This window comes from Capsicum annuum, chromosome 8 (genome assembly GCF_002878395.1).
Source record: "Capsicum annuum cultivar UCD-10X-F1 chromosome 8, UCD10Xv1.1, whole genome shotgun sequence".
Taxonomy (NCBI): domain Eukaryota; kingdom Viridiplantae; phylum Streptophyta; class Magnoliopsida; order Solanales; family Solanaceae; genus Capsicum; species Capsicum annuum.
Window position 1 is genome coordinate 147,664,848 of NC_061118.1, and position 55,603 is coordinate 147,720,450.

General features: G+C 33.4%; 5 protein-coding genes across 9 annotated transcripts; 2 read left to right on the forward strand and 3 right to left on the reverse strand.

Annotated features, from left to right (window-relative positions):
- Nucleotides 1–4,503: 4,503 nt before the first annotated feature.
- Nucleotides 4,504–11,181, forward strand: LOC107839342 (calcium-transporting ATPase, endoplasmic reticulum-type). 5 transcript variants are annotated; one of them, XM_016682777.2, is made up of 8 exons: nucleotides 4,504–4,742; nucleotides 5,676–7,205; nucleotides 7,286–7,407; nucleotides 7,948–8,226; nucleotides 8,308–8,691; nucleotides 8,976–9,085; nucleotides 9,182–9,410; nucleotides 10,229–11,181. In XM_016682777.2, exons 2-8 carry the CDS (start codon nucleotides 5,738–5,740, stop codon nucleotides 10,781–10,783), a joined length of 3,147 nt encoding a protein of 1,048 aa, XP_016538263.2. In that variant the 5' UTR covers nucleotides 4,504–4,742; nucleotides 5,676–5,737; the 3' UTR covers nucleotides 10,784–11,181. The 5 variants fall into 5 exon arrangements, with proteins under 5 accessions (XP_016538263.2, XP_016538264.2, XP_016538268.2 ...); XM_016682778.2 differs by having other exon boundaries at nucleotides 4,524–4,825; XM_016682782.2 differs by lacking the exon at nucleotides 4,504–4,742 and adding an exon at nucleotides 4,828–4,954.
- Nucleotides 11,182–11,370: 189 nt separating this feature from the next.
- On the reverse strand, nucleotides 11,371–14,740 carry LOC107839343 (pentatricopeptide repeat-containing protein At5g08510). Its single transcript, XM_016682784.2, has 2 exons — nucleotides 12,122–14,740; nucleotides 11,371–11,994 (listed from the first exon to the last, which is right to left on the reverse strand). The coding sequence occupies exons 1-2, from the start codon at nucleotides 13,046–13,048 to the stop codon at nucleotides 11,395–11,397; spliced, it is 1,527 nt and encodes a 508-aa protein (XP_016538270.1). The 5' UTR covers nucleotides 13,049–14,740; the 3' UTR covers nucleotides 11,371–11,394.
- Nucleotides 14,741–14,889: 149 nt separating this feature from the next.
- Nucleotides 14,890–22,389, reverse strand: LOC107839341 (U-box domain-containing protein 44). The gene is made up of 5 exons (XM_016682776.2): nucleotides 22,013–22,389; nucleotides 20,157–21,534; nucleotides 18,624–18,927; nucleotides 17,288–17,763; nucleotides 14,890–16,295 (listed from the first exon to the last, which is right to left on the reverse strand). Exons 2-5 carry the CDS (start codon nucleotides 21,384–21,386, stop codon nucleotides 15,306–15,308), a joined length of 3,000 nt encoding a protein of 999 aa, XP_016538262.1. The 5' UTR covers nucleotides 21,387–21,534; nucleotides 22,013–22,389; the 3' UTR covers nucleotides 14,890–15,305.
- A 5,755-nt stretch (nucleotides 22,390–28,144) lies between these two features.
- LOC107839340 (pentatricopeptide repeat-containing protein At5g16420, mitochondrial) lies at nucleotides 28,145–30,322 on the reverse strand. The gene has a single exon (XM_016682775.2). It carries the CDS (start codon nucleotides 30,250–30,252, stop codon nucleotides 28,576–28,578), a length of 1,677 nt encoding a protein of 558 aa, XP_016538261.1. The 5' UTR covers nucleotides 30,253–30,322; the 3' UTR covers nucleotides 28,145–28,575.
- Nucleotides 30,323–50,427: 20,105 nt separating this feature from the next.
- LOC107839339 (ras-related protein RABA3) lies at nucleotides 50,428–52,969 on the forward strand. The gene is made up of 2 exons (XM_016682774.2): nucleotides 50,428–51,062; nucleotides 52,259–52,969. Exons 1-2 carry the CDS (start codon nucleotides 50,746–50,748, stop codon nucleotides 52,722–52,724), a joined length of 783 nt encoding a protein of 260 aa, XP_016538260.1. The 5' UTR covers nucleotides 50,428–50,745; the 3' UTR covers nucleotides 52,725–52,969.
- Nucleotides 52,970–55,603: the final 2,634 nt, after the last annotated feature.

Consider the following 55,603-nt stretch of genomic DNA (forward strand, 5'->3'; position numbering starts at 1 on the left):
ATTTAAATTAAATATTTTAAATATGTAAATCATATTTAAATTAATTAAGTAAGTAAGAATTTTAAATTTGATAAATTAATTGATTTAAAATTTAATTAATTGAAATAAATTAATTTGTTAAGAATTTTAATTAATTAATTTTTTACTAATTAAAATTTAAAATTTAAATTATTTAATTAAATTAATTTTAATATTTAATTAATTTTAATGTAATACTTTTTTTATTGTTTTTTTATTTTTAAAATTATTATTCAAAATTTTCAAATATTAAAAGCATGATTATTCAAATTTTTCTATAATTTATAATTTTTTTTATTTAATTAAATTAATTTTAATATTTAATTTGTATTGTGGCATTTTAAAAATGACTTGAATTTAATGTAATACTTTTTCTAATTTTTTTTTAAATGGCGTGGCACACGTGGCAGATGACATGACACGTGTGGCAGCTGACATGGGAGGGTGTGTTACACTTTCCCAGAAAGTGTTTAAAATATAGCTTTTTCGTGGGTCCAGGGATCCAGATGACAAATATATAAGTAGAAGTGTCCAACTTACAAAACTGACATAGTACAGGGGTCCAATAGAGCATTTTGCCTTTTGTTTTTAAAACAGAGAAATGTTAATTAATATTGAGGAGCTATAAAAAGTTGAGAAAGATGGCTACACATATTTGATAGAAAATTTATTAATATTAAGAAAATGCGAAGTATTTGGTAGCAAATTTGTGATAGATACACATTTTTTGTACCTAAATTTACTTTATTTATATTTAAAGTAGTTTGTAAAAATCTTTTGCAAATAATCTTTATACTTCTTTTCTTTAATTTCTTTAAAATATATTAATAAAATTTACTTATGCTTTATTCTTCTCACACTTTACTGCATACATTTTATCCTGTTTAAATCTCATTATGCCATTTTACCCTCTTTAAATATCATTGTACATTAAAATCACGATTGAAGCAGCTGAAGCAAAAATCAGTCAATTTTTATTTTTTTTTGTTAATTATTGTTATTTACAGTACTTTTTATTTCATTTTCAAATAATATATGTTGTTTTATATCTTCTCCCGTCCTGTCCCAATTTATGTGGCACTAATATAATTTTGATAGTCAATCAAATATTTTATGTTGACATATCATTTTTTTATTCTTATTTTTCTAATACAAAAATAACTTGTAATAAGGAGTGATATAGTAAAGTAATAGTTCGAAAGACGAAAATTTAATCTAAAACATTAAGAGTTAATTTCGCATTTTATGTCTATTTTATTTTTCATTAAATATTATTTATTTTCTTAATACCTAGATGACGCATAATAATTAATTAAGAGCAATTGATTATGTTATTACTATAAAAATTAATATAATCTTATCATATCTAATAGTAAACATCGATAATTCACCGGAATAGTATATTAATTAAATACGGGATGCTATATTTTCATATGCAAAGTATGATATTATTAAATATTATTGGATAGTGCATTATATTTATCTTTCACAATAATAAAACTTTACTATATATTTTTCTTTATTTCTTTTTAACTTGATACACATTGACCCAACACAAATTCTAAGGAAATATTCATTAGAAATTTATTTTATTAAATTAAATTTATTAATTTTGTACTTTAAAAATTTAAAGTTAAGTTTAAATATTAGTATTTTTATATAAGAGGAAAATAAATAATTTTAAATTTTAAATTTTAAATTTACTAAAATAAATAAATAAATAAAAATTTAATTTTCTATATAAAAGTCAATTAAAATAATAAAATTTATTTACTTTAAATATTTAGTTGTAATTAATTAAGATAATTTTTTATTCTGTCATGATTTATGCCACACCGATAGAATTTTGAGAGTTGAATAGAACTTTTATTTATTTTTTAAAAAAGTATTTTAACTTGTTAATTATTGTGATTTATAATAATTTTTATGTAATTATCAAATAATATATTTACTCCCTGTGTCCCAATTTATGTGGCTTCGATACAATTTTGAGAGTCAACTAAATTTTTTATATATCTTTTAAATATTTTGAGTTGTTAATTATTATGATTTGCAGTACTTTTTCTTTTATCTCAATTTATGTGGCATTGCTAAAATAATAAGAGTCAATAAAATTTCTATATGTCTTTTAAATATTTTAAATTATTAATTATTGTGATTTGTGGTAACAAGTTAATTTTAAACATGATAGTCAATTAAATAAATAAATAAAATTTACTTCCAATATGTAGTTATAGTTAATTAATATAAATTAATAAAATATATTAAATATTTAAATCATTATAATGAAAAAAAAATGAAATTATTATATATTAGGATTATGATATGTAATTAAATGGGAGTAGAGGGGTGTTTTGGTAATTACGTAAGAGGTGGTTGAAACTAGGGGTAGGCGTTCGATCGGTTCAGTCTGATTGTTTAATATCAGTTCGATTCATCGATTTTCGGATTGACAAAAATGACATCCGTAACCAGACCGAAATAATTTGATTTGGTTCGATTTTTACAAATTCGGTTCGGTTATTTCGAATTTTTATTTTGGTTTGAAATACTAAAGTAGTTAGCCTCTCATTTTCATAACTGAACATTTAAAATTGATAGTTTTTTTATAAAAAATATTTTTTTCAAACTTGTTTTTCATTCCCAAATATAAATAACTATAAATAACTCAACATAGATGAAATGAAATAATCATAAGTTTAACATAATACATAACGTCATTAATTATTACATATAATATAACCTTGCATAAATAGTCCATAAAACAGTCCAAGTCACCAAAATAGTCCATAAAATATTTGAGTCACTAAAACAATCCATAAACAGCTTGCGACATATGCCAATTTGCCGTTAAATGTTAATTGTAAATGTGAATTACTAAATATTTATTTATAAAATTTTGGTTTTTCGGTTTAGCCATTTTTTTTAAAACCAAAAACCGAACTGAAAAATAAAAATTTAAAATTACAAATTGAATCCGATCCGAAAAAATAAAAAACCGAAACCAAAATTAAGGGACCGTTTGGTCATGGAAATTTTTTCCTTTTTTCCGATTTTTTTTTTCGAAGTTGGAAATTGTGGTGTTTGGCCATGAAAATTTAGAAAATAATTCCGGAAATTTTTTCTGAAAAGGGAAAACAGATTTTTGTTGTTTTCACGATTTTTCAACTCCAACTTTTATTATTATTACATATAACCACAATCTTTTAAATTTTTACATAAAACTCTCCTTATAAAATCACTTTTTCAATATTACGTATATAACAGTTTTAAAGAATAAGATAATTATAATTTCAAACTTAATGCTATCCTAATTAATATATATCTCTTTTTTTCTCTCATCATTATTTTTATCCCTTATTTAATTTTCTCCCTTATTTAAGACATTATTTTATTTCTAATTTATATTTATACCCATAAATATATAAAGTATTATATTTATAATAGAAATATACAAAGTACGTTATATATAAAGTTATACCATCTACACACGTATATAAATATATAAAGTATTAAGAAACATACTTAGTATATTTATAATATAAATATACAAAGTATGTTATATATGAAATTTATACCATGTATATACCATATACATATATATATATATATATATATATATATATATATATAAATACAAAGTATAAAGAAAAATACTAAGCATATTTATATATTTATTGTATATGATATAATATACTATAAATATTCAAAGCATGTTTTACATAAAAATAATTTATTTACACACAGTAGAATCTTTCATGTATAAGAAAATTAAAGAAATAAATTAGCGGCACCCTAAAATTTAATAACAACTCATCATTTCCTATTTTTTAGGAACGAAAAATGAAGGAAATAAATTAAATAAATTCCTAAAAAAATAAATTTGTTTGAAAGATAATATTTGTTACCTAAAAAATAGGAAATAGTGATATGTTAATATAACATCCATATTTAAAATTTTCAAATATGAGAAAACGACAATTAATGTAAATATTATATATTTCATAATTGAAATTTATTAAATATGACCATGTATATGTAATTATTTTTATAATAGTGGCTAATTGTGTTCTTTTTCTATTAGTAGGTAAATTTTAGTTGGGTTATTTTGATAGTTTGTAAAAGTTAGGGTATAAAATTATATTTTAAAAAGTTTTTTCAAAAATAAAAAAAAATTCAAAACAAATATGGCTAAACACAACTCTAACTCCAGAAAATTTTAGTTTTCATAGCCTAACGACTACTAAATTTTTGATTTAATTTTTTTAATTTTTTTGATTTAAATTAAAATATGTCCACCCCCAGTCGAAACCACGCCTTCTGTATGATAGAAAATAAATATTAGATTCTGCTTACGCGTACGGCTGGCTGGCTACTTGTCTATCACATAAAAGTCAAACTCCTATGAAGGACATTTTAGTAAATATGTATTATCCACTTGGATCTTAAAATCTCAACTGTTTCAAATTTTGTAAAAAGTAAATCCAAAACCTTTAGTTGGTCTTACAAAAAACAGTTATTCCATTCTACTGTAAGTTAGTTTCCTTCAGTCTTTCTTGCCCTTTTCACTAAAATAATATTATGAATAGTACCTAATTGAATGCCTTTTGAAGCAAGAAAATTAGGGCAGTAAGTTTCCAAGAATTTTCTTCCTCTGAGCATATACTATGTACGATCTGTCAGTTACTTTGTTTCAAAGACATTGCTTTTGTTCCTTATAAGAGGTACCACAATTACCCAACTCATTGTATTCCTTGTCTTTTTTTGGTTTTTGGGATTTATTGTTGTTGCCTTGCAATTGCTAAAGGTACTAGTCATGACATGATCTATTTTGATTCTTCTTTCTGTCACCTTTATTTTTGTCTCTTATGTAAAATTTTAAAGACGGTGTAACCAGTAAAGTTACTGTCATGCTATAATTTAGGAGAAATGCACGGTAAGGTTGCATATAATAGAAACTTGTGGTCTGTTGCTGTATGAGCTTTAGTGCACCGGACTGCCCTTTTTATATAAAGATGTTTGCTTTGCATGGTTCTAGTTTCCATATTGCTGTCTAGCAGTTTTTGGTTTTGTTAATTTTAGTCCTCCATTTCTTAGTTCTATTTCTGTGATACTTAATGCTGCTTGGCTTCCCAGCTTTGCTTTCACAAATGGTTAGGTCTGTCATAAAAGCTGTCAATTATTAATGGATAGAATTGTAGTTGGAGACTTGGTTCTTTATTAACCTCTTATTATTATGTCCTTATTTGGTAAATTGTCTCTTATTTGGTCTTCATGTTTGCTCTAGGTACTGTTATATGGTTTTGGGCAAAGTCTAATTCAATATAGTTTCTAGCTTGATGTTAACTTAGCTTTCCAGTCTCTATTATTTTACTTAAATTTTATGGTTCCAGAGTTGCAAACTAAGAATAATCCCTCCATTTCTATTTGTTTGTCTGATTTTGACTTGACATGAAGTTTAAGAAAGTAGAATGTACCGACATGTCCTTTGATCTTGTGGTCTTAAGCATGCTACGTGGAAAGTTAGAATTAAAGAGTTGCTGTAAGGGAAAGAGCTTTCTTTTTGAAACGGACAAAAAAGGAAAGTAGGACAAAATTGAAACGGAGAGAGTTCTATAGTAGTACTTGTTTGCTCAAACTGTGTATTTTTTTTTCAGGGAATGAGATGGTAGAAGACGATTTTTGTGGAGTTTAAGTTAGACTGGGAATTCTGTTTGCTATGGAAGAAAAACCATTCCCTGCGTGGTCCTGGTCTGTGGATCAATGTCTGAAGGAATACCAAGTAAAATTAGAGAAGGGTCTAAGCACTTATGAGGTGGATAGGAGGCGAGAAAGATATGGTTTGAATGAGCTTGAGAAAGAAAAAGGGAAGCCTTTGTGGAGGCTTGTTTTGGAGCAGTTTGATGATATGCTTATCAAGATCCTCCTTGGTGCAGCTTTCGTATCATTTGCTCTAGCGTATCTGCATCAAGATGAGACTGAAGAGTCAGGGTTCGAGGTCTATGTAGAACCCTTAGTAATCCTCTTGATCTTAATACTTAATGCAATCGTCGGAGTTTGGCAAGAAAGCAATGCTGAGAAAGCACTGGAAGCATTAAAAGAGATGCAAGGTGAGTCTGCAAAGGTATTCAGAGATGGATATTTAGTACCGGATTTACCAGCAAGGGAGCTTGTCCCAGGGGATATTGTGGAACTGCGAGTTGGTGATAAAGTGCCAGCTGATATGAGAGTTGCCACTTTAAAATCCTCAACCCTAAGGGTTGAGCAAAGTTCTTTGACAGGGGAGTCAATGCCAGTTGCTAAAAGCACCGATTTCCTTGCTATGGATGATTGTGAATTGCAGGCCAAAGAGAACATGGTTTTTGCTGGAACGACAGTCGTGAACGGTAGCTGCATCTGTATTGTTGTGAACACGGGGATGTGCACAGAAATTGGTAAGATTCAAAGACAAATCCATGATGCATCAATGGAAGAGAGTGACACCCCATTGAAGAAGAAACTTGATGAATTTGGTAATAGGCTTACATCTGCCATTGGCATTGTTTGCCTAGTTGTGTGGGCGATCAACTACAAATATTTCCTTTCTTGGGAGGTTGAGGATGGCTGGCCTTCAGATTTTCGCTTCTCATTTGAGAAATGCACATATTATTTCAAGATAGCTGTTGCTCTTGCAGTGGCTGCAATTCCTGAAGGTCTCCCTGCTGTTATTACGACTTGCTTAGCTCTTGGTACAAGGAAAATGGCACAAAAGAATGCAATAGTGCGGAAACTTCCAAGCGTGGAAACCTTAGGATGCACAACTGTGATATGTTCGGATAAAACAGGAACCTTGACTACCAATCAGATGTCTGTGTCGGAATTCTTCACGTTGGGAGGAAAAACCACAGCCTGTCGAGTTTTTGGTGTTGAAGGGACAACTTATGATCCTAAGGATGGGTTAATAATGGACTGGAATTGCTATAATATGGATGCTAACTTGCTGCTCATGGCTGAAATATGTGCAATCTGCAATGATGCTGGGATCTTCTGTGATGGTCGTGTGTTCAAAGCAACTGGATTGCCTACTGAGGCAGCTCTCAAAGTTTTGGTGGAAAAGATGGGAGTACCAGATAGCAAAGCAAGGAGCAAGATCCGGGACGCACAGATTGTATCGAGCTATTTGATCGATCGCAACACAGTTAAATTAGGTGAGCATGCTTTTACTTCACCCGTCTATCTATTTGCTACTATTTTCAAAACAAGTGTATTGATATTTTTTTTAATATAGGATGCTGTGATTGGTGGATGAAAAGATCAAAAAGGGTCGCAACATTGGAATTTGATCGTGTTCGTAAATCCATGGGTGTTATTGTGCGAGAGCCAAATGGGAGCAATCGACTACTTGTCAAGGTTGTTTCATGTCAGTTACGGTCCATCAATAGCAATGGAGTCAAGTGCAATTGCACTTTTTTTAATAACTGGCGTCTGAACTAACATTAGACACTAGAGATAATCGGTCTCTAAAATATTTTCTTTATTTGTCTGCTGGCTTCGATATACTTAGTTTGCAGGAAAAATTCTTATTTTTAGTCTTAGTCTAGTAATCTTGTTGGCGTGCTGTGGGCTGTATATGCCTCGGAAATTTCAATTGGCAAGCAACTGAGTCTGTATTATCTTTATCTATAGGAGTAGGTTCAATGTTGTTCCTTTACAAGAAGTTGTGTCAGTTTAACTGCTTTTTAATGTTCTTCAGTTCCAAAAGTCGAAATATGCACACCAACAGTTTGAAGTGTTATATGACCTTTCTGCAAACAATGCTTCTGTGGACTCCAGTTCCACAACATGATATTTACTCTAGGAAATGCTTAGGTTTTCCTGATGTGTTGAACTCAGTCACAGAAGTTGAGCTTGGTAATATCTGGACATCTGATTAAAACTTGTTTTGTGTAGGGTGCTGTTGAGAGTTTGCTAGAACGTAGTACACACGTTCAACTTGCGGATGGATCAACTGTTCCGTTTGACGAGTCTTGTAGGCAACTATTGTTGTCGAGGCACTTGCAGATGAGCTCAAAGGGTCTGCGGTGCTTGGGCTTGGCATATAAAGATGACTTAGGTGAGCTTTCAGGATACTATTCTGAGACTCATCCTGCCCACAAGAAGTTGCTTGATCCGTCCTGCTACTCCTCCATTGAAAGTGATCTAGTTTTTGTGGGAGTTGTTGGTCTAAGGGTGAGTAGGTTTAAGTTTTCAAGAATAATGAATCTGGAAAACCTTCATTTTCCTTATTGTTTGACAAAAAACTGTATGCAGGACCCCCCACGTGAGGAAGTTCACAAGGCAGTAAATGACTGCAGAAGAGCTGGGATCAAAATCATGGTTATAACTGGAGATAATAAATCCACTGCTGAGGCCGTTTGCAGGGAAATTCAGTTGTTTTCTCATGGTGAGAATCTTAGGGGGAGTAGTTTTACTGGCAAAGAATTCATGGCACTTTCTTCTCAGAAACAAATTGAGATATTGTCACAAGATGGAGGCAAGGTCTTTTCTCGTGCTGAACCCAGGCACAAACAAGAAATTGTACGGATGCTGAAGGAGATGGGTGAAGTAGTTGCAATGACTGGAGATGGCGTCAATGATGCACCTGCACTAAAACTTGCTGACATTGGAATAGCCATGGGCATTACAGGAACTGAGGTGAAATAAGCTTTTCCGGTGTGGTCGTTACAACTCATTTTAGTGTTACATACTTACATTAGTGCTCTCCATCCAATTTTAACCGTGTAATATCTAAAATATAGTCTTGAAATAGGAGAGTAGTGAGGTCTTCTGAGGGATTACTCGCCATGCTGTGACATTAAGTTTATTATCTAAATCGCAATAAGTACCCATGATTGTGCCCCCTGCATGCAATTTTTTCCTGAATATGTGAACTTATTGATCATTTGACTAATTAGCTAATCAAAGACTAATATGTTTAGGTTGCAAAAGAAGCTTCTGATATGGTTCTCGCAGATGACAATTTCAGTACTATAGTCTCTGCTGTTGCAGAGGGACGTTCGATCTACAATAACATGAAGGCCTTCATCAGGTTAGTCTTGTATTTCGGAAAGTGAGTGTCCGATTATTCCTAGAATTAGTCATGCCTTTATTTTACTTAATTCATATGTATTCTTTGCTTATGCAGATATATGATATCATCTAATGTTGGTGAGGTCATCTCCATTTTCTTGACTGCTGTTTTGGGCATACCAGAATGTTTGATACCTGTGCAGTTGCTCTGGGTAAATTTGGTAACAGATGGTCCACCTGCCACAGCTCTCGGATTTAACCCTGCTGATGTTGATATAATGCAGAAACCACCTAGGAAGAGCAATGATGCTCTCATAAGCTCCTGGGTTTTCTTCCGCTATATGGTCAGTTTGGATCGCTATTTCTTTTTCTTCTACGTGTATTGCTAATGTTGCTGCATTGGTTTTGTATTTTGCTACTTTGCTGTCTCTTCTTACAATCCTGCATCAGATACTGTCTTTTTGAGCAAGGGTCTTTCAGAAACACAGCCTCTCTACTTTACAAAGGTAGGGGTAAGGTCAGCATACATCCTACCCTATGTACATCGTATCCTCCCTAGATCCCATCACACTGGTTATGTTGTTGTTGTAAGCTATATTAATTCTTCATTTTTCTCCAATGGTTAGAAATAAAACTACTTCGTTTCTTTCCTTTTTTCCCAAGTTTTTAATGTACTTTGTTTTCCTAAGTACGTGCAGAAAGTACTAGTGATGAGAATGACTCATTTGATTAGAAGAACCAATGGTACAGGCTGTGCTTACTGCAGCATTTCCTGGCCGTTGGATACCCCCTCTTATGCTGTATAAAATCAGCTTTGCCCCCTCTTATGCTGTATAAAATCAGCTTTGCCCCCTCTTATGCTGTATAAAATCAGCTTTACTTTCAGCTTATGTATGAAAAGTAACGTGCAATCAAGGAAAATATGTTTACCCTTCTGGATCACTTCCCTGCATAAGCAAAGACTATTATCTTTTGGATCGCAAAATACATAAGCTGCCTAGTAAAAGAAATAGATGCATCAAAGAGAGAAATGAGATGCTCTGTTGTCTAAGCAACCAACTATATCTTTTTATCATATTTTCATCTGTTCTTCAATATATTGAATAAACTTCTCGACAAGCTAAGCTGCATCTTTCATTCTGATTTCTGAGATAATTTTCAGGTCATTGGTTCTTATGTGGGCATTGCAACTGTCGGTGTATTTATACTGTGGTATACCCAGGCTTCTTTTCTTGGAATTAATCTTGTGAGTGATGGCCACACACTTGTTGAACTATCACAGCTTCGCAACTGGGGTGAATGCTCAGCATGGCCAAATTTCACCGTGAGTTCATTCAAGGCTGGTAACCGCCTGATTACCTTTTCTGACCCTTGTGAGTATTTTACTGTTGGTAAAGTGAAGGCAATGACACTGTCACTCTCTGTCCTGGTGGCAATTGAGATGTTTAATTCTCTCAATGCCCTCTCTGAAGACAACAGCTTGATCAAAATGCCACCTTGGAGAAATCCTTGGCTTCTTGTTGCAATGTCAGCCTCGTTTGGCGTACATAGCCTGATACTCTATGTTCCTTCCCTATCAGATATATTTGGTATTGTCCCACTAAGCCTAAATGAATGGCTTCTAGTCATCTTGCTTTCTGCACCAGTTATTCTTATTGATGAAGTCCTCAAATTTGTGGGGAGGAGGAGAAGAAGAACTAAACTAAAAACTGCATAATGTATTCGTATATGCTCAATTTTATTGATTAAAGGAGGTTTTCTTTGAGTTGATATGCAAGGTAGGTGGGAATTCATGTATATTGTTCAGAAATGAAAGTCTTTTTGGGGTGACATTGTTGAGGAACTCTGGAAGCTATGTTGCCTTTGATCACATGCCTCGGAAGGCTTCTTGTTATCACAAAATTCAAGGTTTCTGAAGCAAAACCTGTTGTTTTTTCCCTTGGTCCTTTCTAGGAGGGTTTTTCATGTATTACAAGTTCTAGTTTGTATTATTCATTTATAGTTGACTCCACCATCTTATGTAGATTTTCATGGACTTCAGTGACCTTGTTTGGTTTGGTGCTTTAACTTGTATATTTCCTCAGTCAATGCTATAGTTGTAGTTGTTCTCTTTTATCTTTTCGCGTTGCTGTTAGTGTGGAACTAGTGATCACAACCAGGAGGGAGTCGGACACTTCAAGTTTTACCACACCCTGATTTTCAGAAACATATATAGCTTGAATTGTTGTGATTCAAGTTGGTGGTTTGGAGGAAATCACTTCACTCTAGACAAAATAGGAAGGAGAGAAATGTAGGTCCAAAAACTGTTCAGATTTCTTTGATAAAATTCTATTCAACAATAGAATCCAAATCAATATCAATGTTGCTTACATCAAATTTCAATCTAGTGGTGACTAAGTCAAGCAGTGCATATATCTCATCGGATTTTGGATGGGATTTATCCTCTACTATAAACTTATGAATATCACCTCCCTCCTCGATGAAACTGTACCCGGCTGCCTTTGTAATCTGGGAGGACTTCATCAGTTTCCTTAGCCTTGCAACACCATCCCACAGACCAGCTCTTGCATAGATGTTAGAGAGAATAACATAATTCCCAGGATTCCACGGCTCCAACACAGAAAGGAATTCGGCTGCTTGCTCAGCCAGTTCAACATTGCCGTGGAAACTGCAGGCTCCAAGCAGAGTTCCCCATATAACAGAATCAGGTCTCATTGGCATGCTTTGTATAAGATCATAAGCTTCCTGCAATCTCCCAGCCCGGCCAAAGAGATCGACCATACAGCCATAGTGTTCCAACTTTGGAGCTATGGAAAATCTTCTCTCCATCACTTTGAGGAGTTCCCAGCCCTTCTCTACCATGCCTCCGTGTGTGCATGCTAAGATTGCTCCGACAAATGTTACATCATCAGGTGCATTTCCTTCTCCCTGTGTCAACACAGCACGACAATCATGTAAATTCCACTATAAAAGCTCATGCTTGCTGCTGTAACTGAATGTTTCATAGGCACAACAACGGCAAAGAAGAACAAAGAGAATACTTGCAAAGGCTTACCAGCATTTGATTGAAAAGCTTAAGAGCTGCATCACTTTTTCCATGGACAGCTAACCCGATGATCATGGTATTCCAAGAACACAAGTTCCTCCTCCTACCAATCTCGTGAAAGAGTTGCATTGCCCTATCAATTCTACCACACTTTGTATACATTTCAAGCACAGCATTGCAAACAAACATATTCTTAAAGTATCCACTTGCTCTTGCATAAACTTCAATCTTCTCCCCAACCTCCAGCGCCCCAAGATTCGCACAAGCTGGAAGAACACTCGCAATTGTAACTTCATTAGGCTTTACTCCTCTGTCTTTCTCCATTTCCTTGTAAACAGCTAGTGCATCCGCATACTTCCCATTTTGCGAACATCCTGAGATCATAGCAGTCCAAGAAATCACATTCCTCGAAGGCATTCCCGAAAACAACTTGAAAGCTTCTTCCACATTTCCATTCTTGGCATACCCCGCAATCAAAGAATTCCAAGTGGGCACATCCTTCTTTTCCATCTCATCAAAGAGCTTCCGCGCAGAAGTTAACAACCCCATTTTAGCATACATGTCAACAAGTGCAGTTATCGTGTAAATATCAAATTCAAAACCCCATTTGATGAAGTGGACATGGAACATTTGGCCTTGAATGGGGCTAGAACGATTGGCACACACGGCGAAGAGGAATGTGAAGGAGTGTGGATTAGGGGAGCAGCCTTGCCGGCGCATTTGGACGTAGAGAGAAAAACACCGGCTAGGAAGGCCATGGAAAGAATAGGCTTGAATGAGCTTGTTGTAGAGGAAGACAGTTGGTTTGGTAATGTTGTCGAACACCTTGTGGGCGTACGGGATGTTTGGGATTTCAATAAGTTTAGTGATCAAGTACTGGGTAAAGTCAGTGCCATTTCGGAGAGTGTGGGCGTGTATTTGTTTCAGTTGGTTCATAAGAAATGTTTGTTTGCGTCAACACACCGTGCAAATATCTACCTTATAAGAGATTTGCACGATTTGAAATTCGATGAATAATGAAAACAATGTAAAGTCTGTATTATAAGAGATTTAAGTGTTGTTGGCAGTGTGCATTTGTGATTATCGGTCAAACTTGTTGATGCCAAACAAATGCAATTTCATATAGAGTAAAACTTGAACATGACTAGCTAAGACCAAATTATATTTTTAATGACGAGACACCTAAATCACACAAATAAAGAGATCTATTCACTACGTGGCATTGACAATTTGACACCTTGGAAACGCCTACTTAGTTGAGTTTTCTAGATGGGAGCTTAAAATGGAAAAACCCAATAGGATTTTTATAGTCGATCACAACTTGTTTGGATTAGAGTGTAGTTATTGTTGTTGGAACACTGAGAGTTGTGTAAAATTGATTTTGATACAACGACAACTACGCCTTGATCCCACCGCAAGTTGAGCCTATGTGGTATGTGAATTCTCCCTAACCATGTGCTCAATTTAGTTTCATCTTATGTCCATAATCTGTATTGTGAAGACAGTCATAAATTGACTAGTTTTAACTTGGCGGTTAGCCTATTGTGCCCGTTCGTTTGCAGTCCTTGGTATTCATCACATGGTCCAAATATTGTTCTAACTTCAGTACAGAAAATCAATAATCTGAAGAGGGAACAGACCTTACAACTACATATAATGAAATTCTAACAAATGGTCTCAAAAAGTCACATCCCAACCAAGCTTATACCATAAAAGTTGATGAGTTTAGCAGTATACTGACTTATACAAATGGATTATTATACACCTAATTAATTGCATATGATTAATTTACATAACATTACTACGTATAACTAACGGTTTAATTTTCAAAGCCTGTCCAATGCTTCTTCTTCTTCCTCGTCATCATCATCATTATCAATGGTTGAGTCTCCTCGTAGAGATCAACGACTGACCGGAACTTCCTTTTCCTTATTAATTTAGCTGTGACCGTGAAGTCTCCTGTGTATTTTCCTTGCTTTCTTCGTCATTATAAGAATCTCTGCTAAGCTGAATCAACAACAAAGCCGCATCCATTTCCAATTCCGTAGGCATATAGTGAACTTTCGAGGATTTCACCATTGTTGTTGGAGGAGAAAATTGAAGGATACAGAGTTGCAATGCAGGGGAGTAGGTTTATTATAAAGGAAGCAATTGGAATGCTTCTCCTAGTTCTACTTTGAAAAGGATTTAAGTAGGGTTAACATTGTAAATTCACACTCATTTTTGTTAAGTACTACAGGGAAGCAATTGGAAAATCTTCTCCTAGTTCTACTTGGAAAAGGAGTTCAGTAGGGGTAACATTGTAATTAACACTCATTTCTTACATTTCCCATCAACCGCCTTTAAATTTTCAAAACTATCTACTTCGATATCAAATGCTTAATGAACAATGTTCTTAAAAAAGATACTCAATATCCTTGTCTCTTTTTTTCCTCACAAATAAATTATGTGAGTGCTATAATAATAAATATTACTAATATAATTAAGCTAAATCAATTATGAAAGTCCAACGACAACACTTCATGACTTCAACCTAATAGAACGTTTGAATGATTTTATTTTTTTTTAAGAAGACTTAAAAGTCAAAAGTTAATATTGAAATGGTCACTCAACTTATGAGTCTTGCCTTAGAAACTCGTCCAACATTGATTTTCTAAAAGAATGATACGGAAATGCTAAAAGAGAAACGAAAAAAAAGAAAGAAAAGACTGGCAGTTTACGGAGGATCCTGGACTCAAAGCTAATGATAACCAAGTGTGTAACAAGAAACAAAAGAATGAATAAGCTTTTACTTTCATAGTAAAGAATTCAGAATATATTACAGCTGAATGAATTGGCTATGACTTGAATGACAAGAATTCTGTTACATATTTTACACAAAGGACTTGAGTAACTACTCAGGCATGGGAAGGTCAACCCAAAGTCAGGCTTATCAATGATAAAGAATCAAAACCTGAAGTATTTGATGGTTACTCAACCCCCTATTTCTTAAGAATGCAAGAATTTCAAAAGAAAAAATAAATTATGTTACCCGCGGTTCCTGAATATTCACCACGATTGCTAGAAAGCACCACAAGATATCAGATGCAAGGACTTCGCATTTCACTAAAACCAGAGCTACCTTGCAACCCAACCGTAACAAATTTCTTCATCTAAGTGCACTGTGTGCTCCTCAAGGATGATGGCTATGCCGTTAGAAATAAGAGGACTGATCATGAAGCACATTCAACTGAGCAAGTACCTTTGCTGCTAAAGATTTGACGTTGCTAGTTCCTCGTTGTGTCAAGTCAACTAAAGGCATCTGAGCAGAGGGTCCATACCTCAGCTTGTATTCCACCAACCTAAAAATTCTTTCTAATGAATTCAGAACCTTTTGTTGCAATCTAGGGGAAGGACTATCTAGTAGTTTTATCATGGATGGTATGGCATTTTCTTCAGCAAGAACTTTAGCACCACTTTGAAGTTTTTCATTCTTAATTAAAGTCAATAAGGCATCTAAAGAAGCTTCACAGGCTCCGGGATCTGGGTCCCCAAGAACCCTCACCAGAGGTTCCACTGCGCCAGCTTCTACCAAACAAAATGAAGTTTCTAGCGTGCATATCCCTTGGTGAATAGGGCAAAGTTCTACTTGCGAAGGTGTGAAGCACCATAACCCCTGACGCTTTGGAACTGGACGACTCAGTGATTGTGAATTCTCTGAAAGCTGCGCAAGACAAATTGCAGCTCGTTTTTTTGTCAAGCTTGTTCCCAGGTCTAGCAGCCGTACCAGCTTGGGAAAAAGGCCAGCTATCTTCTGTCTTTGCTGGTTAATTGAGACTGTGAAATGACATAATGCCCCGACGGCATTTTCTACCAACTGAAACTTATCAGAACTCGTATGCTTTACCTCAGCAAGAAATCTGGAAAAGACTGGAAGTCCATCTGCTGCAAAAAGCCACTCAGAGATTTGAGGAGATTTGGGAAGGTTCGAGACAATCCCCATTGCAGAAGCAATCTCTTCTTCGTCCTCAGAAGTCTTGATGACCTTAAGTAATATTTCAATGAACTTTTGATCCACGTGCTCCTGGATCATAGCTTCATTGCCATTTTCAGTCAAGCAACAGAATAATTTGATTCCATCTGACCGTACATTTGAATTGCCATGCTCACAGAATTGCACTAGCACTTGGACAGCTGATGAGCACTGTGGATGCAACATTATCAGTGTTGAGTGGGAAAAAATTAAAAATACCCATACAATACTTAAGGAGCCACCATCAACAGCAAAGCTACCACTATTTTGAGTGGTAAGCACGAAGATAGCAGAAAATGTGTCAAGTACAGAGCACAACTTGCACGTTAATGTGTTCACATTAAGGGCGGTGCATAAATAGGTTAACTTTGTAACAGTATGAAAAAGTAGAGTAACGACTAATTTTTCAATTTGTGAAGTGGTCAGTTTTTTCATTATGATATCAACCCCATTTTTGCAGGAATGGGCCTAATCTCAGACCACATCATACTATTCTAATGACAGGAATCATCAAGACTTCCTAGTTCAATTTTGTGAGTGCAGGAACTAAATGCTGATATTCTTGATTGAAAAAACTAAAGAGAACATAAAACGATTTCATATTCTGTAGGTTAACAGATTTTGAAGGGAAATTTCATAGAATTCATGAAATATTTGTGTAGAAATATCCAAAAAAAAATACATTAGCATCGAGGAGCTTCACAACAGGAGCATCAAAAAATAAAATTAGTCAGAATCATAATGTAATCGTATAAAACTGAAACCGTCTGCCAGCCCTTCACGGCTAAGCATGAGGTTTTTGTCATTTTGCACAGAAAGAAATTCTATTTTGCTGCTCATGATATTGCTAAACACTAGTAATTGAGTTTACTCCCAAAATCAAGTTATAGTTACCACATCTGTTGCTGTTTATTTAAATGGGCGAAGTTATAAAGTAGATTTCTTGATGATGATGCATGCTACAACAACAACAACAACAAAAAAAAAAAAAAACCCAGTGTATTCCCACATAGTGTGGTCTGGGGAGGGTAAGATGTACGCAGTCCATACCACTACCTCCGGAGAAGTAGAAAGGTTGTTTCCGATAGACCCCCGGTTCAAGACAAGGAATGATGATGCATGCTATTACTCAGAAAGACCACTTCTTTCCTAAAAGGTGATACCTGAGCTAGCTTGGTCTTGATACTAGCGGCAGATGGAGACTTGCACATGGCGCAGAAAGCCTGGAGTATGCTTTTCTGCACAGCTGGGCCATTCAAGTTAACTTGGGAAAAGAGTCCATAAATGTCTTCATCAGCATCAAGCAATGAAACACAGGTTTCACTGCTTGCAGAGAAGGCGAGTTTTGTAATAGTGGCTGCTACAAATTCTCGCAGACTTTGGGAAGATGTGTGACGGTACAACATATCAAGCAGTGGACGCATAACACCTTGCCTGATCATCTCCTGTCCATTCTTTGGTAAACTAGAGAGGTTTAGAAGGGCTTTCACGCCTTCTTGTTTCACTTCAATTTCACCATGTGACAACAAGGAAAGAAGGGAATCTAGAACTCCCTCTTCAAATAGAGATGACTTATTATGATCTGTCAACTCCATCTCTCCTAAAGTTTTTGCCATTCGGAGCTTCACATCACTGGATCCTGTTACGTAAGGAGAAGAAGGTAAGCAATGGTAATGATTTGAGGGAGAACAAAGAAAATATAGAGCGACTCTGATACAAGAAGCTGTTGAATGTAAATTTTGCTCTTCGACTCAATTGTGTGTCCAAGTATCCACTTTGAATTCTTTTCTAATCACTCCTATCAGTGGACGTAACTATACAATTTCTAAATGTATTGGGCACTTTCAGCAACATTTTATTGAGAAAAGAAAGATAGTGCTGTCGACAAACTTATAACTGATACCACTACCATTACAAAGAAACAGAGAATTCATCTATGCTCAATAACACATGTAACCATTCTAACCAAAAGAGAGTCAATCTAGCACACAGCTTCTATGTATAAAAGGGCAGCCCGGTGCACTAAAGCTTCTATGCATGCATTTACTAAAAGCAGCAGAACTTCACAATTTAAAATTGCCATGACAGAACAATAGGAGACATTACAAACTCAATTTGTTCCATAGGAACTATTTGTAGTATTGTCATACAATCATACAATCTCAAAAATCTACAATTCTTGCTTAAAAGGAGCGCACAAGATTTACATAATAATAATGCTATTGGAATTTTTCTGGCGCCATCCTCTATTAAGTTGGTTAAGTTTATCACAATGTGTAAGGATCCCGAATTTAAACAAAGAAAAGGAAAATTGTTCTCATCAAGCTCCCAAATCTTGGTAATTAATGCATTCAAACTTAGAAAGATCTGGCAACTGCAACAAAGTTAACCATTCTCAGGTTTATTCATCAAGTTATCTAAACCAACACTAAGAATCCACATCAGAAAAGTGTTGGTTTTCTTAGAGATCAAAGAAGGTAATATGATTGAGAAACTAACCTGAAGAAAGACGTTGCAACAAGTACTTGAAATAGTTAGCCTTGGCCATCAAGATAACATTGTCATCAGAAAATGAAATGTTCTCCAAAACGTCCCTTGCATCTTTAGCGGCTTTGTTGTCATCACAGCTTGACATAGTAACTAACAGAAGAATGCAACCCTGAACCTTTCCAATAGACTCCTGAACTGACTTACAATTTGACAATTCCAGTAATAATGCTACTGCTGACTTCCTTTCGCCAATGCGACGTCCAAGTGAGTGAACAATAGATTCCAATGCACTATCAACTTCAGCAATTCTTTCCTGCAATACACTTCATGTGAGAACCTTCACCAACTCATTAAGCAATCAAGATTGCAGGTGTGTGATATTATACTCTGAGCGTGACAACCAATAATTGATTTTGATCATATTCCATATATCATGCCCGTTTATTACATGGTGTAATTGTATATCAAAAAATAAATGAGCTATTAGTTTATTGGATCTAAATCTAGTCTCTACGAGAAGCATGACATTTTCAACATCACGCACCTGAAACCATATCATATTAAAAATACAGAAAAGCAACAAGATCAAGAAAAACCCAAAAAGCGGGGTCCTGGTCAGGGGAAATACAAATACATACATGTGGAGAGATAAAATCAGCTCAAGGGTGTTAATTGTGCAGAGGTTTCAATTACAAAATTTTGCATTATCATACCAAACTCTTCGGGCTTTTTAATATGGTAGATGTGATGTTTCCTCTACACACATCAACTCAATGGGTAGGCCTATGAAATTGCCAGATCTAGAAACATATGCAACTGTTAGAAAGAACGTATCACATTCCTCACTAAAAAACATAGGAAGCTGCAGATAATGAACCGTCAAATTTCAACGTACTAATCTCGTCAAGCTCAAAAATGACTTTTTTAAACCTAAAGGCAAATGATAATACTTTTGAGTCTCTCTCTCTCTCTCTAAAGCAAAATACCTTGTATAGATTTTCAAATGCATTTTGGCGCAATGTCTCTCACATCAGCGATTAACTATGAGAGATCCTCATTGCACTAGAACTGCAGTTAACTTGAACTAACAGCAGTTTCTCATATAGCACGACGAAATGTCATTTCTGACTGACCGGGCAAGAGTGGATCTCATACTAATATCTAATCACATTTAAATTATATTATTCAAAAAATTGGGAGTTCCGCATTGCACCAACTTGGATAATGTGGTGCTCACAAGTCACATCCTATGTGGCTCTCTAAACTGCCACTACCCTCTTGGGCTTGCCATAATACTCAATTGTTGTGCAATATGAACAAAGTCAACAACTTTGGTCAGCCACTTTCACAAAGCTTAAAATTAAGACTTGCACCTAGTGACAACGTTCAACACATACAATGTTTTCAACTTCCATTTCCCAACAATCTGAGAGATTAATAATCTCACCACATATAGAAAGCAGAGACAAGGTGATCTTAGTAGGCCATCAAAGTAAAGAGGACATATTGAAGAACCAATAATTTTTCAAAAAGAATAAGTACCTTAGCATCATCACCATCCTTTGCTAGTACGCAGAGCACCTCAAGAACAAGATTCCTGATATCCCTACTTTTCAGACCTAGTAGCTTGATTAGAATAGGAATATAGTCCTCCATAATGACCCATTCTCGGTGTATTTCTCTCTGCTCACAAATATCCTTTATCTGTTCCAGGCAATTGAGAACTTCTTCCTCCTCAGTGGATGATAGTTTCAATTTCATGGAAGCAATAGTGATGATTGTATTTCGGTCTCTCCATTCCTCAATTGACTGCCGCAGAGTTTTATTTGGCCGCAACATTGTATTGTTCAAAGGTTTAGATGTCATAGGACACAAATTCCCCTCAGCCAACCACTTCTCTATTGCACACCTTTCAAACGTATGCCCTGAAGGAGTCTCAACAGGATCGGTCATAACCTCACGAGTGATTGGGCAATAGAATGACAGAAGAGGTTCCAAAGGTTGACTGCCCAATGATTTCCGCTTTGTGAAGTACTTCTTTTCTTTCTCTTGACGGGATGTTGCAGCATCTGCCCTTTCTAGCAGAGCAATTATTTGATCCATCTGCAAGGCTTCAGCCTGGTCTTTCCTTAGCCGTGCATTGTCTATTTCATTTTTGAATTCTTCAAATTCTCTCCTTAAAGCTGAGCTTTCAGTTGAAACACCAACAGCCTCTGCGATTGAAACTAACAACTTGTTGGCATAGGACCGATCAACACTTCTCTTTTCTATACCTGAGTCTATCTTCTGTAAAATCTCTTCTTCAGCTATGGCTGTTCTAAATTCTGCTGTACGCATACTATCAATCAACTGGAAAATCTCTTCCTTTATACCCGAAGAAATGTCAAGAGAAGCTAAAGGAATGCAACTTAATGCACGGCTAATTTCCCTGGTGATATTCTCTATGCGCTTTGAAATAAACCGAGAACTCATTAAGAGATAGACCTTGTTTTTCTTACTGCAGTCTGAGATAAGTTGCGCTGCATCCAGAGTCTGTCGGTTAAGAATTTCTATAACATTTTCCCAGGGTGCGGAATCATTAATGTTCTTCCAATTGATCTCCTTAAGAAAAGGAACAATACGATTCAGATAAGCTGAAAGTTCAGCAAAACTCTTTTTCTCTATAAAGACATTCTTGGAAGTAAGTACTAGTTCAAGGATGCTCTCTATAGTTGAAGAGAGGAGATCTGCAAATGGACCTAAAGAAGGACCACCAATCACATCCGGCACCATGTTTTCACTGCGGAAAAACTCTCAGGGACCAGAGCTGAGGCTATCCCATCCCATGTGATTCAATCTAGGAACTCTACAAAGTCATTTAGCAAGTAATGATTCATCCGGAGGAAAAGACTTCACTTCGCTTCATCTTGCCTCAAGAAACCTTCATTATAGTTTCCAAGTATGCAAAATCAGAACACACCACTTTCTTTTAAAAAAAAATGGGGGGTTAGGTGAAGGGGAAATAGGGAAGGAATTACAGGGTGCAGAATCAAACCCTCACCAATAAAGTGAAAATTCAAGTAACCAACCAACCGAGCTACTTAACACCCGCTTAAAGTTGTAAAACACACAAAAGACATTTTTATTAACGGGCTTGAATTTCATCTCCAAACTTTATATGCTTATGAATTCAAGCAAGACAAGCAAATTGCCTTTAGGGGTTTTAGCTTGATAACACAAAAAATGAAATCTTGGTAAAAAAAAATTCACAATTTTACACCTTTTTCAAGAACATGATATGAAAAATGCTCAAGATCAAGAAAAGGGAATTTATGGGTTATCTATTGAATCAAAAGGGAAGACAACAAGCGCTAGGAAGAATTGTTTAAGTCAACTAAAATTAAAGTTAGAGAGCTGACCTGATTAAGGCATGCTACTACAAAGACTTGCCAAGAACTGGAAAATTTTGACAGCCAAACTCACGCAAAGAATCAAAAGCTTTGTTGACTATACTAGAGAGTTATCTGAAAAAAAACAAATGGAAAACATGGAGACCCAACATCGAGATGCATGGTATTTTGGAGTTTGCCAAGAAAATGCAGGCGAAAATTCCAGGAAGTAATAACACTAAATAAGAAGATTAATAGAAGGGCCTTAATAATTCAGAGAAGCAGCTTAACAAAATAGATTGAGAAATTGCATTGAATATTCCAAGAGGTACAGTAAACAGCTTAGCATTTCACTTTCTAGTGGTGAGTATTTTAGCATTGACTCGTTCTGATTTGGCAAGTTACTACGTTGGCTTCTTTCGTAACTAGATACTTGTCCTACTTTAAAAAAAAATCTAAGACATACTTGTTATTATTTTTTAAATTAAATTTTTATTTTGACTCATCACTTTAGACATATCAAGATATTTTATTCTTAACATTAATAACTTATTTTCCAAACATATTAATCTAAACATCAATTGATATAGGCAGTATGATAAAATTCTCATATTAATAATTATTTTTTTAATGATTGTGTTATATCAAAGGATGACAAGCAAAAATAAATGGAGAAAGCAATCAACTTGATTACTTTACCACACTACCTCTATATTTTGAGGTTTAGTACAAGATATTAAAAGATAATTTAGAGAATAAGTAATTAATATTAAAAGTATAAAATAAAAAAAATTATTATTTATCAAAAGTGATAAGTAAAAATAGAATTCATTTTAAAAATAAGTAGCAAATAAAAATGAATGAATGGGTTTAGTAGTTATTTGTTTTCACCTTTATCCTTTGTTATGATCATGAATATACAGAATATTAATATGGTGGAAAAAGTCAGAAGCATTAAATTAATACTAGTAACAAATAAATACTTCCTCCATTCCTTTTTATGTACTTTTTTTGTTTTTGGTGAGTTAATTTTACTAAATTTCAAAGTTTAATTATATTAAATTAATTTAATTTTTTAAACTTAAAGCTAAGATATTTAAAAATTATATAAATAATATTATAAATTCTTACCCCCCAGACCCCACTAGGTGGGAATACACTGAGTTTGTTGTTGTTGTTGATTAAAAATACATAGTAAAATAATAAATTTATATTATTTAATTCTAAAAAAATATATATAAAAAGAAATGGAAGAATTATAATTTAGTCAAATTAATCAAATAATCGTCTATTAATGTTTTTGTTTAAAAGGTTTGAGAAAATATGGCAAGCATATTATTTTTTTCTTTTAAAATATGTGGATTTATTAAATTATTTTTGTCACTGGAAATGCTTTGCTGGGACAGTGGACTCGTGCTGTTGACTTTTGCAAGGGGAAAATAAATTAATGAGCAGTAGGCCGCGTTCAAGATCTGCCTAGATTTTCCTCGAGAAAATCTTGAATGTTGGAGCGAAAAGGATTTTACCAAGCATATCAATCTTATGTCTTTTTGCCTTTTTGGATTCGATATACATGTTGAAGTTTGATTAAATTTAAGTTTACGTATTGTAAAGATTAGTTCTCAAGTCGGAGGGGCGCGTTCATAACAAAAAAAAAATTCAATTTTCAGAAGGTTAAGTTCGAAACCTTAATTAAAGTTGGAAAGATCTCAATCGTCTCACTACAATCAAGATTGTTTTTTACGAGCTTATGTCCTTATTTACTTTCGAATTTTTCTAGCTTTTTACGAGCTTATGTCCTTATTTACTTTCGAATTTTTCTAGCCATGACTGGAAAATCAAGACAAGAAAAACAGTATAATGCAACAAATTATAATAAGAGCATGTTTCTGTTTGGATTAATTTATTTTAGGTGTTTTAAAGTCAAAATGACTTTTAAAAACTTTTGTAAAATTTGAGTAAAATTAAAAAGTGTTTTTAAATATTTTTTTAATTTATAAGTTATAAGCTCATTCAGAAAAGCTCTAAATTATATTATGTATTAAATTTCAAGAAGTCTATGAGTCTTCTCTTTAGAATTAGATTCCTTTCAACTTGACCTTAATTTGATGAATTGGATTTGATTTAAACACTTAATATGTGTTGAAATGACTTTCAATAATTTTATGACGCATAAGAGGCTTTAAATAGTTAATTTACAGGAAAGAATTTGCATAATTCAAAATTTCAAATTTTAAAATGTCTCAACAACTAAAATAACCTAATTTAAAATTTTAAATTCAAATTCTTCTTAAATCTAAACACCTCATTAGCTAAAAATTACTGCAATAACTAAATCAAATTTCAACAAGGATTCAACTGTCACGAAATAGATGATTTGAATTACAACTTTTATATGTCTCTTTGAATCTTAACCTCTTAGTTTTGGATACTTGAAATATGTACATAAATACTTAAAACGCTTTGAAGTAATGGAAAAAATACTTGGAAGTAGTTGTCAAAGAGAAACTGTGATGTGTCTTAATTAATTCAATTACATTATTCGGACTAATACGTACCAAATTTTTAGTATAAATTTTTCTGGTAACTGGTAAGCCCAACCAAATGGTAAAAACTTATCTCTTCCTCTGGGCTTGCTTATTAGGAATGAGATAGCTAGGTTTGGTATGAATATGACCAAGATGGTTGCAGTCCTTGCGGAGAAGAAATGAAAGCAGCAGTTCCTTTGTTGATTATGATGGCAGAGAAGCAACGCAATGGAGAAAAACGTGAGTTTTTCGACTTAACAAAAGGAATCACTTATACCATTAAATTCTAGAATTTGTGGGAAAACGTTGTTTGGGTGTTGGAATTCCAGGATGGATTTTCACAGCAGATAGATGGAGAAGGGAATATGAATTTGTTCCATCCTATTTCACATGGACACACCGAAGGGTTTCAATTACATAAAGTATGCATTCAAAAATCTTGACTTTAGAGGAGGGTTAGAATCAACCATCGGAAATGTAGTTCAAGGAGTGCCATGTGAGTTTATTTGTGGAATGTAACTCTACATTGTATGTGCATTCTTTACGTGAACTATTGTTTGATCACTCAAAATGAAAATAACGAAGTTATATGGTGTTGAAGAATTTATTGTTTCCAAGGTTGATTTGGGGAATAGGGTCTCTCCCTCGGGTTTAGTGCCTCTTTGGCCGTTGAACATGGATGCAAGGCCAATCATATATATTTTACAAATGATCGACGTGGGCGTATACAACTTATTTGCGAACGAGAACACCGTCGTCGCGCCTCACTATGCTGGAGAATCTGACCACAGATTTAATCCACTTATATATGCTGGCGAAACCTTCTGCAGATTTAGTCCACCTATATTGATTTGGGGAATAGGGTCTCTCCCTCTGTTTAGGTGTGTTGCTTTTGGCATCTACTTGGTAATTTTATCTTTATTTCCTTCCTAGCTTTCGTTCTGTTGGACTTGCAGGTAATTCTCTTTGGGTACAATTTAATTTACTTTATTTCTCTTTAATTCCCATCTTTCTCTTTGTCCGAACTGCATGCAATAGAAGATTGTGGTATTAGCTTAAAAAATTGTCGTCAAAGGGATTCATCTAGTCCTTTCTGCCATACCCCCACAACACCATTTAGTGAAACTGACATAAATAATCTTGTAGTATTTAACTAGTGTATGCAATTATTTTTAGCTGAACGGACAAACATGCAACTTGCCCTGCCCTACTCTTTTATCTAAGTATTAGAATATGCAGTACTGCCAATTCTGGTCCACTTACGAGTTACGACTACTGGCTTGCGGGGAACAGGAAAATTCTCCTTTTTCTTGATTTTAGACTTAATTGAAAGCAACTGCGGAAGTAGTATGAAATATGAATATTAGATGAAATCATCACGACCTTTGTTTTTGTATTGTTCATACCTTGATGCTGCCAAGTGTCAACATAAAGACTTTACATGATGAGAGCAAATTCCACAAGGTCAGGAATTCCACATAAAGAGGGTGTTTCTTCTCATAGAGCTTCAGTTCAAAGGATTTGACAATTGAAATATGTAACCTGTAGTCCTTTGCGACATAAAATACTTTGGTAAGACTTTGGAGATAAGAGTTCGCAACTTAAGCCAAGGGTCTATAGCACAAACCTCCTCCCTACGGGGTAAGATTTGCGTACACGCTATCCTCACTAACCCCACTTTGTAGGACTACACTGTGTATGTTGTTGCTGCTGCTAGTGGTGGTGATATCAACAAGAGCTTTCCCTCACTTGTCTGTATTTTTTCTACATCAAGTAATGTCATTATCGCAGTACTAAGTGGACTTGTGTCCATCCCTCTAAGTCTCAAAGTTAACACCAATTTTGGTGTCTCAAACCATTTGGTCTAAAGTGGACGTTTTTGAGATGAGGGAACCATTTACTATGGTTCCTAGATGCAGAAAAAAAGGATACAAGTGAGGGAAAGCTCTTCTTGACATATTATGAACGGACTAAGGTTAGGGAGTCCCAGCTGCTGAGGTGGCGTAGTGAGAGGTGAGAGCAATAACAACAAAAGCAGCGGAAGATCCTGCAGTAGTATATTCGGTTGTTTTGTTTGCAGTGGAATAGATCCACATTACTGCAAATCTATACAGGCTCCTTGAAATCAGCTAGCTGCTGTCATGTTTTAGGAGTATCATAAGCTAGATTCTTGAGAGTTCTCGATATCATATACCTGGAAATGGTACCCTTGAGAGATAAACTTCAAAAGGTATCCTACTTTGTGTTCTTGAAGATTCGTGCAAAGGGATGCATCAGGATACGAAGATGCCAGAATATGTTTCTTAGGTAAAGAACGCCAACTGCTTCTCACCTGGCTCCTACAACAAAAATTTAGTGAGAGCCCAAAATGAAAAGGCTACTAGACTATATCCAATTAAAATTCAGACAAAAGGACTAAATAGATTACAGCAGACACTTCAGTTCAATATGGTAGCAGAATAGCTAGCTCTCATAAATTGAAGAAGAATAGATAACGCATTAAGCTCCCATGATATTACTTTTGATCTTATTTAAGAGCATCAACACCAGCTATCTTATAAGATTTGCCTGACCAATTCAGCGAGTCATCAATTAATTTTCTGCAACCAAGTACCATTTGTCCATTGCCATGCAACTACCTCACTTTATTTCTTCCCATGCCCAGATTTAACAGCCATTGCATCTAGGACCAAAATCAATGTGTTTCTCTGTATGTATATGGATAAAGTAGCACGAATAATCTTTATTAAAAAAACTTCTGACCTTTTCAAAGCTATTTCCCAATCACTTAGAAACGATAATAAGATGTAAAGGGTATCAAGATAAAGGACCTCCCTAACATTTTAGACAACCATTTCCTTTGACATCAGTAAGAAAAATCATCTAATATACAACCATAAAAAACAAGTCAAACAGAAAAAACATGGAGAGCAATCACAGAAAGAACCATGCAGTGAATATTTGCAAAAAAGAACTAAAGATCCAAGCAATCGCAGAATATTTCCTCAAAAAAAGGATATGCCAAAATAAGTAGTCATAGAGCTAAAGCAGTTGAGGCTTTGTGAGAGTTTGTTACTGAACGATTAAAACAAACATTTAAAGTGGTTGATGGTTACATGTTCAAATTTGGAATCGCCAGGACCAAAATCAAATTTTACCAATTACTGAGGGGCAAAAATGCGGTTTTCCCCAAAAGCAAATCTTTTAGTAGCTCAAATCTTTATAACATACTTATGAATTGCATATGACCATTATGGAGGTGAAGACAAGCCAATGAAATCAGGAAGCTATTTTGTCAGGTATGTTAGCAAATCTACTAGATCTAGAAGAACTCGGTGGAGTTACCCTACTCTCAACAACAACAACAAACCCTGTGTATCCCCACATAGTGGGGGTCTGGGGAGGGTAAAATGTACGCAGTCCATACCACTACCTCTAAAGAAGTAGAGAGGCTGTTTCCGACAGACCCCAGCTCAAGACAAAGGACAGTAAACAAAGTCGTAATAAAACATGAAGCAAGATGGGAGTGACCCTACTCTCACAAATGGAAATATATAGGAGTTGGAGAGGACAGTTTTCATAATAAAACATGAAACAAGATGAAGTGAAAATATTTATGTGAAGAGCTAGGGGATTGATTCTCCAAGTATGCCTTCCTTTACAAAGAATATAAATTAGTTCATGATAAAACAAAGGACATAATTTACAACAATATTGATTAACCTAATCTATCTCGGAGTAATACAGTACTAGAGCTGTATAAATAGTTAAAAAACATTCCCTTTTACTTCTTTGACGCCTTTTATATTGTCATCAAACTACATATCCCATGCTTCACATGTTCATTTTCCAGCCTCCTTCCACAAATAGCTCCGACATTGTCGTCCAAAGAATATCAAGGTTCTTCTAAACTTCAGAAATGTTTGCACAGGGGAGCTTGTACCTTCTTGAACCAGGCACCGAGACCATCACCAATACTTTCATTGATGGGTAGTTCTTTTGTGAACCACGCTTGCCCCCACTTTAGAATGAAATGTTGGATACGAAGAACGTTAGAACAAACATTTACACTTCATTCTCTGACAATATCCTATCTATATCAGAACACACATTTGGAATATCAGTAACAAACTTGGCCACAAGGACTCCCCAAGTTTCAGGATCAACATCTCCTGAAGCAGCCAGTGCAAGAACCCTTAAGACTTCTGCTTTGCATTCAGAGTCGAGAAGACCCTTGATTAAGATGGAATAAGTAGATTTGTTTGGGTGACACCCTTTGTCAAGCATCTCTTCTAGAACTTGAATTCCTTCCTTTGCATTTCCAACTTTGCAAAAAGCTTTGATCAACATGTTGTAAGTAAAAGCATTGGGAAAGCATCCCTTGTCTACCATGTCATCCCATAACCTCCCAGCTTCATGCAGCTCTCCTCTCTCACACATCCCTGCAATAAGCATGTTATATGTCAATACACTAGGACTCGAACTCTTCTCAAGCTCGTCAAACAATTTCCTTGCTTCCCGAATCTGTCCCTTCTTACAGAGCCAATGAATAAGTGTGCTAGATATTGCATTATCTGGAGTACAATTCTTTATCAATAATTTCTTCCACAAATTACACGCCTCCTCAACCTTCCCCTCTTCACACAAGACATCAATCACCTTAGAGCAAAGTGTTGGGCTTGGTACATGCCTCTTATCCAGCATATCATTAAGTAAATTAACTGCTTCACCGGACTTCTTTTGCTTGCAAAACGCCTCAATCATAATTCCAAACGTCACTTCATTCGGCCCAACTCCATTCTCCTCCATCTCATCCATTATCTTAACTGCATCAATAAACTTCCCATGCTTCACCAAACCATGCATCAAGATTGTATACGCCGTCGCATCAGGCAACCACCCTCTATCAACAATTTCATCAAACATCCTCTTCGCGCCAACTAAATCACCAAGTGACACATAACAACCCAAAACAGTAGTATAGCTCACAACATTAGGAATTATTCCCATCACAGGCATCTCATCAAGAACTTTAATCAAACTATCAATATCCCCTTTCTTACTTAAAGCATTCAACAAGATATTACAAGTAAACACACTAGGCGTTATATTCAACTTCTTCTGACAATTCTTAAACAAAGCATAAACAAAATCATACTCTTTATTTTGTACTAAAGCATTCAACAAAGCATTAAGTGACCTCACTGACCTCACAACTCCAAATTTTTCGATTTGTAAAAAGGTCTTAACTGCCAATTTAGGCTTACTAGCAATGCCATAATTCCGAATCACATTAACAAACAAAACTTCTCCACATTTGATGTTAGAATTTCGTAATTCAGCTAAAAGGGTCTCCATTTTATCAAATTCCCGTCCACGGGAAAGCTTTTTGATGATGGAGAGGTAGGTTTCGTAATTATGGGAAAAACCAGGGTGGAAGTTACCAGCGTGATGAAAGATACTGAGGGCGAGGTTGTTGTCGTGCTGGGATTTGATGAGTGAGATGAGTTTTTTATGGGAGAGGTAAAGGGGCCAGGGTTTGATGGGTGGGGTGACGGAGTAGGATTGGAGGAGCTCCGATTTGGATTTGATGGTGGATAGGTGGTGGAACGATGGGTGGTTCTTGAAGGGGTCGTCGTCATCGGCGGCGGCGGAGGTGGTTGTGGTTGAGAATAAATGGGTGAAGTTGATGGAGGTGTAGATTCGCCGTCGGTGGCCGGAGAACTTCGGGGAGATTAACATTGCTGAAATTCGGAGACTACGATGTTGTCTACTGTTTTTACCCGCCGCTCGGAGACAAATTTCTTGTTTTTTTTAGATTTCTTACTATGTTTCTTATATAATTACACTTAAGCCCTCTTTCTTTCAATCTTTTAACATTTTAAGTCCATTATTAGACTTGTGTTCCAATTTAAAAAAAGAACGGAAAAAACTAAAAAATACTCTTAAACTATCTGAAATAGCTCAAAAATACCCCTCGCTGGATTTTTTGCTCAAAAATACCCCTCCGTTAAATATTTGGCTCAAAAATACTCCTTCCTCTAATGAAATTCGGAAAATGATCAAAAATACCCCTGAACTATCTGAAATGAATCAAAAATACCCATCTGTTAAATATTTGGCTCAAAAATACCTCCTCCCCTTAATGAAATTTCACCAAGCATGCCACCTAGATAAACAAAACTACGTGACTATGTCAAATTACCATCCACATGTTAGTATTTTTAATTATATGACATTCTTTTTTTCTTTATTTTTATTTTTATTTAAAAACCTCAGTGAAACGAAAAAAACTTACACGACTTTTTCATTTTTAATCAAAGTAGACAAACGATGGTTACATAATATTTTTTTTGAAAAAATTTACTAAATGTAACATTGCTATTATCAAATTCCTTTGATCATCTAAAAAATAAGTTTTTTTCTGTTAATAGGTTTAAAAGTGTGAAACCCAACAAAAGAATCTTATTAAACTGATAAACCCATTAATTATTAGGCCATTATAAAATTTAAAATTAAAATTTACTCGTAAAAGTAACAAATTTCAAACCAAACTTCAAATTAGTTGCTCAAAAGATGTGCTTGGCTTTGCTAGCTTTTACTCAAAATACTTATGTTAAAATGATTTAATAAATACCTCTTCTAATCTAAAATTAATGAATCTTTGAATGTGACACACGTCTTCAAAAAGTTAATAAATGACATAATTAAAGAATAATTTATCAATATTAAGTATCATTTTACTTCTTTTCAAACTTGTTCTAAAAATAATAAGATTATTCATCAAAACTGAATTTAGAAAAATGAATTCATTTCGAATGATTAAACAAGTGTTAAAAGGAATTCATTTATTTTGAAAAAGTATTTGCATGTAGTAAATTCAACTCAATTATTAGTACATCAACATTTGCTAGCTTAAAAGTTAAAATTTTAGCTCCTCCGAGTCAACATCAGATCAAGATCAAGTTATCCCTCATCTCAAACGACAATAACAAGATGAAATTTAAAACTTTTAAAACACTAATGAAAAGGTGAAATCTAGAACTTTTAAAACACTAATGAAGTAATTAGCAAAAGATTGATTTTTTGGTTTTTCCGTTTCACTGCTTTGCAAAAAAAAAAAAAGAAATGTCATATAGTTAAAAAAATACTAATATTTTACATGTGGACATGATTTTTTTAATCTATATAACATGCTTGGTGGAATTTCGTTAAAGGGAGGGGTATTTTTTAGCCAAATATTTAACAGAGGGGTATTTTTGAGCTATTTCAGATAGTTCAGGGGTATTTTTGATCCTTTTCCGAATTTCGTTAGAGGGAGGGGTACTTTTTAGCCAAATATTTAATGGAAGGATATTTTTGAGCCAAAAATCTAACGAGGGACATTTTTGAGCTATTTCAGATAGTTCAGGGGTGTTTTTTGAACTTTTTCCAAAAAAAGAAAGAAGATGTTTGTATCTTGTGATTCTAAACAAGAAATGTGAGATTACTAGAATTTATTTTTTTCCAGAAAATTATAATCTTAAACATATCATCATTTATGAAAAGATAAAATTAAAGAATTATCCAAGAAAAAGGAGAAAGAAATATTTTTTAAAAAAATAAATTAAAAAAGAAAGCAACACAAACAAATTGAAATAGTTAGAACATTTTTTTTTAAAAGACCCTTTTATTTTTTTTACCATGAACATCAACAAATTCAATGTGATCTTACAACAGTGACATGAGGAGAGAAACAGGGACGACTCAAGGGTAAGACTAATAAAATATTTGGTTTAGGCCCCCAAATTTTTGAGGCCCCAAAAAATTTAATATAAATTTTATGATTTTAATTACTTAAAATAATATTAAAGATTGTAAAATATAAAAATACAAAATTTAAACTAAAAAAAAAATCATCTACTTTTTATTAAGAATATTTTAAAAAAAATTATCAAATTTTCATATTAATAAATAAAGTTTTCACAATAATATTTGAGGTAATGCATTGCAAATAAATGACTAATATCTTGTTAATTAAAATTAATTCTTATTTTTGTAAAGGGGATCTTTCAAAAATAACAGTATTTTGTTATAAAACCCACCTTCTATAGCCACATTTTACATAATTACCATTTATAGTTGTTGTGTTCGATTCGCCCCCGCCGTATTTAGTTTTACAAATACTATATATTCATATAAACTATGAATACAATCGCGCCAAAAATGGAGATCACGTTTTTCCCGTTGAACTGAGTATCTCTTGCCTAATTAAACACGATTCTTTCAAAGGTAAAAATTGTATTCTCCATTTTTATCAACAAATAGAGCTAAATTCATACCTAAACAAAACGCAAAATTCTCAAAAAATTGATTGATCCGTCTTCTTTGAAACATACACAGGTATGTCATCATGTATTTTCTTCTCTGTTTTTTCGAGTTTGAAATAAATATTGAAGAATTCAAAATCATCAAAATCCCCAAAATTTTGATTGATCCTTCTTCTTCAAAAAAAAAATTTGTATGTCATAATGTAGTTTTTCACTGTTCTGTACTTTGAGTTTGAAATAAATACTGAGAAATTTAAAATTTTGATTAATCCTTCTTCTTTGAAACAAATATTGTATGTCGTAATGTAGTTTTTTCACTGTTATGTACTTCAAGTTTGAAACAAATACTAAGAAATTCAAAATCAGTAAAATTTCTAAAATTTTGATTCATCCTGAACAAGTATTATATGTCGTAATGTTATTTTTTCACTGTTCTGTACTTCGAGTTTGAAACAAATACTGAAGAATTCAAAATTATTAAAATTCCAAAATTTTGGTTGATCCTCCTTTGAAGCAAATACAAAATGTTGTAATGTAGCTTTATTCACTGTTATACTAGCTTGAAATAAATACAGAATAATTTAAAATTATCAAACTATTAAAAAATTTGATTGATCCTTGGAAACAAATATTGCATGTCTTAATGTAGTTCTTAATTCATTCCTCGACTTTGAAACAAATACACTAAATTAAATGATATTATTCAGTGAATTATAGTATTGTGTATAATTATTGTACTGTTTGCAGAGTTTTCAATTGATCGATACTTTAATTTCAATGGTTGTATTAAATTATGAATTGTTATCAATGTCTGAATTATCGAATTAAATATACTACTGTATTCACTTTGTAATATACTACTATATTCACTTTGTGCTACTATATTTCTGACATTTAACAGTTGCATCAACGCTTACAAAAATAAAATGACAAGCATAATGATTATGATTTGACATTTAAGAAAGTGGACTGAAGACAATAAATACGATGATTAGGAGACTGAAGGAATAGTTTTAAATGAATATGCCTCTCACAGAGACTTGATTGAGTTAATTGGTAGCCAGCTGATGATAGACTTGAGAGTGAAAACTATAAAGATTAAATACAGTGTTGAGGGTTCCAATAAATTAATGAAGATACATAATGAAATGGGAGTCAAGGTGTATGTTCAATTGAAGAAATTAAACAACGTGTTTTCCAAGTATCCTTTGTGTGTTAATTTTTTTGATAATGAGATCAACAAAAATGTATCAGTAGAAAATCTTATTGAAAATGAAGTTGTGTCTGCAAATGATTGTGAACTTGATACAACTGCTTCAATTTATATACTTCAAATGATGATGAGAAACTATGGCAAGCCAATAATAGTGCAAAATTTTATTTTTGATACTAATAAAAAAAATAGTAATTGTTGGCCAGATATACAAAGACAAGGCTACACTTCAGGCTGTAATGCATAACTATTCGATTGATCTCCGATTTGCTACGAAAGTACCTAGGTCTAATTCCAACAGGTATGTTTATATTTATACATTTCATTTCACTAAATATTATTACTATCATAATGTATATAGTTTGTAATGGCTTGTGCATTCACTATATATGCAGCTATTGACTTAAATGTAAATCTAGAGAATGCAAATGATTTTTCAAGTCGTCCAGCATGAATGATTCTAAATTGTTTGTAGTTCAGTCTTTTGTAAGCGAACATACATGTTCACTGAAGGATAAGATCTACAAAGACTCTCATGTTACTAGCAAATTGATAACAGGAATTATTAAATCAAAAATAGCCAATTTAAAGAGAAAATATACACCAACTGATATTTGAGATGATATAAAGGAAAACATTGGACTGGATGTGACATACATGGTGGATTGACGTGCTAAGGAGAAGACAGTAGATTCTAAATGGAAAAACCGACTCGATCTTAGCAAAAGTTACCTGCATACTTATACATCATGAAAAAACTTATCCTGAATCACGTATTCAAATAAAGAAAATTCCTGAAAATCGATTTATGTATTTGTTTATATCTCTTTATGCTAATATTAAGGAATTTGAGCATTGTAGATCAATCGTTGTAGTTGATGAAAGCCAACTCAAATCAACATACACAGAGATATTTGTCTGTGCTAGTACTTTAGATGGTGCAGGTAAGTATACTACATTATTTAAATAAAAACTTAGAGATTATTTTGACATCTATCATATATTTATATTTTTGTACAAGTAACATATTACCATTAGCATACACAATGGTTGATTCAGAAAAAGATGCTTCATGGACTTAATTTTTTGAACAATTTAATGAAGCTTATGGTCAGAGGTCAGAGATGTGCATTGTTTCTGATAGAAATGAGAGTATCATAAAAGTTGTTTCTAAAGTGTACCCTGATGTAACACATTATGCATGCATATGATATTTATGAAAAAATATACATCAAAGATACAGAAAGTCACATGACCAGTTAAGCGAGGTGTACTATACCATGGCTAAAGCCTACAGACAGTCTGATTTTAACAGCTTGATGAAAATAGTTCAAAATATAGGTGTGAGAGTTAAGGAATATTTGGAGTTGGCAGGATATGACAAGTGGTCAATGGTGTATGCGCCTGTTCACAGAATATGGACAATGACATTAAATATTGCAGGATTTATTAATTCAGCACTGCTAATAGCAAGAGAAAAGCCAATTTATAATTTTCTTGAAGAAGTGAGAAAGATGTTTGGGCAATGAAATTGCACTAATAGACAAAATGCTTCCTTCACATCCCAACACTTGGCATAAAATTATAGGAGATTCTTACAATGAATGATACCCTATCAGCACGTATGACGGTATGTTAGGATACATAAGTATTTAATCTATAGTATTCTAAATTTAGATTTGAGTTGTATTTATGTATTCATTACAGGTAACACCGTCAACAGACTACCTATATGGAGTAAATGACAAAGAAAAAACCTTTATTGTTTGCCTTGAAAACAAAAAATATTATTGTGGACAGTTTCAATAACATGAAATACCATGCCCGCATGCTTTGGCTATTTTAAACAAGAAGAAATTCAAATCAGGTCCATATTGCTCAGCTTATTACAAATTAAAAACTGTGTTGAAAACGTATGAGATTTCTGTGTATCCTTTTTCGAATGTGACTGACTGGCAGATACCTGAAGAAGTTGCAAAAGAAGTGGTACTATCACCAAAGTTTAAAAGGCCTCCTGGAAGACCAAAGAAAAAGCAGGAAAAGTCATTCAGCGAGTTGTATAAAAAGAAGAAAAAAATCTGCAGCACATGTGAATTCGGTGGTCATAACAGACGTTCATGTGGCAATGCACCACGTGAGGAGATACATTGAAGTTGGGATTAGCTAAAGGTTGTTGTAATGAATTTTCTGAATACAGCTATTGTATTCATGAATGTAGTGATAGCTGTTGATCTTTGTATTTGATATTCTATGTTTTTTCATATATCAGGTAATCAACAATACACATAAATGTATTGACAAATGTATTTGCAGTAGAATGACACTATCAAATACATATGATTTTTCATTTGTTAAATACTTGTGCATAAAAAATTTAATCCGATCAGGTTGAGATAGAATACATGTCAATTGACATTGTAAATCATGTTCGAAACACATATCAATACCTTTACATTGAGACTATTTAATACACACGAAAGATCGAGAGAAAAGCAAATGCAAATAAAATGTAATATATCAAAACAGAACCACATACACTACGGTTCAAACACAATGAAATTGCTATCATATAAACCACATACACTGATTTATTTATCCAAAATCACAAAAGATAAAATTATTCAAAACATAAACATAGAGTATGGTTCAAAAGAAAGAAAAATAGTATCACATAAAAAACATACATTGCTGCTGTATTTATCCAAAACTACATAATCCCAGAAACTTTATAGAACATAAACTAGCATTACAATATAGTAACATACTTGCTACTATCCCAATCAGTTATGGGTCTATGCATCTTTGGAGGTGCCTCATCGTAACTCGTAGCGCCACTTTCTTTCTTTTTTCGATCATAATTTCAAAGCAAAGCAACATATCGGGTGCAAAATAGTGCAATATTAAATTTCTGATTCGGCACACCTTGACCACTAGTGAGAAATTCCGCATAAGCAGCAACATAAATACCACAATTCCTAAAAACATAAATACAAAGGTATGTTACTATATTTACCAACATAAGCACTATAAGTAAAATATTGATGCATTATATACATACATGTTGTCATATCTTTGTTGAGGTATATCATTGACAAAAATCACCTCAAATAGATCAGATTTATCTCTCTTTCTGTACTTGAAGTGACATTGTCAATCAATGTCTATTTTCTTCTTATAGAAGTCGATGTTCAAAAGGGAAGAAGATATAACATCTGCAAACTTTTGCACCTTTATTTTGACATACATATCATGAATTGCAGAGTTGTACGAGTTGTAAATATATAAACACCGATCTAAAAATGATACTACAACAAGTACCCAATGGAGTCGTTCTTTCACATGCAAAGGAATTAAAATATGATCCATTGTATGCCATGGGACACCAGCCATCAACCTATATCCATTTATGTATTCACATACAACATATTCTTCACGCACAGAAGATGTACAACTTTATGGGTCCACATACTTCTCTCATAATTATGCTACTTTAATCTTGAATGCACAATCAACAGTTGTGTAAGTGAAGTTATTTGGAGGACTGTACTTGTCTTTCTTGCGCAAGAATATGACACTAATGTGCTACAAACATTAAATTGTGTGTCAATACATAAATTCGAATACATAATAAAGTAAAGTCAATGTACTATGTACCACATCATTCAATAATTGTCCTGCAAAAGATAGTTTGTAGAACCAATTCTTATCACTGAAAAGTTCTACACCAATCTGCAACAGAATCAGAATGTCTGGTTTATGCTTCCTGAAATGATCTTCATTGTCCTTCCTGCCGTAAGTATTGTAAAAACGGATTCAATATGATAAAAAGTTGATCAATTGAAACATAGTAAAAGTAACGTACTTTCGCTCATGTGTAGTAAGGAGGCCTTCTTTAATCCACTTCAAATACTTGTTCTCAATAGATGAATCATATGGACAACCAATAAAAAGTGTAAATGAATGTTTTTTGTTCAATATGGGTGAATCACATAATGCACTCGCAGAAGTACCTGAAAGTTATACGCATAAATATAAGATGTTTTTATAGTGTAATAAATAATGAATACGAATACAATTAGACAAATATAATAGAGTATCATATGATGATCCAAACTTTGTTGTAAACGGAGAAAAGTTTCAGCGACTAAGTTTTCTGTTCCTTTGTTTTGGTACAGGTGTTGTATCATTTATACATCTAGTTGGATGTATGATGATACTTTTCACCAAGCTTAAGATAGGAAGGAGCTCATAAAGGCTCTCATACTGTGATTCAGTTTTCGACCCTAATGTAGCAATACCATCATCCTCAATTACTTGTTCATCACTTGTATGCATTTGATGTGGATTTTCTTCAAGTATCTAAAAGTACAGAATACATCGTGTCAAATAAAAATACAAACACAGTTTGTCTATAAAATTTATGCACAAATATGAATGTACCTCTTTTTTCTTTGGCACCTCATTAAATTGTATGTCATCATCCGGCTCAACAACAAAATATGATGGACTAATATATGCATCACACATTTTTTTATATATGTAAATACATAAATATTATTCCCTCCATCTCAAATTATGTGTCATCATTTAACCAGACACGATATTTAAGAAATAAGTATTGACTTTATTAAAATTACAAAATTACCTTTCTTAAAAAAGAGTAATAATATTTAAAATTAAGTGAGACCACTTTTAATTGAAAAAGACAAATATAAAAAGGAGTAATAGTATTTAAAATCAAGTGGGACCATTAAGGGTAAAATTATAATTGTGTCTTTAAAAACTTACTAAATAAGAAAAAGCGACATTCTTTTTGAGATGGACCAAAAAGAAAATGACGACACATAATTTGAGACGGAGGGAGTAATATATATCATACGTATATAGTTATACAATTTAAAATACAGTTATACATTGCTACCTGTTGTAGCTCAACACTACAAGTACCACCCTGCTTTGAAGTACTAGAACGGTCGGTTCCAATATGTTGAGATGACGGTTGAGAAACAACAAGTATATCTTCCATAGCTTCAACATTGTGACCCTATAAAAGATGGATGAATATGATGAACTAATATATTCTTCATTTACTTCTATATTGTAAGAAAACATAAATGCAAACGTACTTGAAAAAATTATTACATTGCATATATATACAATTATTAAATTTATTAATTTGATACCCATTGTAGCTCAACCGTAGATGTATCAGGCTGATTTGGAACACTGAAGCGAGCAGCATTAATATCTTGGGGTGAAGATTGAGGAACAGTAGGTATATCAGCTGCATCTTCAACATTAGGACCCTGTAAATGAAACTTGTTATACTATAGTGTATGCACTATATTTACATATATAGAATAATGAAAGTAAATATTATTATAACTACTTTTTCAGCAATTTTGATTGATTTGATAGCTTTCATAACACTCTTGAAGTTGTCAGTTATCAACTTGCGCAGATCACTAATCTCAGCCTTCACCTTTTTACAAAAAAATCAAGAAGAAACTTGTGAAAAAAAATATAAAAGATTTCAAGAAAATTAAAATTGTATTTATCGATTCTTGAAAAATGAAAAATTGTTTAGAAAAAATGAATTCTTTATTCGATTTGCTGCTGAAAGGTACACCAGTAGGAACATTGGATGGTTTAGGTTTAACTGGAGGCTTGACAACAGATTTTCTTTTCTCTAGGATAGACGGCTGCTTAGGAAGAGTCCTTCGAGGAACAGTCTTTTGAGTCACAACTTTCTTTGTCTGATATTTTACAACAGGAGACAACGATCTCTTCGATACTTTTGAAACATAAATGAGAGCGTTTGTTGTATATTCCTCGGGGATGATCTGCTAGGAATGTTTGAAGATGAAGGTACTGACTTTACTTGTTTCTGTTTCTTATGTGGTGGAGAAGATGCAATATCAACTTTTTTCTTTGCTTTGTTTTTTCCAGTAGCTGGTGGAGATCTTGAAAATCATCATCAAAAGAAACATCATCTGAGGTTGTATCTTCTATTGCATCTACAGAAGACAATTTTAAGATTGTCATTTCTCTAGAAGTAGTTGTTATATTTCTGTATACAACCTGAAAATAATAGATACATTCGTGTACTATTTTGAATACATGTGAATAACTCAATTCTAAATGTAATAATGTAAGAATAATGTCATAGTTACCGAATCGTTAACATCAGCTAACATGCCTTCAATGAAAGCCTCAAAATGAGGACGTCTATCAGTGGTCTCCCAATTGAGTAATCTGGAAATTCTACCAGTATGTTTGACAATAATTTTTGGATCAACAACAGAGCAACACTCATAAAGACAAACTTTCATAGCAAGTGGCATACCATGAATTCTATAGTACCGTTTCTGCGCATCCATCTTTTTGAAAATAGACTTCAGTAAGTCCTTAAAAGTTTTTTTACCCCATGGGTAATCCTTGTATTTACTATTCTCAACCAATGAAAGTGAATCTTAGGGACAGATACACAATGTTTCTCGCCAGAAAAAATGAAGGTATTAATGAAATACAATATAGCAATTTGACAACATCATCATCATTACCCTCACCCCATTCTTGGTTTTTAAAATATTTAATCAAAACTGATTTTTTTATAATTTTTTGACCTCCAAAATATCAAAAAATAATTCGGTTAGGCTCTTTTTTTTCAATCACAAAATCATCTTCATTAGCAACACAATTTAATCTTGTTATGATTGCAAATTTTCTAAGCGTAAATCGAAGTGTCTATCCATTTACATATATAAACAGAGCATCTTTCGAACTATCTTCAAACTCCAAAGGCATAAAGCACCTAACTAGTTGTGCTTGAACAAAACAATCATGCATTTGCATATACACCCCAAAACAAGTCTTGCTAAACATCTGAAATTGCGTAACAGAAAGTTTTTTCTTCAAATCTACTATTCGCACATTCTGCATATATAAACATACAGTAGCATATAAATATCATACAATGAGTATAAATACAAATACAGTAGCACATGAATACAAGGAATATGCATACAAGAGAGATAACCATTATTCAGTATACATTAATGGGACAAATACAAATACATAAATATATGCATATAGTACCAACTATACATACTGATACAAGACAGCCCAAGAACACAAGAAAACAAATACCAAAACAGTCCACTAGTTCAAGAAATTATGGACCTCTTTTGGTGACCCCTCTCGGATTCAAGAACACAACAAGAACACCATGTAATGAGGTATTTAACACCTAATTTCCAGCAGCAAACCAAAATATATTATGACAATAAAAATAAAGAACAACAATGTTACAATAACAATAGCCAAACGGCTTGAACAACAACAACACAAACTTCATGATTAGGACAAGAAACAAAGATAGATAGTTAGACAAGTGTTGATGTAGTCTTAACAACCCACGAGCATATTCCATTCTTGGACCTTTAACACTTCATACAACAAACACCTAACTCTTACAATGACACACGAGGGGCATCCACCTCTCAATGCACCAAAGTGTCAAGCTTTGCAACACATAAGAGAATCCACCCTTATGTTATGCCTTAATTTCAGTTTTAAGAACTCTCTCTCACAAGAGTAATGTATTCAATATCAAGCATAAACTAAGAAAATAAACCCTACAAGGTTCTATTTATACAACATTACAAATAATAGAGAAATGACAAAAGAGCCCTTTAGTGATTAGTCTTCAAAAATACTCAAAAGTGTCATGATCATGATCATACTTGTATTATCCTCTCCATATTGAGAGAAATTTGACCACAAATTCACGGGCTCACATCTTTTACAAAGGCACTTCACAATCTCCTTCTTCCGGCCACACATCTTCTCCATACTCTTCATTTTGCACTTCAGCTTTTTTTTGCTCTCTATCTTACGGTTTTTCATCATTCTTAACCGATTCAATGCCCACCTCTTCTCCAAGATAGTACAATCTAGCCCCCCTTAGGATTATATTCTGCCAGTTTGGGCACTCACTAGCCTTGTGCCCCTACCCTTGACACTTGAAGCATTGAAACTCCTTAGGATTGGAAGTAGAATTCAATTTACCTTCATACCTTGGAGGATGTTTTTGGAAACCCTTGGTGGCCTTTGGTTGGGTATCCATGAATAAGTTCTCTTTGATCTCTCTCTCAACCTCTAAAGCCGCGTGAAAGATGCCATCTACGGTTTTGAATTTGTGAAGCGTCATGCTAGTGAAGATGTCCTTGTTTAACCCAACCTTGAAGCGCACAATGTCATGACTTACTTGCTCTCTTCGGTGGTCAAGTTTCAACATCAATTGTTGAAATTTATCGTAGTAAGCCATGGCACTATTGCTCCCTTGCCTCAAATTATACAATTTGGCAAGAAGCTCATGCCTATAAGTCTCGGGCAAGTACTGTTACCGCATAAGGTTCTTCAATCGAAACCAAGGATGAAGTTGTCCCCCAATCATCTCATTCCCAAACCGTTTAACATACTCCCACCATGTATTAGCATACCCTTCAAAGTGAGCTATAAACGTAACAAATTTTATTTTCTTTGGTGAGATCATTAAGTTGGAAGATCTTGTCACAAGACGACTCCCATGCAAGGTAGGCTTCAGGATCACTCTCACCTTTGAAAACGGGAAGGCTCACTTTGATGGAATTGAGACCTACATCTCGATTTGGATGGCCATATATCATCTCTCGATCTAACTCCCCATGTCTACCCCTTATTCTTTCTTCCATCAAGTAAACATCATCATACGGCCCATAACCACCATGTTATTCTCCCCTACCATAGCCCTCAACATGGATGGGTCTATTTGGGTTAAGTGGAGCTTGTAGAGGTAGGATTGGATTTGAATAGTGAGGTCTTTGGTAAAGTGGAGTTTGGATGAGAGAGTTCGGGTTTGGTAGTGGTATTTGGGTTCCAATCCCTTCTTGTTGGACTTGGTGGAGTGGAGGATGGTTTGGTCTATCTTGTTCTTGGCTTTGGGAGTAGAGATTTGTTGGATTTGTGGCAACTGGTGGATATAGCATTTGGTGCATGGTCACGGGAGTATTTGTTGGGGAATTATTTTGAGGTATGGAAGGCCGACTCCTTTGGCTTTCCACGCATTCTAATCTCCTACTTATTGATGCCACATTCGTATCTAATTTCTCAAGATCCACATTCAACCTAGCCACATCTCGGGACATAGTTTCAAGGCGAGCCAAAATGAGATTGATGGCATTATTATCTATTGTTTGAGCATTTGAAGCCTCGGGTTCCATTATGGTTATACCAAAAATAAACCTTCAAGTTACGGTCCAACAAGACACCCAATCAGTCCACAACGCCACACACAACAATACAATACAAATCCTACAAAATAAAACACACGTGAGTTTAAAATAACCTCCCACAATGAGATCCCACCTTCAGGTTTCTTCAAACTCAAGCTTAACAATGGTGGATGGCTCAAATAACCTCCAATTTAGCTCAAATTCTAACCCTATACTCCAATAGTATTAGAGAACGCAAATCTAACACTAAAAACACAAAATCAAAAACTCAAAATTTGACCTAGGATCAAAAACGGGTTTAGTTTTTTTTTTGTGGGATTTTTAATTTTGACACTTCTTTTTTGTTGGGATTTTCAATTTTTAGACTCTAATAGTGCTAGGGAACAAGGATCTAACACTAGAAACACACAAAAATCAAGTTTTTTGAAAGACCCTAAAAACGTGAACAATAACTTTTTTCTTTTTCTTTCTTTTCACATTTTTTTAAAATTTTCAAGATAACAATCTCAAGATTGATTTTGTTGGAACAAAATCAAACCTTTATTTGATACCAAATGATACAAGACATCCCAAGAACACAAGAAAACAAACACCAAAACAGTCCACTAGTTCAAGGAACTATGAACCTCTTTTGGGGACCCCTCTCGGATTCAAGAACACAACAAGAACGCTATGTAAAGAGGTGTTTAACACCTAATTTCCATCAACAAACCAAACTATATTATGACAATAAAAATGAAGAACAACAATGTTACAACAACAATAACCAAACGGCTTGAACAACAACAACACAAACTACAAGATTAGGACAAGAAACAAAGATAGATAGTTAGACAAGTGTTGATGTAGTCTTAACAATCCAAGAGCATATTCCACTCTTGGACCTTTAACACTTCATACAACAAACACCTAACTCTTATAATGACACAAGAGGGGCATCCACCTCTCAATGCACCAAAGTCTCAAGCTTTGCAACACACAAGAGAATCCATTCTTATGCTATGTCCTAATTTCAGTTTTAAGAACTCTCTCTCACAATAGTAATGTCTTCAATATCAAGCATAAACTAAGAAAATAAACCCTACAAGTTTCTATTTATACAACATTACAAATAATAGAGAAATGACAAAAGAGCCCTTTAGTGACTAGTCTTCAAAAATACTCAAAAGTGTCATGATCATGATCATACTTGAATCACATACAGTAGAGATAACCATCATTCAGTACACATTAATGGGACAAATACACATACATAAATACGTGCATACAGTACCAAATATGCATACAGTAGAGATAATCATCACTCAGTACACATTAATGGGACAAATACACATACATAAATACATGCATACAGTACCAAATATGCATACAATAGATAACCACCATTCAGTACACATTAATGGGACAAATACACATACATAAATACATGCATACAGTACCAAATATGCATACAACAGATAACCATCATTCAGTACACATTAATGGGACAAATACACATACATAAATACATACATACAGTACAAATAGCAATCATTCAGTAAATGATTGAAAAACAAAGTAAAAATTTGAAAAACAAAATACCTCTTTCACCAACTCATCATCATCATTGTCCAGACTCGAAACATCATCTGTAACTTTTCTTTTATGCCCAATACCTCCAACTTCTTTTGAAGGCAATGCATCTTCTTCTTTGGTTTGAAAATTTTTTAAGTCAAACGTTGAAACCGTATGTAAATCAGGGTCACTACGTGATATACTTCTAGTAACCATCTTCATAGGAGTATTATTCACCATTGCTAAATCTGAATAAAGGATCTGCAAAAAAAAAAAAACTAACTATTCAAATTATAAATTAATCAAATACACACACAAGTAGATTAAAAATAACCTAAAATATGAATATCAGTTGATAGATTATGAGGATTTATTGATTGTTATCGTGAGAGAGATGTGGATTGAAGAAGAAACCGCTTCTAAAATTGAGAATTTAGGGGTAAAGAGAGAGTGATTTGGGGGTAAAAGGAGAGTTTGAGTAAAGAGAAAAATGTGTCATTGCTTTATTAGTTTAAAAACATACGTGTGTCAGGAACCGTAAATAACTTAAAACTTCTTCACACTTCTGGCTACAAAATGTAATTATGGCAAAATTAGGCTTTAAGTGGTAATAAAAATCCAATAATGACTAATTTGGGTAATTTTCCCTTTTATAAGTAATAATATTACTACGTGAAGTTAAATGCTTAATGTCTTCTAAGAATACTACAATTAAAAAAATAGTACGTAAAAATAAAAAAATAACTCTATGTTATTGATAGTAATTTTCCTTATGTGCATGCATTTAAGACTTCATATTAAAATTTAGCTTTAGGCCACTAATTTTATTGAGACGGCTTTGAAAGGAAAGATGTTAGGATAAGAGACTTTCAATTGATCATCCACAATATTCCTTCAATATTTAAATTGTATACGAGCTCATATGAATAGTGGTTTAACAATATAATAAATATTTGTGCTGAAGAAATGAAAATGATTGATATTAATTTTCCTAGTATGGTAGGATACGTGGTGAGATTTTTGTTTTTAATAACTTAATACTTTGCCTCAACCCTTCTCATCATCAACAACTCATAAAATCAAGTATGATCTTTTTTTTACTCCTCAAAGATCTTAGTTGCCTACTGTTTTATTATCCTTTTCTTTACTAACCAGTGTTACAAGATGTATGTAGCTTTATATGAAATTCACAACTAAAAGGCACACTTTTTCAGATTTAGGAGCTAAAACGGACAATACTTTAATTTATGTTATAAAATAGACAGTTTGTCCATTTTTGAGCAAACTACAACTAACGTTGTTTGTTAAATGTTTGAGGTGAAAAAATTGTTAATATGGTTTGCCCAAAAATGGGCAAACTACATTTCATAAACTTTTTTTGTAATGTGAATTGTCGGAAGAGATTCACTAAGGGATTCCTGAAAATATTCTTATACAGTGAACGTTTTGTTACTTCAGTACAACTTTTTCACTCAGAAATGTGTTATTGTTAATTCACTTCATTTTATCTCATTTATCTATCATATTATTCTACTAATATCATCTCTTTTGAGTTTTGAGAATCTCTTCATAATTATGTCTCAACAATCTGAAATATCTTTATTTTCAATTGAATCAAATGTATGTAAATGCAATGAATATAGTAAAGCGAAAACATTAAGAACTCAAAGAAATTCTGGTCGTAAGTTTTGAAGCTGTGCGCGTTTGAAGGTAAAATTTTTAAGTTGTTCAATTAAAAATATGCTTATGTTAATCTTGTTTCTTATTTTGTTATTTTAGAAAAATGGTGGATGTTATTATTTTCGGTAGGTAGAAAGTATGTCAACAAATGAAACGAACACCATTCTGTCAGGATTGAAGAGACCCACATTCGACGGTAATACTGCGACTTCACAGAACACTATGAAGTTTGACACGCTATTTAATCTCAATAAAATCATAATAGATAGAGATTTTCTTAAGACATTGCAAAAAGAATTCGAAGAAAAACTAAATCATTTGAAGGATATGGTTAATGAGACAAAGCAGGAGAATCGTTTTTTGAAAAGAAAATGAAATGAAGAACAAAAAAAAAAAATTATTGAAAGTTTTTATTGTTATATGATTTGAATTTTTTTTACCTCGTTGATTAGTTATCATGTAGTTTTTCAGTAAGTTTGAAGTTTATGCAATATGTTTTTTTTACGATTTTAGTAGTTCGAATCTGTCATATAATATGTTTTTTCAATTTAAACTCGAACAAAATTGGTTCCTATTTAGTTACTTCTTCTAAGTAATTATTTGCTATTTATTTTTTTATTACAAGTTTATTTTTATAAATTATATTTTGTTATTTATACTTTTTAAACCCATAATTTAAAATTAAAGATGCCGATGTTTAGCACTACAAAAAACTGCAATTACATAACAATTTTGAAAAATGCAATTAGATAAAATGGAACAATTTTGAAAAATGCAATTAGATAAAATGGAGTGAATTAACAACAACATATTTATAAGTGAAAAAGTTGTACTGAGTGACAAAACGTTCACTGTATTAGAATATTTTTAGGAGTCTCTAAGTGAATCTCTTCAGACAATTCACATTACAAAAAAAGTTTATGAAATGTAGTTTGCCCATGTTTGGGCAAACCATATTAACAATTTTTTCACCTCAAACGTTTAACAAACATCATTAGTTGTAGTTTGCCCAAAAATAAATAAACTGTCTGTTTTGTAACATAAATTAAAGTACTATCCGTTTTTACTCCTTCGTCTAAAAAGCGTCCCTTTTAGCTCCGATCTCCTTTATATGTAGATTTTTTTTTCCCTTTATAAGATAGAGAGATTATTTTTTATTTATCATCCGTCCACTTTTATCTAAATTTGAAATAAACAATGTAAAGGAACTCACACAAAAAATGTTTCTCTGCACTAATAACATAACAAATAATTGTACGGAGGAAAAGTGAAAATGATTGATCATAATTTTCCTAGTTTGCTAGGATGAGTGGTGAGATTTTGCTTTTCAAAAAGCTGTACTTTGCCTCAGCTCTTCTCATCATCAACGCTCATTCCCACATAACCCAACATACAATATATCCTTTCTAGTTCATGCAGCACTTAAAAATCAAATAATATAATCAAAACAGTCACAAATTGAAGCAAAAATTGATTATTAAGTGGAGTCATAAAAATTAGTATATGTGAAACACATGTTTTGCATTCGTTTGGCTAAAAATAAAACTAGTACTAGGTGAAATCTGTGGTGGGAGAGAGACTTTGAGGACAACTTGTCAACCGCCAAACACATGTTCTAGCTTCATCATTGTTTGGGCTACCTCAAGGCCCAAGGAAGCGTTATTTTTTCTTTGGACCCACACCCCAAAATGCATCTTTGGTACACAAACATGCTGGTACACTTGATGGATATGGGATAGATGGATTTTGGAATGTTAGAAATAATAAAATAGTAAGTAGATAGATTCTGGAAGAATTTGAACCATTAAAAGTTAAACTGTGAATGATGACTCTGCTCTTTGTACCCATAGCAAAATATGACCATAACTCTTGATTCTGTTGTTCGTAACCATAACATAAAAGGCCTATAAATTGCAAGGATGTTAAGATATACATACGAATTGACGATGAATTATACCTTTATTTTATTGTGTTTACATAATAATTTTTTTCTTTCCTTATGTGGTTGTCGGTGGCACTGAATTTACAAACTTGTTGGCTGTTGCAGTGTTGCAAGCCCATTTTGGACCTACATAAGAAAGTCCGATATGAATAACTTCATTCTAAAGAAGGTGGTAAATATATCGACAATGGCAATTCCTACATAAATGCCCCTAAAAACTACCCCCTCCCTCTAAAATCATCTATTATCATTCTCATTTAGACGTTCACTTACGAAACACTAATTAGGAAGTATTTTTAACTATTTTACAATCATAAAATCACGTCACAGTTAAAGTGTTTGTAATTTTCAAAAATAATTACTAAAATAAGGAAAATATACTCAATTATTTCTTAATTTTTAGAATGACCGCTATTTTGAATCATCTATTTTAAATAAAAATGACAAATATAATATATGAAATATAAATTAATTAAATTTATAGTAAACTCTTAAAAATACAAGTAGTTTGATATAATCATTTTTTACATATCACCACACTTGAGATGGAGGGAGTATGTAAGTATATGGTGTTTGATTTTAGACTGTCGGTGCGGCCATATATTGATCTAAAATTAATTCTCTCCGATGCTTTCTCTTTTTGACCATTCAATCATCACTTGGAAATCTAGAATTACCCTATTTTACTTTTATCCAGAGAAATTAACTTTGACCTTGCATTAGGTAATAAGTATTATGGCTTTTTACTACTACTGTTTTAGCTTCTTTCCCCAAAGTGCCAGTTGCATAGCATTCTGTCTGAGAGTAATCAGATTGCATTAAGGCTACATTTATGTCGTTACGTGAATTTGCTCAAAAGACTATATTAAAGCCCATAATTCCTTTTTTTTAATAGACGGGGAAGTAGAAAGAAATGTTAATAATGCACCTTGGGGAAGAAAATAACAAAAAACAGTCATGTTTTTTAGTTAATCTAAAATAGTCATTCAGATTTGCACTTGGGATTGTTTAGTACATCAAAATTGAGCATTGGCGTCTTTATTATAGCTAAAAAAAAAAATACAGTGTTAATTATCTTTCACAATACGGGTTTCTTTAGAAGTACATAAATCTTTCAATGAAAAAAGAAAAAAAATATATCCATCAAAATTTTGAGTTCCCAATTCAAGGCAATTAAACTCGCCATACGTCTAATTCCTTGAACCCTTACTATGCAGAATAACAAATGAATCATCAGTATGGGTTGTGGTGCAGTGATAAAACTGCTCCCCCTTAACCAGATGTCTCGGCTGGTTGAAACCATAAAGTTGAGATTTTTCTTAAGGTACAAATAGAGAGAAATGAATAGGTAGAAGTTATTAAATATTACTGACTTCAATTTAAATATCTGGCTTATGTACATGATTCTTACGAGGCAATTCTATCAAAGAATGTAGTTAAAACATTATTCTAAACAGACTCATAAAGATAAATGTCATTTTCCTATGCTCACTGCACCAAGCGCACATTTAATACGATTGAAGTATATATATTTTCTCAGTTCCAATTTATTTGTATTATTTTTCTTTTTAAATTTGTTTAAAAAAATATCTTTTTTTTCGCTTTCCATATAATATGTTTATAATAACAAAATAAAAAACATGTTAATACATTCTACATGTTTTTAATTTAATACTCCAAGATTAAATTTTTTATTTTTTTTTTTAACTTTCTTAACTTGGTATCAAACAAACAAATTAAAAGAAGGGCTAGGAGGTTACGGAGATAATGAGGCTCCATGAGGTTTTGTCATTTTAATTCGACTAAGGGCCCCCATTAGGTTGTCACAAATGTAGGGCTACACACCAAACCAATTAACTTTTACTTTTTGCTTAAACTTTAATAATTGGAACAAGTTTGTTGTAATTATAAGTCACATAAGCTTCTATGGTCCCTCTATAATCATAAGTTGCTTTCTTGAAAGGCTAAATACGTCACATTTCCCGGGCATTTCGCCTCAAATTAAGACACCGGTTATTCCCCCTATTCTAAATAAATCAACATAGTACTCTATAGTTACTCGTACGACGTAGCCATAATTGAATCTTTAAAACAGACCAACATACATACACATCGAAACGAGTCCATGTCAGGTTACTGTCCATTGTCATACATACAAATGCATCAGCTAGACTTAGCGGACTAGTAAAGTAAAGAAGTTTATTAAGCTCTTCTTCCTTTTTTTTTTTTTTTCAATTCTTGGGTATTTGTGTGTACAAGATCATGAACCAAGAAATGAATGGCGTCGAGGATCAGAAACATCAGCAGCAGCAGCAGCAGCAGCAGAAGCACGAGGATCAAATGATGAATCGTGTAAACGGGGTTCATCATAATTACGATGATAAAATAGACTATGTGTTTAAAGTGGTGGTGATTGGTGACTCTGCTGTTGGGAAAACTCAGGTGCTTTCAAGGTTTGCTAAGAATGAGTTCTGTTTTGACTCAAAGTCCACAATTGGTGTTGAGTTTCAAACTAGGACTGTTTCTATTCAGTCTAAAGGGGTTAAGGCTCAGATCTGGGACACTGCTGGCCAAGAAAGGTTTGCCTTGTCTCTTTCTTTTGCTTTTTTTTTTTTCTCTTCTTATCATTAGTATCTGTAATTGATTCATTCATGTTCATATAAATGCCAGTTTAGTTTCCTTCCACTTAGTTGTTGGGTGTACTAACGAAGTTCTACATTGGTAGCTAAAAAGAAAAAGGAGCTACATGTAAGCAGTGGTGTAGCAACATAGATGAAAGGGTGGACAGTTGAAGATCCTTCATCGGAAAATTATACTGTGTATATACAAAATAATGCTATATATATTTACTTTTTATAGATATTTAAATCTTGAATACCCTCGACGAGATTTCTGACTTCGCCACTGCATGTAAGGTTTAGTTGATATGAGACCTTTTGAAAAAACCATTCGAATTTAGCCTAAAGTGGACAATAAATTTTAGTTGTTAAAGTTCAACATTAAGTTTCATGATGACTACTGCTATAAGCATTGTCTGTTCATTTTGCTCATCATTTTTCAACCCAATGTGAACTTGCTTTACAACACTTGTGCACAAGTCAATGTTGCCTAATAAGTTAAATTTTGAGTGATTGTAGTGATGTTTTCGTCAAGTTAAGCACAGTAGTCCAGCAACATGGTTGTGGAATTAATAAATTGATTATACCTGCTACCTCCCCATCTAACTTAATGAGGGCCCAATCATATTTGATTCTATTTTTGTTAAGATATGGTGATATCATGTATTCATATTATGACAATGTTATTCCAGCTACCTCATGCCAATTTCACCCTCTCTAACAACTTCATTAATGAAGCAGTGTGACTGTATCAACATATTCTAGTTTCTTAAATAATCAATCATTATATACTCTGAAGTTTAACTATACTCGATGAGTCCATGAGGGTCAATTTTAAGTTGAATGTCAACAGAATAATCTAAATCATGCTTCTAAGTTCTAAGATTGAAATTTCTTGCTAACAGTGTCTGATTATCAAGTTTTCGCTACTTAACCATATTAGTTACAGTACGATATAGAAAGATGAGGGTGCAAAAAACAAATGAAATAGAGTGCAAGATAGGTAGCCGTAGCACCATACTTCTTGCCTCAAAAAAAAAAAATGTGGACATAGTACTAAGCTGGAGTGTAATTTTTTGAAAATTTTCAACTGTATATATAGTTCGAGCTAAAGTCAGTAAGTCTCTATAATGTACATTGGCCCCTGTACTGAACAGGTACAGAGCTGTGACAAGTGCATACTACAGGGGAGCGCTAGGAGCCATGTTAGTTTACGACATAACAAAGAGACAGACATTCGATCATGTAGCTAGATGGGTCGAGGAACTCAGGGCTCATGCTGATAGCTCCATTGTGATCATGTTGATCGGTAACAAAGCTGATCTAGTTGACTCGAGGGCAGTTCCAACTGAAGACGCGGTTGAGTTTGCAGAGAGGCAGGGGCTATTTTTCTCTGAGACATCAGCTCTTAGTGGCCACAATGTGGAGTCAGCCTTCTTTAAACTCTTGGAAGAAATATTCAATATGGTGTCAAGGAAGACTTTGTTGGTGGATTCTGGTGCTAATGGAAATCACACCACAGAGACTAATAATGGGTTGCTTAAAGGATTGAAAATTGATGTTATTTCTGGTCCTGATTTTGAAGTTAGTGAGATGAAGAAGTTATCTTCTTGCTCTTGCTAATGTTACTAGCTTTGTGGTGGGGTGTTACCATGTATTTAAACAAAAAAAGACTAATGAGAGATAAATATGGGGTGTGCATGTGTCAAAAATGTGCTTTTATAGTGAAGGTTGTCAAGAAGATTATTGCTCTCTTGGCCTTATATATAGCTAGTAATTAGATTATATGAGGATGTGGAGTGGTTGTTGATCAATATTTTTGGTTGCAATTGATTCTGCAATGAAACTAATCTGCATATTAATATGTACATGTTTTTCTCAAGTATCATAACAAGAAAAAGTCAATGCAGCAAAAAAATATAGGAAGAGTTTTAAGTTATGCAACACCCCTCCAGTGTAAGAAATGTGTAACAAACTCAAATTCTCAACACAAATACTCAAGTAGTATGTCCTCACTGATGACCAAATTACAAAGACAACATTAAACTATTGAATACAATGGAAACTAATGAAATAACAAGTAACCATGGACAGAGAGAAGAATGAGGACGAGAAGCTTAGACGAAAGAAGGCGAGAGTAATAGACATTTTCTTCACGATAAGCATAAACTGCTGTGTCTAACCCCTAATTTTTTTTTTAACCAGTTGCAAGATGGACCTGGATCCCTATAAACTTTCTCCAGCATTTTACTCGGCCAACAATCCCAACTAGATCAGTCTTATTTACCACTTGTAGCCCATAGAACCTTACAGGATTCACACGTCACAACCAAATGTTTACACCATCAAGTCATTTAGGTAAAAATGCAAACAAATATCTTTTATTCATCTCGCTTACTTCAAAAATCAGCACCAGAAATATCATCAATTCTTTTGTTCTAGTATACACATGTTTTAATGCTGTGAAAAATTGATACTATTCATTTCGAAGGTAAAAGTTCTCTAAACATACATTGGACCAGATAAAAGTTTTCTAAATTTAAATATTGCGAATTAGATACTATACAATTTATATTGGATAAGGCAAAAGTTCTCTAAATTTATGTCGTGCAGAATTAGGTCATTGTTAAGGTACCTTGACTCACACTTTTTCATTAAATGAGCAGCAAGAGCAAAAATAAAAGACCATTAATTTCATCATTTATTCACCGGTCCATTTTAATCCACTCAAATTCAACTCAATCAAGTAATAATGCATAGCCGCTCACTAAATAATAGCCAGTAAATATATCAATTTATATATTATTATGTGATATACATGTAAATTTCTATAGCCCACATAATTAATTTATTTATTGGTTTAAGAATAATTGAATAAGTTAAATCCTTAATCTATATGAAAAATTACCTAGTAGGATAATTACTGGCTCCTAGTAGGATTGTATTCACAATTACTGACTCCTAGAATGATAATGATTGTATCCACCAATAACGTTGATGGAACGTGAAAACATAACTGACTATTCCCATTATAAAAGGGGTCCTCTCTCTGCCAAAACAAGAATAAGCTCCATCACAATTATTCTGAAAGTAAGGTAAAGAGAGAGAAACAATTCAGTGCTTATGCTATTACGCTTTTGCTTCCGCTAAAACCATGGAGAATTCAGGTAAGTAATTCTTTATTGAATTACTGTTATTATGTGTATGTGAAAATCATTAAGTTCAACGTTCCTGAATAATACAAAGGATTATGGATAGGATTGTTTATGTATAAGATTGTTTAAGTTTATATAATCCGTTTTATGCTTACATGTGGTATCAGAGACTGGTTTTCGGAACAAGTGATTTTCCATTAAAATTAATGTTTCTCCAGATCTTGTGAATTTTAATTATGTTTGTTAGAAATTTCACAATTATTGAATAACGAAATTTGAAATATTGATATTATTATAATTGATTCTATTTAAAATAACATGAGTTTAATCTTTGTTATTTTAAATATTAAAGAAACAACTCTTTGTTGTTAGAACGTTGTAGTATGCAATAATAAAATTTATTGTTTCTTAATATAACTTGGAATCATATATGTAAGATTCGTTAATCACCAAAGAGGTTGAATCTTTATGAAATTAATTTCAAAATAAAGGTTAAATTTTAAATTAATTACCCATTAATCTTGATGCTTATAATTGATCTAATAATTATGGGTAAATTAAATTTTTGGTCATAAGACATTTTTGGATCACCTAAAGGTTGATTGTTTGTTCGTATGACCAATAAATATTAAAGAAATAATTTTGATGTATCGTTAGTTTTATTTATTTATCCAAAGATGATAAATATTATTAATTGATGCATTAAATATTATCGTTGTGTTAAATATATTTTAAGTATCATTATGTTTAAAGTTGTATTTTGATGTTTCGCCCAAAGGAGAACATCAATATACATTTAAGTAAATTATTTCTGAATTTGATAATGTGTTTAATCTGATAAGTCAAAGCATTAACAAATGAGCATATTCTATTTTCAACAGTTGCCCTTCATTTGCACTCTGCCTCTATTACGACTTTTAATGGACTTAACTTTTCAGATTGGTGCGAACAGATCAAATTCTATCTTGGGGTTTTAGATCTTAATGTTGCACTTTACTCTGAAAAGCCAACTTCTATTACTGAAGTTAGCAGTGATGAAGAAAAGTCCTATTATAAGCACTGGGACCGGTCTAACAGATTAGGCCTAATGTTCATGCGAATGAATATTACGGGCAACATTAAGACTACTCTTCCCAAAATTGAAAGTGCGAAAAAACTTCTGAAACTTGTGGAAGAGTCTTCTTAAACTGCTGATAAGTCTCTTGCTGGGACACTAATGAGTACTTTGACCACCATGAAGTTCGATGGTTCACGTACTATGCATGAGCATGTCATTGAAATGATAAATATTGCAGCAAGACTTAAGTCATTGGGAATGGAAGTGGAACAGAATTTTCTTGTGCAGTT

Coding starts and splice junctions, on each gene's coding strand:
- LOC107839342 (XM_016682777.2), top strand. CDS start 5,738: ATGGAAGAAAAACCATTCCCTGCGTGGTCCTGGTCTGTGGATCAATGT. Junction 7,206..7,285: donor TCGCAACACAGTTAAATTAG/GTGAGCATGCTT, acceptor TTTTTAATATAG/GATGCTGTGATTGGTGGATG. Junction 8,692..8,975: donor TGGGCATTACAGGAACTGAG/GTGAAATAAGCT, acceptor TAATATGTTTAG/GTTGCAAAAGAAGCTTCTGA.
- LOC107839343 (XM_016682784.2), bottom strand. CDS start 13,048: ATGAACCAACTGAAACAAATACACGCCCACACTCTCCGAAATGGCACT. Junction 11,995..12,121: donor AGCTTTTCAATCAAATGCTG/GTAAGCCTTTGC, acceptor GTGTTGACACAG/GGAGAAGGAAATGCACCTGA.
- LOC107839340 (XM_016682775.2), bottom strand. CDS start 30,252: ATGTTAATCTCCCCGAAGTTCTCCGGCCACCGACGGCGAATCTACACC.
- LOC107839341 (XM_016682776.2), bottom strand. CDS start 21,386: ATGGTGCCGGATGTGATTGGTGGTCCTTCTTTAGGTCCATTTGCAGAT. Junction 17,764..18,623: donor GTTGCAACGTCTTTCTTCAG/GTTAGTTTCTCA, acceptor CTTACGTAACAG/GATCCAGTGATGTGAAGCTC. Junction 16,296..17,287: donor TCAAGACCAAGCTAGCTCAG/GTATCACCTTTT, acceptor TTGCATCCACAG/TGCTCATCAGCTGTCCAAGT.
- LOC107839339 (XM_016682774.2), top strand. CDS start 50,746: ATGAACCAAGAAATGAATGGCGTCGAGGATCAGAAACATCAGCAGCAG. Junction 51,063..52,258: donor GACACTGCTGGCCAAGAAAG/GTTTGCCTTGTC, acceptor TGTACTGAACAG/GTACAGAGCTGTGACAAGTG.